This window comes from Protobothrops mucrosquamatus, unplaced genomic scaffold, assembly GCF_001527695.2.
Source record: "Protobothrops mucrosquamatus isolate PMUCROS unplaced genomic scaffold, P.Mucros_1.0 scaffold906, whole genome shotgun sequence".
NCBI lineage: Eukaryota > Metazoa > Chordata > Lepidosauria > Squamata > Viperidae > Protobothrops > Protobothrops mucrosquamatus.
The window spans coordinates 452,559-524,647 of NW_015387158.1; the positions used below are offsets into that span (position 1 = coordinate 452,559).

Genomic DNA, 72,089 nt, shown 5'->3' on the forward strand with positions numbered 1-72,089 from the left:
CTGTGATCTACAAACCATGATAGTCTAATAGGACATGCTATGCCAAAACCAAACTTATATAATACCTTTGAATCAAAAATTCATGAAATAGTTCAGACAGTAACAATAAATCATAGTAGCAAATCCAGAACAAAAGACAAAAGGCTCTACTGGAAAATCTCCAGAAAGGGAGATTTCACCATCCTTGGTCATTACCTCAATATTAAATTGTTCTTATTGTCAAGTGGTTCCCCTAAGATTCACCTGAAATATACGTTTCTGAAACTTAAATTCTTTCAATCTTTTCACATCAGCAGTTTTGGATATTGAAAACTCTAGCAAGGTTGAGTTGGAAGTTGAAGCTTCCGGTCTGTGCATGTTAAATGTTTCTGAGAAGGGGAATTGAATTTGAGCCAAGATTGTTCAAGTAGATTTTATAAGAGAAAGGAAATTTATGGACAAGAAATATATTATGGGGAAAGGCAAACCTGAAAACTTGCTAACTACATCCTACTAGAAGAGTCCAAGATAACATGTTCCGTATCTGTCTCTCGGATACACACAGGAAGAGGATGGGCAAAGAAGGGACCCAGAGAAAACCCTTGATTCTTCTCTCCTATCAGTCACCTGAACAAGTGAATGTGTACGTGTAGCCCAAAATGAGTGTTTAACTAGCCCAAAAGCTCCGATATAAACCCTTATGAAAGATCAAGAATACAATCTTTCCAAATTTGGTCAAATAGAGATTGCAAGTTGGGTCTTGACCCAAAGTTCAAGCCATCGCTGATGAGGTTGAAACTTCATTTACTTGCTCATTTCCTTGATATATATTATTTATAACAAGCAAGCCAAAGACAACAAGGACTACATTTTTCCAAGAGGTCTGCCTAAGGGCAGTATCTAAAAATCATGTGTAGAGGGCAGTCCTCTGAAAAAATAGCAAAAGGTTGAGGGAAATATCATGTTATAAAATAGCTGAGACAAACTCGCAAGCAGGACTTTCCAAGGCTCTTCTTACTAATGATAGAATAGAATAGAATAGAAATCTGAGTTGGAAGGCACCTTGGGGGTCTTCTAGTCCAATCCCCTGCTTAGGCAGGAAACCCTATACCATTTCAGACAAATGGCTGTCCAGTCTCTTCTTAAAAACTTCCAGTATTGGAGCATTCACAACTTCTGGAGGCAAGCTGTTCCACTGATTAATTGTTCTAACTATCAGGAAATTTCTCCTTAGTTCTAAGTTGCTTCTCTCCTTGATTAGTTTCCATCCATTGCTTCTTATCCTGCCCTCAGGTGCTTTGGAGAATAGCTTGACTCCCTCGTCTTTGTGGCAACCCTTGAGATATTGGAACACTGCTATCATGTCACCCCTCGTCCTTCTCTTCATTAAACTAGACATACCCAATTACAGATCTTTATAGGTTTTAGCCTCCAGTCCCCTGATCATCTTTGTTGCTTTTCTCTGCACTCTTTCTAGTCTCAATCTTTTTTACATTGTGGTGACCAAAACTGGATGCAGTATTCCAAGTGTAGCCTTACCAAGGCATTGTAAAGTGGTATTAACACTTCACGTGATCTTAATTCTATCCCGCTGTTAATGCAACCTAGAACTGTGTTGGCTTTTTTGGCAATTTAATTGGTAAATTGCCAATTAAACAAATAATGTTTAATTGCCCAGTTTCATCTCTTCTACGTAGCTGGTAACACCATACAAACAGATATTCCATTTCATGTGTTTTTTCACTGTATCCTTTTTCACTAAAGATTTGAGAGTCTGCACTTGATTCTTTGTCTTGAAGGTAAACAAGAGTTTTGAAGAATCTATTTTTACAAAGCCGATGCAATCCAGATAACAGTCAAGATTCTCCATTGCTGCTATTTACATTTTTAAAAGTCTTGTTAATAACATTTGCACATTTAACATTGTGTGTTGATGGCCCATTTCCTCTTAGAATTTACCCTACATTACAAGCTGCTTATGTTTTATTTTGAAAACTGAACACAAACTATTGAGCTGGCTTAGCCTAGTTTTGTGGACTGTAACCATTTCAGATCAGTCAATTGTAGAAGAGGTTAAATATGAATTAGTCATGTAAGTAGCCTTCTTGTTTTTGTTGCTGGCGGTAAGAATATCAGTATTTGTTTAAACTATTTGGAGAAGTAGGACGTGGTGGACTATTCTTGCTTAATTTTCATGTACATGTTTGAATTATCAATCTATCTCATTGCACAAAGCTACCTACTGTAAATCTTGATTTTAGCATATGTTTATTTTAGAATTTAGCATATTTAGCACACATGGCTTTGAGTTCTTGTAGTTTTCTTGGCAAGATTTCAGAAGTGGTTTGCCATTGCCTTCTTCCTAGGGCTGAGAGAGAGTGACTGGCCCAAGATTATCCAGAAAATTAGGAAGAATGGTTACAGGAATTGGGTCTGTGTAGTTTAATAAAAAGGTCATAGTAGCAGTGTTCTAATATCTAAGGGGCTGCCACAAAGAAGAGCAGGTCAACCTATCCTTAAAAGCACCTGAAGGCAGAACAATAAGCAATGGATGGAAATTAAACAAGGAGAGAACCAACCTAGAACTAAGGAGTGTGAGAACAATTAATCAGTGGAACAACTTGCCTCCAAAAGTTGTGATGCTCTATTACTACAGGTTTTTAAGAATAAATTGGACAACCATTTGTCTGAAATAGCAATATCACTTAGACCAGGGATCTTCAAACTTGGCCCTTTTATGGCTTGTGGACTCGAACTCCCAGAATTCCTCAGCCAGGCACGCTGGCTGAGGAATTCTGGGAGTTGAAGTCCACAAGTCATAAAAGGGCCAAGTTTGAAGACCCCTGCGCTATTGGATCCCAACAACAGTACAAAGAATAGCCATAGGATCAACTTGAATGCAGATGGTCAAGAGAAAGTAGCAACAGGCCTCTGTGCCTAAGGAATGTTAGGAGCTGGAGCTGAGCTGCAAAAATCCAGAAAACCAACTGTTGGATGGCAGCCACGTTTTATATTTCTCTTTACTACCATTTACTGATTTCCCAGATATTCCCTAAGAAAGTTAGAAGCTAAATTTTGTTGCAAATAGAAAAAGGAGCCGAACCTAACTGTAAGGATCATCTGCATTCTTAATAAATTAATAATTGTAATAGCAAATATTTGGCTTTGTTTTGAAAAGGAGTCTTTTTTAATTAAAAGCACAAGGGTTGAGGGCTGCCATACACATTTCTATTATTTGTTCACGGTGTTATTTAATCTTCTGGGCTGTGCGGGTTTGGTGCTGCCCGTTTGTGATTGTAGAGAACCAACCTAGAACTAAAGAGAAATTTCCTGACACTGAGAACAATTAATCAGTGGAACAAGTTGCTTCCAGAAGTTGTTCATCTCTGTAGGTTTTCAAGAAGAGATTGGACAGCCATTTGTCTGGAATGGCATAGAGTCTTCTGCCATGGGCAGCAATTGGACTAGAACAAGGTCCTTCTGACTCTATTATCCTATGTTCTAAGAGAAGGAGCAGAGCCAAAGACAGAAGGACAGTCCAGAGAATAATTGGGAACGTTAGCAAGAGTTAAGTACTTGTGCTTTCGTATTGAAGTGTACAGGCTTTTTAATTCAGTGATGACAGTCTGTTTCTTTTCATTCTCACTGGTCAGGGGTCATCAATCTGCCAAAGGAGAGAGCCTGCATCATAGACAAGCACAAATAATTTGTCACAGTGGAGGCAATTGTCAGATTAAATAGTATTAACCCAGTCAAGGTTCAGCATGCAATTGGAAGACGGTAGCAGAGTTAAGCTCAATTGTACGTCTATTTTTCCCCGAACAGAAGAACTATCCAGGATCATTGCCTAGATGGACGATTTTCTCTGAAAACAGACATTTGGGTTTTGAGGAGGAAAGTCCAGGTATAACTTGAGTTCAGAGACTCTGCTTATTTATTCAAGGCTTTTAACAGAGTGTAGCTGAATCAAGAAACTGCTCTACCTAGAGCGAAAACAGAGAAATTAAGAGATTTGGGGAAAATTTTAGCTGAAGGCACACTGTACATCAGATTAAATTAACAGGACACTTAAAATGCATTCCAATGTACAGGTTTTCCTACACCACTTCTCTGTTTTTGTTGAGTTGGCCTGAAAGTGTGATGACTAATAAAGGGTGAACCAAATTGTCTCTCATGATTTTCTGCTCTATGTATAATGTTGTAGAGGCATTTGTGGGGAAAAAAATGCTGTTGGTTACAGCCCAGTCAAACCTTGCCTAGGAAAAGAGTACCTGGAAAGCTATATAGGGTGATAGACAGCAATCTCATCAATTTGCCTTCTGATAACTGGGTGTTTTTGTCCCTCACAAACATCCATTCAAGGGCCAGATTAGTACACTTCAGAAGAAAATGGAAGCATTCAGATTTATAGCAGGTGGCAGAACTAAGTGACCTTGGCTGATGTTGAAAACCTAAGCAGGTGAAACCCAGGAAAGATGACTGGGTTATAGCGTAGATTGGAAAGTTGAAAAAAAGAATTCTTGAAAGGCCTAATTTTCAGATTATTTCTGTATTGTTAAACACAACTCTACACTAGGCTGTGTGAGGCTGACTTGAGACTTTATGATACCGGAGGGCATCACCCAGCCAGTTATAACTTATCTTAAAAAATTTTTTAAAAAAAAGAACATTGCAACTGTCATACATACATGCCAGTTGCCAAGCACCAGAATGTTGATCACGTGACCGTGGGGATGCTGCAATGGTACTGTGAAAACCGATCATGTCACTTTTTTCAGTGTCATTGTAACTTTGATCGGTCACTAAAGAAATGGTTGTTAAGTCGAGGAAGACCTATACAGGCAATCCCCAAGTTGCGAATGTTCCCTTAGTGAAAGTTCGAAGTTACACAATAAGTGCCCCCTAGTACTTACGAGCAAGTCCCGAAATTATGAATGTTGCCACACGGCAGTCGTTCACCCTTACGAATGACCGCAGTGGCACTGCAACATTCACCCTGGTTATTCCCTCCCTCCCCAGCCCCGCACCAGGCGTTCAATACTCACTCCGCGAAGATCGAGATCCTTTGCTTTCTTGGCTGCTCCAGGCCTTTGGTGCGTTCACAGAGAATGGAGGCCTAAAGTAACGCAAGATCATGTGAGATCAGTGGCGTGATCTCATGTGATCTCATGTTACTTTAGGCTTTTGTTCTCTGCAACAGAGAACGGAACCGAAGCCGGGGGACACTTCCACGTGCCTCCAGAGACTTGATCTGGGCGTCGGGAGGCTTTTCCCAAGCTGCTGCTGCTGCTGCTGCCTGGATCTGAGGCTGGGGGGATGCTTCCGCGTGCCTCCAGAGGCTGGATGCCGTCGGAGGCCTTTTCCAGGCCGCTGCTGCCCGGATCTGGGGCCGGGGGATGCTTCCGCATGCCTCCGGAGGCTGGATGCAGCTGTCGGAAGCCTTTTCTTCGGTCGAGGTATGAGATTCACTCCAAGTTTTCGAGTTATGAATGGAATGGGCAGGTTCCGTTCCATTTGTAACTCGAGGACTACCTGCATTTGTGTTTCAATGAAATATGTTAATCCTGGTCTTTATTCTGTTTTTTGTCTCATTTTTATTTTTAAATCTTGCTTTGTAATGAAAAGTGGTATTGAAATACTTTTAATAATGTATAAATTATATAAATAATATATAAATTCTACTTTTATTTGAACAGAAAAAAATAACAACATAATTTACATAGTGTGCTCCAATGTTTTCAATAGCCAATAAAGGACATTCGGAACCTTAAAACGTAGCTGCATTTGCTTTCTTTTATTAGAAAAAATACTCCAGCAAAGTCTACAATCATCTGTCAATTATGAATGGCATACAAGAGATTCATGAAACAATAAGAGTTTAAAAAAAAATACAAATACAAACTATATCTGAAAACACCTATTTGGCAATGTTATACTTCTTAAAGAAAGAGAACCCAAGCAGTTAAATGACCATTTAATGAAGATAAAGCAGTAACTGAAGTGCTTAAGCAAAATTAAAAACAAAAAGACGAAACAAATGGCATCTGTTTTAAATAGTTACATTGCCACAGATCTTTATGAAATACCATTGTCAAACAACTACAGTATTCCAGAACCGTTCCAGGTCAGCAGTGCTTCTAATCTGCACAATAATAAAATTTAAATGTTTGTGAAAACATTCTAAATCCACCAGGAACTAAACAAGGATTTTACCTTCATTAAGGCAGCTCTCCTTATACAATTTGGGGGGGGGGGGGGAAAACCACCCCAACTTCCATCTCCCAAAACTTTAGACTAATTAATTTATCTGCTGTTTAATTAAAAAAAATAGTGTAAAAATGTTGCTGTAGTAATGCAAAAAAAAAAAAAACACCAATAAAATAAAATAAAAATAAAATTAAAAAAAAATCCTCCTAAACAGGGAGGGTTAATCATGCAGTCTGACTGCATATAGCCACCTTATTAAGTCATTTATTTTACATTTGTTCCTTCCAACAAGCAAGGAAAAAGATTGATTCCATATCCATGTTCAGCAATGAGGTGCTGTAAATCTTCTATGGATATTCTGTATCCTTCAAAGATTTCTGAAAGGATATTTAACGTGTTTTGTTCTTATAACAGTAGTATAGAGTCTCTTAGAAATCCAAGAGACATATTATTGTTAAGAAAGGTGCTTGCTTTAAACAAATTCTGGCAGCGCTAATGACATAACAATATCCTTCAATATTATTTCTACCATAATATATACATTTTAACTTCCATGCCTCTAGGAAAAAACATCTACATTTTGTGATATAAAAATATATTACAAATCTGCAAAACTATTTACAAGCAACATCCCATTCTCTATATGCAACTTTTTTTTTTGTCTCAATACAAGACAAACAAGGTACACAAGTTTTCTATTCCTGTAGGGTTAAAAAAAATCCGTAATTCCTTGTTTAATAAAGTGAGGAAGCAATTTAATTCTTTTCATAGCCAACTTTGGTGCATAAACGATTGTATTTTTAAATGCTTCTTTTTAAAAAATACTTTCTTTTTTTTTTTTTTTTTTTGGACAAACAGAAACATTTAGGCCAAAAGAAGGGAAAGGGAGACAATATAATCTTTAAAAGCCAGCTGGAGTTTTAAAAGCCAAATAGAATATAAAACCAATGTTGTTTCTTTCTTTCTTTTTATAGATATTATTATAGTCTGATTAATATACAGTAATATCTTATGAAGAGGATTGGATATACAGCAACACGTAACACTGATCAACCTCCCCTGAATATATATATTTATATTCTGCTAAAAATCAAAAAATGCCACCACCATTTTGCTTAAACATGATACCACCACTTAAGGTTATGTGATTGGACACAAGTTCACTAAAGTGACAATGGAGACGCTTCGCCAAGAATTCTCTCTAGCTGTTGCTTATCAGTGATGAGATTTCAAGAGTTTGCTAACAAAACAAAACAAAACAAGTTAAAAACATGAGTAACAACGGCCAGGATGGTTTTCACCTGGGCAATTCAGCGATTGCCAGTTCATCCAATACAACTTTCAAAAAAGTCACTGAAAAGAAAAAAACATTGGTGACGCATGCTAGAGAAGCTTTTGCTTCACCTCTCACTGTACCATCCATTAAGGTATGTTAGACATTTATATATAATATATTCCCATAGATGCTTCAACTTCATTCACAGAATGGTTAGACCAATCATAGGCTGGCAGCAGTTGGGCACAGAGGGGATGGGTGTGCCTTGTCTGTGTGTGTTATGTGTGTCAGTGGATGAAGGTAAAGGACTCAAGGAATGTGCAATTCTAATTCCATGGTCAGTGCCCCCACCAAGTCGACTTTTACCTCTTCAATCTCTTCTGTGGCATTGTTCTAGAAGGAAAAGGAAACACAAGCGTTGGTGGGTTCTCAAGGAAGTTTAACTTGCCCTGGTTAACAGGTTCTCCCTGTTGGGAATTAAGACAGCATTACGGAAAAATAGTTCTACTGTCAGGAAAGAGGGTGGTGTGTTTTCTGAGGAGACGACCCGGTTGAAGTCAGTGGGAAAAAGTTAAGTATTCAAAACATCTGGAAGCAGAAGGAATGCCATGTTTCTGTTTATTCTTCAGATACTGATATGGATGGTAACTATGCGATAATATCTTTCAGAAAAGAGGGGAAAGGACCCAACAGAAAATATTCATAATAATCAAAAACAGACTCACATTGCTCACTTCACACACAAAAAAAAGATTAATTAAGCTTTTCATCTTTCTCACACTGAGGCCGAGGCCGGTATGAAGTTTCAAAGCTGTATTCATCGCAATATTTTCCATTATTTCTGATGGGAACATCTGCCTTGTTCCCACTTGTACCTCTGACCAAGACTGCAATTGCCAAAAAGTCTTTTGTGTATATCCTCAAAGCTTCATATATTTAATTTAAGAAACAGATTAAAAAGGAGAGGGTTTCAGAAAGTGGTGCCAGGTCTGAACTATGACTTTACATTATTGCAATTGTACATAATTGAAGGCCCAAGAAAATGTTAAGGGCCACATAGCTGTTTTATAATTAATATTGCAAATTTAGCCATTATGATTACATCCGTTAAATAATATCTTTTAACAGCATATATTTCCTCAAAATTTAAATGGATTAATCTCAAGTATGAGAAGTAAAAGGTAAGCTAAAAGGGACTCAGATGAGCCTATAGTATACATTTCTATAAACACACTGCTGTGTATATAGATGTCAGGATGAGGATGATTAGCCTCCATTCACTTAACAACAATTCCACAGTGTTATGGGCCCACATCTCTCCTATCTCTGCAACCTGAGATAGTCCTTGATTTACAACCAGAATTGGGACTAGAATTTTTGTGGCTAAGCAAGGTGGTTGCTAAGTGAATTGCAGCTGATTTTACAAGCTTTTTTTGCCGTGGTTGCTAAGCAAATCACTGCAGTTATTAAATGAATCACGTGGTTGTTAAGCGAATCTGGCTTCCCTGTTGACTTTGCTTGTTGGAAGCTGAACGGCAAGGTCACAAATGGTGTTTGTGTGACCCCAGGACCCTGCAACTGATATAAATACATGCCAGTTGCCAAGTGCCTGAATTTTGGTCAAGTGACCGTGGAGATCCTGCGATGGTTGTAAATGCAAGGACAGGTCCCTTTTTTTCAGTGCTATTCTACAGTCAAATGGTCGCTAAATGAATGACTGTTAAGTCAAGGACTACCGGTAACAGCACTTGTTAGGCACTAGAGCAGGGGTCTTCAAACTTGGCCCTTTTATGACTTGTGGACTTCAACTCCCAGCGTGCCTGGCTGAGGAATTCTGGGAGTTGAAGTCCACAAGTCATAAAAGTGCCAAGTTTGAAGACCCCTGCTCTAGAACCTGGAGCTTCTAACATTTAAAAGACCCAATGGCAGCAAAATATTAGTTAAAACTTTGACGATAAATCATAAATCAGTTCTTTTCAGATTACCTTTGGAGGAAAAAAGTACAGAAGATATAGTTATGGACACTTATAGAGTCTATGGAAAGTCTCAATCATCCAGGTCATGGTTGTCCCAAAGATGCTTTGCCAAAAAGCAACTGGACTTTCTTGGTTTTTTTCCTTGAAAACATTTCATTTCTCATCCAACATCTCTGAAGTTGAACTGAAGAAGCTTCTTGGATGAGAAGCGAAATGTTTTCAAGGAAAAAAAAACACCCCAAGAAAGTCCAGGTGCCTTTTGGAAATGCAACTTTGGAATGACATTTACAGTGTTTTCACAAAATCATACTTATGAAAAAAAAATATAGAATCTAACTGTATAGTAAAGTTCAAAAGTAAATTATGGTATGTCCCCATCCTAACCCCAAAATGAAAAGAAAAGAGGCATTTAATTTGTTTAAATGGCACGGAGCACTAAGATCTTAAAGTAATACTACATGTATTACAGGCTGAACAGAATGTGATTTTTTTTTTTTTAAAAAAAAAGATAAATTTGGACTTTAAAAAAAATTGGTATACAAACCAGCATGTGATCTTAAGAGAAGTGATCTTTCAGGATTCCACTGAATGTACCTCCTTTACTAGACTTTCTGTACACCAAGCACAAAAAAGTAAAATACACTTGGTAAATACACATATTTACCAGGCAGAGTTTTAAGTTCAAAAGCAGTCATGTGACCTCAGGCCTTGAAAATTAACTTCTGGATGCTGTCAAAATAATGAAATGTTTTTTCCCTCTAACATCTGCCAAAAATATTAGTTAAGGTGAATTATCAAGGAGGAATAAGTACTGACTATTTTGGCTACCTGAACTGATAGCAGCTCTGGTACAGCTTCAAAAAGTTACGCAAGGCATCAAGTCACATTGAGCAAAGAGAACATCCAGAAATGCGCAGATTTACCTGTATATGTTTGGGTCCAGAAGCAAAGCAGTATCTTTTGGTAGTTTTGATAAATGAACTACTTTAGTTTTTAATTGATGCCTTTCACTTTCATTTACCCACACATCAGGAAGACTATGAATAAAATAAAATATTCAAGAAAGGTCAGTGATTCGCTCTCCATCATCACTACTGGTAAAAGAGCTGCTGTCAATTCTTATGGGAAATAAAGTCCACATCAATGTTGCACTGCCAAAAAAAGATTTACCTGGAAATCTGCTTCTATGTGAACATCACAATCAGCTTAAATGTTATTGGAGTGTAATTCCAAAACTTTTGTTACAGGACGAGGCTCCCCCCCCAAATACAAAGGGCTCTACCTCTTTCAGAAAGCAACATTTTATTTCTACCACATTAGCTATGATAATTGGGATATGAGACTTGCCCAAATTAAACTAAACATCTGTAGGCACAAAATTATATGCCACCTTCTAGAAGCTCTACATCAGGGGTAGTCAACCTTGGCTCTTTTATGACTCGTGGACTTCAACTCCCAGAATTCCTGAGCCAGCTAAGCTGGCTCAGGAATTCTGGGAATTGAAGTCCACGAGTCATAAAAGAGCCAAGGTTGACTACCCCTGCTCTACATGATTTGTCAATAGCTCAAACTCTCTATGTGAAGTGATAACAAGGATTTTAGTTTGGCTCTGAGGATAGCACTCTCAACAAGGTAAAGGAGCCCCCGTGGATTTTACTCTGCTAGTTGTAACCGACTTTTTTTGGGGGGGGGGGGGTTGCTCATCTTTGTTTCAAGGCCATTGAGCCAGTGCTATCCGAAGTCATTTCCATGGTCATGTAGCTGGCATGACATCATGGAGTGCTGTTACCTTCCCATCAAAATGGTGTCTATGTATTTGCATTTACAACTGCTAGGTTGGCAGGGGCTGGAGCAAGGATGGGAACTCACTCCGTTGTGTGGTGCTCGGGTCTCAAACCTGGGCTATCAGCTTTCCAGCTGACAAGTTCAGGGCTCTTGACCGTTGAGCACAATGGGCTGCACCCTAAAAGAGGCCAAGATGCAAGAACTTGAATTCCTCAAACCTTCTTAGGGGGTGTAGGCTCCTACAGGTTCAGTGTTGCTACATCTGAACAGGAAAGAAGTCTATCTACTGGGAGCTTTTCAAAATCTCACGTAAGTAGCATTAATTACAATGATTAATATTATTATTCAAAACAATGGCGCCCCCAGGCAGTGACTTTATTTAAATCTCCATGCATCAGCTCTTCAAATCTAACTAAAAGGTAAATTTTAAATACACTCTGGTTAGTGGAAAACCTAGAACCTGTTTCAATTTGGAAACTGAACTACAATTGTCTACTTTTGAAAAGTTAATGGCAAATATTTGGAAGACATTTTCTACAGACTTATTTTGGCCAATTTTAAGGAGCTTTCCAGAATTTAATTGAGAGATGGACATTTCATCCTGTCCACTGAATTGAGTTAAATTGAATTAAAATTAAAACAGAATTATGCCTCTTGAAAATGATAGGAAAACGTGAGATACATGTTCTATATGTGAACATATGCTTAGAAATTGCTAATTTCTGATACCCTGTACTTTTTGTTTATTGAAAAAGCTAATTAAACTTCAAATAAGCTTTGCTGATTTTAATATTGGTAATGAACATATTTCCATAATGATTTCAAAACGCTTTTAGCAACTGCTTCCATGGTGTTAACAAAGTAACAAATGCTTGCAGTCTTTAGAAAAGTTGACACACCATATCCATCTTCAATGAAAAAACTAAAGAAAATCCAACAATATATACTGTATTTACTGATTATACAAATAAGGATATTTCTGCTATCGCCCGTCTTTTCTGTTTAGTTTTGGAAAAGTGCTAATTAACATAGGGCAAAAGCATATACCTTCTTTCCAATATGTTTAAACACCTCGAACAAAAATTAACTCAGGCTATGAATGTCTTCAGCATTGTAATAAGAGTCAAAGTCACTTTCCATTTTGTCTTCCTAATGAATATTACTTTTTCTTAATGTAGTCTCAAATGCATGAATTAACTTGGTAAATTTAATTTTCCATCACAGTTTTATAACAGTCCTGTAAGCCTGAGTCACACGAAACTCTTCTGTTCAGTATGTTGTAAATTCTGTGTATGCTGTGTGAAATATAGGAAATATCCTAATTTTTGCAGGTGCCCAAATTATGTACTACTGAGTATAAATACTTACATATCTTCTGGAGTCCAGTGAAGCAGCAACTTAACTTTTCCAGAGTCCTCTTTTCTTTTAGCTATTACCTAAAAGCAAACATGAGAAAAGTGACTTGAAATATTTATGTTCTTTCTTGAATTCCCTGTCCTTAAAAATATCTGGTCCAAATGTTTTATGCCAAAAAGTGTTTTAAGGGTTGCAGGTTTTTTTCATGGATTCTGATAGTCATTAAAGCAGCTTCCTTCTTCTTTAAAAGCAGTTTACTACTGAGATGATGTTCAAATTTATGTGAGATGATGCTAATACATGCATACGTTCCCTTTTTAATAACTGTTCTCATTTCCTGTAACAAATGTATCATGTTGACTAGGAATTTCTGGGAGTTGAAGTCCACTCATTTTTGAGTGGCCAAAGTTGAGAACATTGACATAAAGTAGCTGCCTTTCTCAAAGCTGCCATCCCATGTTGCCACCCCAAAACAGCTGGAGTGTATCCAGCTGGGGAAAGCTTTCGCACCTTATATATTTTGCATCCTGTGGAAGAAAACAGTTAAGTTTCTTAGCTTGACCCATGTAAAAGATACATGGCCTTCAACTTCATGAATGGACTGCATAAAGAAGTAGCTCAGGCCCAAAAGTGGAAACCTCTCGATGTTCTGCAGAAATATTAACCATAGGATAAAAGCAACACAGACAAATAAGCTTGTAATTGCAAGTTTCAGATATGTTTCTAGAATTCTGTATCTGGTGTACAGGAATTGGAGCTGTTTTCAAAGCTAATGGGTCACTGGGAAATTTAGAAGCACGAAAGATAAAGAGTTGTGGATAACGTTGCTTGAAGAAATGTAGAAACAGGACTTAAATGCCATGGCATAAGAGGGTATTGTTTAGGCCACTCAAAAAATTTTCAATTTGACTTTCTTCCCTCAAGTGTTAAGGCCACATTGTTAGCGCAGCCCGATATAGGCAAGTCTGGGGACTGAGAATGATATATGAGGTGCCTCCGTTTTTATTGTTTTCTATGTTTATTTTTAAATGTATTTTTGTGTTAATATTGTTAGCTGCCCAGAGTTGTTGGGTTAAGATGGGCAGCCATATGTATTTTCTAAATAAATAGAAAAAGTGAGCCTGCCTCAAGCATGGGAGTTGGTAAGACAATCAGAAAAGGAACTGATTAGAGAAAGAAACAAAACACTGTAAACCCTCCATTGTGTAAAACCAATGGAAATACTGCATATTTATTCTGGCTTTGGGGGGCTTTGGAAAGCTGCCTTATGCCTTGAGCTCAAAAGCTACACACAGAGGTTCTTACAGAGAATCAGAGATCATCCTAAGTGATTATGGCACAGGGTGTTTTCATAGGAGCTTCCCTCTTCTAAATTATGTTTGAACATTAGCCTCTAATATGAAAACTAAAATGATGGTGCACTACTATTTTCTAGTCCAACCCCCTGCTCCGGCAAGAAACCCTATACCATTTCAGAGAAATGGCTGTCCAGTCTCTTTAAAACTTCCAGTGTTGGAGCATTCACCGCTTCTGGAGGCAGGTAGTTCCACTGGTTAATTGTTCTAACTGTCAGGAAGTTTCTCCTAGTTCTAGGTTGCTTCTCTCCTTCATTAGTTTCCATCTGTTGCTTCTTGTCCTGCCTTCAGGTGCTTTGGAGAATAGCTTGACTCCCTCTTCTTTGGGGCAGCCCCTGAGATATTGGAAGTCTGCTCTCATGTCCCCCCTCATCCTTCTCTTCATTAGACTAGACATACCCAATTCCAGCAACCGTTCCTTATATGTTTTAGCCTCCAGTCACCTAATCATCTTTGTTGCTCTTCTCTATACTCTTTCTAGAGTCACAACATCTTTTTTACATCGTGGTGACCAAAAGTGGATGCAGTATTCCATTCTTATACTCAATTCTTATACTCATTCTAAAAACTTTAATGCAGCATTATTAGCAAAGGTTCAGATTTATAGAAGTGTATTTTTAAAGGCAATCTTTCAAAGAAAGTATAAACTATTGTCAAATGCTAGTCAGGTATTCTAGCAATCATTAGCAACAAACATATAAAACAGAAATAAAAGGCTGATTATAAAAAACATTTTCTAGAAACCTGTAAATTACAAGTGATGTAAAACATGCCTGAAATAGTTTACCTGTTTCCATGTTATTTTCTTAAAATTAAGATAGGTGCAAGATGGATTTGGAAGAAACCCCATGTCTGGATGTACCGTAACTCTATTTTCAGGCCTATGGAAAGCACTTCACAAATACAAAAGCCAAAAAAGAGGGGGGCCCAACTGGCCAGATTTTATATTTTATGTATCAATCAAGATATCAAAAGACAACGGTAGAAGAATTTAACTCATAGCTACATTGCAGGTGTCATTTAAACAGTCTAGACCAGGGGTGGGCAACCTCGGCTCTTTTATGACTCGTGGACTTCAATTCCCAGAATTCCTGAGCCAGCCATGTTGGCTCAGGAATTCTGGGAGTTGAAGTCCACGAATATGGTCAGTTGTGAGGTATTATGAAAGCTCTGGTTCAAAACATCTGGAGGGCACTAATTTCAATGCCCTTTTTTTTGTGGATTCAGAAGATCTCTCAGAAGCTATTTCACCAAGCAGCAACAATGAACCTTATCGAGGGCAATGGGGGAAAAGCAACAGCTGAAGTTCCTCATGAAGAGAAATTCCACGGAGGCTGTTTTCTAAGCTCCTGTTGTCATCTGGGTGTGAGGAAACTTGCATGGGAAGACTTTTGCTCAGACTTCCAAAGCAGAGGCAAACAGCCACAAATCAGCAATCTGCACTGCTTGATTTGTCTTCAAATGGTTGCAGGAGCATTTTCAGAGCAAAGATTCTGACATAGGAATGATACCTTCCGCACCAAACAAACTTTCCCATTTCTATTGCAGAACTTTTTGGGAAAAGTCGATCTTTACCAGGAATAAGGGTTACATATACGCAAATGGAGTTTTGCTGACCTCTCCTGGAGAACCACAGAAATAACTCAAAAGATGTTAGTTACTCTTCCATATTGCACTGTTTAGTTTCAGCCACTAAATATTTTGGAATGTGCAGCATGCTCATACAGCATCTGCCTGCCGCTGCTTAAAGCAGCTGGGCCTTCTCCCAGAATTTTATTGCGGAGAGTTGCCATAATTCTCATTCTCAAATCTGCAAAATCCTCACTTTTATATCCGTCATCGGATATTGCACTTAGATCTCCAGAACCACAGACTTAAGATTGGAATAATAAACCTCCAGGCTTTGATTTGGATCCATGTTCTGAAGTAGAGCAGCTAATTATAGCTAACTGTAATCAGTCCAATGTCAACATACTAAGCAGCAATACCCCTAAGCAGACATGGCTGCACTGGGGGCTTCTGTCCAAGTGTAGCCATTCGGATCTCGTCTCCTTCCCTATAATGCAGACCACCGATCCACAGTCATTCTTAAGTTTTGCAACAGTCATTCTTAAGTTTTACAATAGGAGACTGGAGTAGGGTTGTGAAGCACTTTGGAGCCAACTGAAAAAAAGGGTGTGTAATTAGGACACTCGTGGATGAAGAAAATTTACCTAAGTACTAACCCAAAAGAAGGTGGGACAATGGGCAGCCCAATAGTCAGAATCATCCTCTCTTTCTATGACAATCTTGCAAGTGGAAATAAGTGAAGGTGACTAAAATTAAAAGTAGGAGGAAGTCCTTCAGATATCCTGAATAATAATTTCCACGTCTCACCAATAGCCTAGCTCAGTGATGGCGAACCTTTTAGAGACCTAGTGCCCAAAAACTGGCCCTGCCCCGTTCCACCCCTGCCCCGCCCCCACTCTGCCTGCCTGCAGGCCACTCACCGCCTCCAGGGCCCGCTGCAGATCGCCCAGGCAGCCCAGCAGCACCATGATGGCCACGCCCTCTGCCCGCGCCCCGCAGCATCAACTGTGCGCATTGGGGCGTGAGGGCAGAGTCTTGTCTACGCTGCCTGGCTGCCATGTCCTTGGCTGCGCTGCTCCGCATGGGCCACGCTCGTGGGGTGACTCTCCTCCAGGGGGGCTGCTGGTGAGGAGGGGATCGCAGGGGGAGGCAAGGTTGGAGCAACGGTACGTGTGCCCACAGAGAGGGCTCCGAGTGCCGCCTCTGGCACCCGTGCCATAGGTTCGCCACCACTGGCCTAGCTATTGGTAATGAGGAATATCAATTAAAACATCAAAGGAAATTCTAGTAATGATGGAGACCATGCTCCAAAATACACTTGGAACTAAGTAGGAAAGAACAGTCAAATGACTGATAGAGTCATCGCACAATTTCTGTCACCTATTCAACACTTACAAAAATAAAACTATTTTCTCTCATTACTGCTTTCAAGCAAGGTTAGGGAATTCTTTCCAATCTCTTTATCAGCTCTGCCCATAGGAAATGTTCATATTTTATTCTCTGCAATTGCACCCTCTCATCCTGAAGTCCTGTTCTGCTATCTTCTTGTGGCGATGGAAGGGGATTCCCGAGAGAGATGGGTGAAGGGCACCAGGAATACACACCAAAACTATCTATGCCAAGCAGGGTCACCTAAACCAGGAAGGTCATGTACATTACCTACCTAAAGCAAACAGGCACTTACATCAGGCAGCAGAGATATAGGAAGACACTACAGAGGTAGATGGTCACTTTCAAGATGACAGCAAAGTTTCATACTACATGGTAAGTCATAAACTCCTGTGTTTTACCAAGTAACCACATAGATAGGTAAAGTGACCGACAATACACTGTCAGATAATGAATGCTTAAGCCAACATGCCATTAAGGAACATCTGAGGCTCTTTTGGAGCACTAATGATATTTATGACACTAAACCCTTCAGGGGGTTCAATACCTGAGGCTGCTGTAAGGAAAAAGAAAATCCAAAGCAGCAAAGATGGAATGATAGTGGGAACACAGAATGTAAAACCACAAATAGGGGATGCTCAATGCAGAAAAAGTAAGATGAGCTGATTATATATTGACATTTTAAGCATTAGAGCAGGGGTAGGCTACTTTGGCTCTTTTATGACTCGTGGACTTCAAATCCCTGAATTCCTGAGCCAGCATGGCTCAACATGGGAACTTCTCCCTTTCCCCTCAGTATGGCTGGCTCAGGAATTCTGGGAGTTGAAGTCCACGAGTCATAAAAAGAGCCAAGGTTGCCTACCCCTGCATTAGAGAATTGAAACTGATTGGAATTGGACACTTTTGAGTCAGAAAAATCATAGCGTTTGCTACCCAGGACACAAAAATGAAGAAGAAACAGCACCGCTTTCAGTGAGGAAGGATTCAGAAGGACAGGACATGTATACAATGCAATTGAGGGCCAAATATTATCTTTTAGAATTTGCAGACAACGTCCTTTAAAACGATGTTCATCTAACTTTCGGCTCCAACCACTGATGCAAGATGACATGTTGTATGGTCAAGGTCAATCTGAAAATGATAGAACATGCAAGCAAGAGTTGCTGCTGATGATTGGAGACTGGAATGTCAAAGTTAGAAATATAGGAGGAAAATGTAGCTATGTATGGGGCCAGGAAACAGGAACAACTTATCACCTTCTGGTTTCTTTAGCAACGGCTCATTCTTCAAGCAGAACAATTTCCGAATACATAGATATCATCAGGTGGAGAATACAGATCACACTGATTATATTATTGGTACAAAGAATTGTTAACAGATCAATTAACCAGCAAAGACGTGGTCAGGAACTGATTGTAGGAAAAAAATCACAAACTGATTATTTATGTGCAGGTTCCCTACCAAGTTAAAGAGGAAGATCAAAGCCAGAAGTTTCCACAACGTAATCTTGAATGTATATCTACCATTTTCAAGAAGAACATCAAAAATTCTCCGAAGTCCTGAACCTCACTGAGAGAAAAATCAGAGAAATTGTGGGATGAAACCAAAGAAGTTATAAAAGGTGAAAATGGAACTAGACTGCCACAGGTTAAGAAATAGAAGACACCAAATTGGAATTCAGTACAGATGATAGAAACTGCCGGGAAGAGGAAGAAACCAAGGCCGAAAGACAAAGATCTCAGGAAAAACTTAACCAAACAAAAAATATAGAGAGCTGTTAGATCAGTGGTTCTCAACCTTTTTAATGCCGCGACCCCCAACCGGTCGTAAGTTGAGGACTAAACCGATCGTAAGTCGAGGACTAAACCGGTTGTAAGTCGAGGACTTTCCCTGCCCGGGAGCGCCACGCAAGCGTGGTTCCGCCCCCTGCGCCGGCCGAGGCGTAGCTGGCAAGCGGCAGAGACGGATCAGGCCGACCACCAGCTGGCCCAGCTCAAGGGAGGTAAGGCACCCGCCGGAAAAGGGGGAAAAAATGGCGGACAGCCTTGCTTGGCGACCCCCGTGAAATGGTCGATCGACCCCAAATGGGGTCGCGACCCATAGATTGAGAACCGCTGTGTTAGATAAAACAAGGAACAGCATTACAGCAGCACCTATATCTAATTAAGAAATAGGAAATATAAACAAACAAACATACAAACAAACAAAATAGAAACAGAAGGGAAAATACAGATTAAATTTCCAAAAGATCACAAAACTTACGAGGAGATTCCAATCTCAAACCAATATGCTAAAAGACGAACAGAGAGTAATTCAGAAAAGATGAAATAGAGATGAGAAGAGTATATTGAAAGTACTGCACAATAGAAATTTCAACATCCAAGATACCTTTCAAGATATTCCCTACTTAGAAGTGGGTGAACAGCTCTACAAGCTGAAGTCAGATTAGCAGTTAGGTAGGATAGCTACAAGAATTGATGGATCATCTACAGAAATAGAAGAGAAAACAAAAGAATCTAACAACGGTTCCAATCACACGACAACAGCAAATCTAGAATGACCCAGTGACTAGCTGACAGATTGACAGAGGTCAATCTTCATACCCATATCAAGGAAAGGAGGCTTAACAGATAACAATATCCTTAATTTCACATGTTAGCAAAATGATGTTCAGTGTCATTGAATGCAGATTAGAGGCCTAAAATGGAAAAAGAGATGCCAGATGTTCAAGCTGGCTTTCGAAAAAGCTAAAGAACAAAAGACATTGCTGATACACACCAGTAACTGTCACAGAGCACTAAAAAGAAGTGGTTTTTATTGGCTACAGAAAGCCCTATGACCATGTTGTCCATATTAATCTGTGGAACGTCCTTAGGAATCCAGAACACCTCATTGTCCTCACTGAAAGCCATAGTCTGGATGGAACTTGGAAAAACAAAATTGTCTCCAGGTTGAAAAGGGAGTGAGACAAAGCTATATTGCCTTATTTATCCAAAGTAGATGCTGGATATATTTTGAGGGAAGATGGACTGGAAGATGATTATGATTTTAAAATTGGACAAAGGAACATCAATAACCTGCTCTCTGCTGATGACGCTTCTCCGACAGATGAAAATGAAAATGATCTGCAAATTCCAACAATAAATATCAAGGAACAGATGAAAAAAAATGAGACAACTCCATTAATTAAAATCAAGGACCATGTGAAAAAATGGAGATGATGGTTAAATAGAAAGAGATCCAAACTAATGACAACAAACACTGTCTTAGAATTGACAGTGAAGACATTCAAGTGGTATATAACTTATGTGCCACAAAGTAATATCTGACAGGATAGCAAGGAAGGTCTTAGAAAAACTATTCAGATGCCATCACTTGGCTCTATCTACAAAGAGTAGAACCACACTAACAATAGTTTTCCCTGTGACACTCCACGGGAGTAAAAGACTCTGGAGAAGGTAGAGTGAAAAGACATACTCTGGAGAAGGAGGTAGTCCTCAACGTACAATAGTTCATTTAGTGACTGTTTGAAGTTACAATGGCACTGAAAAAGTGACTTATGACCATTTTTCACACTTATGACCATTGCAGCATCCCCATGGTCATGTGATTTTCATTCAGATGCTTGAAAACTGCTTCATATTGATGACGGTTGCAGTGTCCCAGGGTCATGTGATCCCCTTTTGTGACCTTCTGACAAGCAAAGTCAATGGGGAAGCCAGATTCACTTAACAATCATGTTCCTAATTTAACAACCACAGTGATTCGCTTAACAAATGTGGCAAGAAAAGTCGTAAAATGAAGCAAAACTCACTTAACACATTTCCCACTTGGCAACATAAATTCTGGGCTCAATTATAGTCATAAGTTGAGGACTATCTGTATTCACACTTTTAAATGTTATATTGGAAAAGATTATTGAGAATATCATGGTTAGCTGTGAAACCAACAAATCAATTCAGAATTATCACTTGCCACACAAATGACCAGGCTCAAATTACCGTATTTTGCACACATTACACAAAGACCTCACTATTTTGAGAAGTTTATAACGCTAAGAAAAGTGGAAGGAAAGAGGGAAAAAATGAGCACCAACAAGGTGGATAGATTCAATTATAATTACTATGAATGCCACATTAAGAGACCTAAGAGGACGGATCACCTGAAGAACAGCTACACAGTCAATCAGAGTCAACGCTGATTTGATGGCGCTTAGACTGAGTATGAAGTAACAAGTGGTTCTGCATCCCTTTATGCTGTGAGTATGTGTGTGTCTGTATGAACAGGGAAACACGGGGGTGGGTTGCATTCTCTGATTCATGTGACAGAAACAAGGCAGGCCTAGAATGCAGGAGCTGGCAGCTTTCTGAGCTACTATTCTATTACCTACCTCTCTACAGGGGTCGGCAGCCCCTGGCCAGATCATGACATTTTTGAACCTCCATCTTTCTTTTGTCATTTTTTCTGCCACACCAGATTTGTCACCTTGTGTTCTATTGTGAAGAGTCATCATACTTATGGACAGAGTTCTGAGCCTCTTTACATACTTTCTTTCCAACTTTCCACAAAGTTGGAAAAAATAAAATATATTGAGCCCAGAGAACTATCTGAAGTGTTAGGATTCTATTTCTGAGAGCAGAATTCAAGTTGTCATCTATCCATGGCTGTGTCTAAGGTGCTGGATGAGCCTCTGGGAGACCAAGGTTCTCATTCTTTCACAGCCATGGATCACTCTCAGAACAGTCTGCCTCAAATTATAATGGAGAGAAAACTGAAGGCAGGGAGGCCATGTAGACCAGGAGGTCCTGGAGGAAGGATAGGAAATAAATTTAAGCAATTAAAATATGAAAATTGCTGGGTAAACTTGGAGAAATCACAGCAGCCTTTATGGGGCTGCTGCTGTTCTTCCATGTTCTACAGCAGGGGTGTCAAACTCAATTTCATTGAGGGCCACATCAGCATTGCGGTTGCCCTTGGGGGGCCGGGTGGGTGTGGCCAGGCTGGGTGCGGCCTACTGGGTGGGCATGGATGGAGTGGGTGTGGTCTACTGGGTGGGCATGGCCAGCTCTACATCGTTTGCGTCAAGGGTGCCTGTGGGGGCCTGGGCAGGAGTGGGACAGATCTGAGGGTCTCTGGCAGAAGGGGGTGGGACCAGGGCAAGCGCCAAGGCATGGTCCATTTCTTCATTCCTCACAAAGGGTGACACCTCCCCAGCATGCACCCAGGGGGCGGGGGCGACACAGGTGGTGCTGGTTCCTAGCTGTTTCCAGATGGCCTTGTGGAGCTAAGACTGAATGCATTTCAGCATAGATGGGCACCACAAAATTGTACATTGGCTCCCGGCTGGACTGGGCCAGGGCCAAGGCAGCGGGGGCCGTTCCCTCACTGTTTCCAGGATGGCTTCGCGGGCCACATGAAACCACTTCAAGGGCCGCATCCGGGCCCTGGGCCTTGTGTTTGACATGTCTGTTCTACAGGATAAAAAGAGAGGAACACAAACTGCATATATTTGTGGAAGAAGAGCGTAGAAGACTTTGTGGAGGATTTTTCCTACTACGGTCGAGCAACATTATCTAAATTAAATCTGTGGCAACAATGCCCAACCATGTAAATGTCAGTGTAGAAAGGCTGTTTGAAAATACTGAAGATATTGTAAACACACCAAGTATTACAAATGATAATACTTACAGTACTGTGAAATACAACGCTGTGGCCTTTTCCCAAACTTTCTATGTGAGCAGAAAGGTTAAAGCAAATAGCCCGATGCCGTATTGCATCCAAGGTCTGTGCATCAAAGAAGTCATGCGGTCTTGCTAAGGAAGGAAAAAAACAAAAACAAAGCAAGTCTTCAACTACAATGCAAGAGTATATGTAACATATTTAAACGTTCAGCTTTTCTGATGTTACTTAAGGAAGAAAGATTGCGCCTTCTGCTTTCATAGCACAGGCTGTAAAGCTCAATATACTTACAATGATCCTATTTTTAAACTTATCAAACTGTTCTTACTATGAGGAAGTCTTCTGCCAATGTTTCGCTGAAGTTTATCTTTTGTAATTTAAGTGCAGTATTCCAAAATATGCATTCAGGTGATAAAGGACGGGTTTAGGGGGGCTTTTTCCTCTGAAAAACCTTTTTAGGTATTTGAAAACTGGAATTACATTTTCCTCTTTTCAAATTAAGCTTTCCCAGTGCATTCAGTGTTAATTTTCCAGTCTCCAAATCAATGTCCTTGATCTTTTCTGGACCTATTCCAATTTTAGATTATTTTTTTTTTTCATTTTTAGAATTAGACATAACATTCAAGGAAGGATCTGATAAACGGAAGATAAAGTGAAACTATTACTTCCTGTGATTTGAAAAAAAATACACTTTGTAATAACATTAACAAAACTACATTTACTTTATTTCGCAACCACGTCACACTGCCATCTTACTTACATTTGCAAGCAACTAGTATTACAAGATCATTATTGCAAGAATAACCAAACTTCCATTTAGCAGGTCTTGTAAAGCAATAGGTTTTGGACTTAATAAACATCAGTGCCAAGCTCCCAGAAGACACAAATCCATAGGTTAGGAAATATGTTGCCTATGTGTGCATTAACATACTTTCTTGGGCAACTGTATCACTGTTATTTATTTTGTTCATGTATTTCTCTCAGAAACATATTAATTAGTGATTTCTGGCTTCTTAGCATTTAAGGCTTGACACTTATGATAAACTGGTTCAGCTTTTGGTACTGCTTTTTTTAATCTTTTTTTTTTGCTGCTCACTGATTCCTTGTTGTTGTTTTTTGACTTTCAGCTCCTTGATAAAGATAGATCAAAAAGCTGAATGATAGACATTCCCCGTTTCTAATGGTCCTTTGAATTGAGGCTTCACTGCACTGTTACTAAGCTAGATATCTCCAATGTTATACCTTTGTGCTTAATCTCAGTTAACTTGGCATTACCCTCTGTTATTCTCATTCAGTAAATATACATATATTTCTGTAGCTATGGAAGGTCATTTTCAGATACAACCAACAATTAGGTTAGTGGATGTTCATCCATAAGGTTCCAGAAACAATTCCTTCCTAAAATATTTGCATAACAGCTAATATTCTTTCTCTTTCCAGTTCTCTTCCATGGAAGATTCATCTTCATTCAACAGCTTCTCATGACTGAATAGTTTCATAATACTAACCAAGATACAATAAATGTAATTACTTACTGCTACATATCAAACAATACAACAAGTTTCTGGGTTACTGCTAGTGTGAACCACACAGGGCTGTAATTCTACCCCTTGGAGCCAAGACTTTTTTTTTTTTTTTAGTTCAGGTAGCCTGCATATCCTGCTTATTTGTAGAAAATACTTCAACACTAGCTGTAGTATAGTTGCAATTATTTGAATCCAATTCAAAGGTGATGAGATAAATGCAAAATATAAGAAAGTTAAATTTTCATTTATCACACTGAGCATATAAATGCTACTGATTTAAGCTCAACTGAACCACAATAATGTGAATAGAAAATCTGAATTATGCTTTGCTGCTTTAATAACATTATTATTTTTTATGTTCTTGAAGAAGTATTTGATCTAATATTGTTTTCATTGTGTGAACTGCAAATCAAGTGGAATGTCATGGGGAAAATGGGTGCTCACAGACACTTTCAAATTTGAGCTGGGATTTTTTTTTAAATATACTTTTTGTGCTAATATTTTTTTCCGGAAGGCATCCAAATCCATGTTGGTGAGCTGAACAAATTGCACAGGCTTATGGATCCTAGCTCTCTTCAGTTGTTCAACAAAGACACTACTTCAGTTGTTCAACAAAGACACTATTTTAACTACCAAAACAGCATATATTAAAATATATATTGAGGTAGATTTCTTTCCCTACTTGCCCACTATAGTTAGACCTATCTCATACAGAAAAACAACAACAGGACAAGGCTAACACTTCAGCCGATTATGCATCCAAATCATCTGGCATTAGTGAATTAAATCCAACAATGCTAAGCTTTGGCTTTTTGAAGAATACCTTCGTGCAGGATCAAATCACTGAAGATACGGATCACTTCATAATTCTCAACAAACAATATTATATTTAAACAGGTAGTGGGAATAAGAAAAACCCATTTGTGACATCATTCAGCGATATATATCGAAGTATTCATATACTACATCTGCCTCTAGCACTAAAAGATGAAGTTAGTCATTACCAAGTCAGAAGGCTGAAGGAAACTAGTAGAATACTCACTGAAATACAGCAAACAAAAGAAGTTTGCAAAGGTTTTAACTATGTTTATAGGAGGAAACCCGGAGAGTGGCACAGTGGCAACATACTGGAAGAGGTCAATCTACATATTAATACCAAAAAAAAGTTTCTTAACAGAATGAGCAAACTATCATGCAAATAACCTTGCTTTCATAAGCTAGTAAAATGATGCTTAGGCTCATCCAATGCAGATTAGACACCTACACAAAAAAACAAAATGCCAGATGTTCAAGCTAGCTTTAGAAAAGACCAAGGGACATGAGACCTAATTGCTGATGAATGCTAGATAATTGAGAAAAGAAAAAGAATATCAAAAATAAAGTCAATATGTGTTTCATTTATTGCAGAATGTCCTTTGATTGTGTCCATCACGAATGTGCTTACAAAAATGGGGATCCCAGAACATCTCATTCCCCTCATGAGAAACCTATATACAGGTGAGGAAACCACAATGTGAACAAAAGGTGAAACAGAGAGTTTCAGATTGACATACTGAACATATATTAAGGGAAGCCGAAATGGAAGAAAATCAATATAGTTTTAAAACTGGAGGAAGAAAAATCAATACCATGCGTTATTCTGATGAGACTACTCTGATAGCAAAAATACAAAGGATCTGCAAGTTCTAGTAATAAATGTTAAGGAGAAAAGTGAAAAAATGGGACTAAAATTATATACTGTATAAAGAAACTAGTGATACCATGAAGAACGACCACTTTTAGAAGTGACAATGGACAATTTCTGCCTTTTAGGATCAACCAACAATAGTAAAGGAACAGTCAAGAAACACAACACAGACTAGTACTTGGTAAAGCACCCACGAACGCCTTGGAAAATATATTCAAACGCTGTGATCTGTCCATTACCTACCAAGATCAGAATAATGCAAACTATGGTAATCCTAGTGAAAGTTGGAGTTTGAAGAAGCAGGAAGGAAGACGACTGACATTTTTGAACTTTGGGCTTGGAGAAAACACACGAGAATACTGTAGATAGCCAAGAAAACAATCAAACAGATCTCTAAACAAATGGCCAGGCTTAAATTATTCTAGGTTGGATACATTTTGGGAAGATTTGTCTCTCTGGAGAAGGCTCTTATGCTGGCAAAATTGGAAGAAAAGAAGACAATCTGCAGCAACATGAATGAATTCAGTTATGGCAATGGATGTGCCATTAGAAGACCTGAAAGACCAGGGTTTTTGGTCATGAGAAAAAAAAAATCTACGTAGGTGATAAGAATTGTCAGCAACTTGATGGCACATAATCAAACAACATATCCAATACTTAAAGCTATAGTCACAGAGTAATGAAAATGCGTTCATGAATTAGCACGCAACTTAACAATGACTTGGTTTATGTATCAATTCAGCTATAATGTTCTTGACTTTAGCTTAATGCGTTGTGTGAATATAGTCCCTGGCTATCAGAATATCACAGCTTGAATCAAGAGATGTAAGTAGAGAAACCAAGAAAATTCCTCATCCAAACATCCCGTAAAGTTCCAGAGGAGTCAATGACTTTCAGAATATTGTGGCCATATCAGAATCCTGTAACGGGAAGGATCTTTGATGCAGGAGCATAATTCAGCTCCACATTTTATTCCAAATCGTATTTATGCTTTTACTATTTTGATACAAAACCAGGCAAATATCTGCCAAGCATGGCAGTTTAGACAGATCCTGATATACAGAAACACATGAATCACTAATGTTCATAATTTCGGAAGGATTATAATTCAGGAAGGATTATGATTATTTTCAATGACACAACCGTTCCATGATCGAAACATGACATTTTTCATTACTGTCCTGGAGAATTTTCATATGTTGATTATGAAAGTTTTGATTAATTAACAGAAGTGCAGGCAGGATGAATACCACTGAGATACCAAGAACTGCAGATCCAATTCTATACTCAGGAATTAGGAATGTGCATTTGTATTCTATTATGTTCTTCTTTAATTCCATATGTTTGCTGTGTTTTTACTTCTTTTGTTTTCATACTTTTTTTTTTTTTTTACAATTTTAAACCACCCATAATCAGTTTACAAGTTGGGTGGTCATACCAAATAAAACTCTTAAAACTAAGCAGGATCCTTCTCCCATCCAAAAAATTCTAACTGAAACAAATGATCTGGATTCAGGCTTGGCCTGGGAAATGCCATTGGTTGCTGTGGTGGCTGACCTTTCTGGGACCTAAATGGGGGGGTTTGGTTCTCTAGTCACTTCCAGACTTTTCAGTGGCATTTGTTATCATTGAACCTATATCTTTCTGGCCCACCTGCAAGGATTAGGAATTGGACGTTAGAATGTATTTGATGGTGGTTCTATTCCTACATGAGTGGTGATACCAATCACAAATTCAGGAGAAGCATTCAAGCCCTTGGTTATTATAATGTGTGGTTCCTCAGGACTCTCCCTTATACTACTTAATATCTATGTAAAAATCACCGTGGGAGATTGCCCATCTCTCCATAGGGAGGTATTTCTGCTATGCACATAACACCCATTTGTATATTGCCACCCCAGGCCAAGTTGGAGATGTTGTGCTTACATCCTGAGAGGGTCTGAATGGGATAAAGTAAATACAGGTTGAGTCCCTCCAAGACAGAGCTGCCATTTTTTAATAGACCAAGGGGTATCCAAACAACATCAGTTCTCAGTGGTCATACTGAATGGAGTTTGCTGTCAGGAATGGGGGTGGGAGGTGGGGCACTGCCCAGCTTCAGCTGGTAAACCAGTTGTGGCCCTGCTTGGACCCAGATGCCCTAGCAAGTAATTTACATCTTTATAACCACTCAGCTGGACTACTGCAACATGCTATGTATAGGCTGTCATTGGAAACTACTTAGAAACTATAGATGGTACAAAACAGAGCAGCTAAAGTGCTAGCAATTTACTCCTAATAATACATATTTTAAGTCACTGTTTTGGTTAGGGTTCCACGTCTATTAAAAAAAAAGCAGAAAGTTACCTTTTAAAGCCCAACACAGCACAATATCCATTTACCTCAGGCAATTCCTTGCTAGGACAAAATCTGCTTACCTGGTTTGATCTTTACAAGAGGATTTCAGAGTTCCTCCACTTTTTGAGGTAGATGGGTGTGGACAAGGCAAGCACATCGCTTCAATGGTAGCCCCCATTTTATGGAATTCTCTCCCCAAGAGGAACACACACCTCTGAATCTCTTGGCTTTTCAAAACCAAATTATAACACTTTCATTTCACCAAATTGAATGGGAGCACTGTGACACTTCTGTTATTTACTAGAAATGTTATTGTTATTAGTTGTTTGGCCTGTTGTTGCTTTAATGCTTGCAACATTAGAAACGTTGTAAAATGACTACAGATATTTAAACTGAAGACTAAAAAAAATAATAACTGAAAGGGGAGCTATCTTGCTATTACCGGTAGACGAACTACCAGTGTTTGCCATCCTTTCTAAAAAGTATCTTTGAGCCCAACATAGGCTCCACAGGCAATTATTTAAAAATATAGTAAATGGGCAATTTAAACAGGACTTTGTTTTGAAGTCTGTATAAGAAAATAAAAACACAAAACAAACATAATCTGGAATGTTAAAAAACATCCTGGAGGCCGGAAAGAAATTGCCATAAAATCCTCCAATGTTTATATCCTTTCCTTTGTAATAAATAAATGCCCAAGAAAAAGCCATTTTTTGTTATCAACACCTGTGAATCATCAACAAGTGCCCATATGACCCTGTGGAAACTCCTATGATTATTTTATTTTGATGTGGGTAGTAGGAGGGTTGACTTTTTTCCCCCCTGTGAAACTGTTGGACTTATAAGCCATAGTTTGTTCTTGGCTTCTATAATCTTGGCTTGCCTGGGAAAGACAAGCTAGATAGTTTGCCAGTCACAATAAGCAAACCTCAGAAAGTGCATTCTTTTCTTTGTTTAGCTCAGGGGTAGGCAACTTTGGCTCTTTTATGACTCGTGGACGTCAACTCCCAGAATTCCTGAGCCAGCATGGCTAAGCATGGAAACCTCTCCCTTTTCCCTCAGCATGGCTGGCTCAGGAATTCTGGGAGTTGAAGTCCATGAATCATAAAAGAGCCAAGGTTGCCTACCCCTGGTTTAGCTAGTCCCACTAACAGAAGCTACGTGGGAGCTATTGAGCAGCATTCTTTAGCAAGCTTGCTCGTCCACAGCGAGTCAGAATTCTGGCTTACCATGACGTGTGACCACTCCTATTTTCTTGTCAGTGGTTAACAGTTCCCCAGCACAGTCTGGCATCAGCCCTATAGAGGACAGCAGAGTCAAGGCCTTTATATATCCAGTATCTTAAAACCTTAAATGTTTTGTGAAATGAGTGGCTGATTCAATACAGCTATCGCCAATGCAACTGCAGAACTCATTTTTGAACTCAAGACAATAGTATCATTATGAGCTAAACATCCACCTTGGAAAAACTGGATTATGCCAATATAGATCCCCCTCCATTTTTTCATGGGTCTTAAGGGAGCTTCTCTCTTTGAAACATCCCAGCTGGTCACAGTGGACGACTTGTCCAGTTGTCCAAAGAGAAAGCTGGAGCGCAGAATGTGCTCTGGGTTCAAAGGGGAAAAGATTCTTCAGAGTCTGAGCACAAGGAATCCGTTAGGAGGGCAGGTAGGTAGGTAATTCTAACAAAAAATGCTATTCAAATCTTTGTTAGCAGGGACAGTCTGATTTCCAAAGAGCCTCCAACTGTACATCCCTCGCTTCATCTTTACAACTACTTAGTAATGTAAGACTGAACTCAGAGATAGCAACCAGTTCAATCTTTTGTGAATGAGAACTGAAATAGGTTTTTCCAGCCCAGATCTATCATTATGGACTCTGTGCTAAGTAATCTGTTCAAGCAAGAATTTTTTCAACACAGATCCTTTGAGAGAAGGGCTTCCCAACCTTGGCAACTTGAAGATGTGTGGACATCAACTTCCAGAATTCCCCAGCCGGCATGCTCGGAGTTGAAGCACACACATCTTTAAGTTGCCATGCTTGGAAAATACTGTTTTAAACCTGTCTCCTTTCAACTAAACTGAAATATTAAAATCAGTTTGAATATGAAATTTCAGTTAAGATTATTGAGATTTTTTTAAAAAATTTTTGACGGGATTATATTAAGCTTGGTTGAAAGACTATTTTTCATTATTGTCTACAAAGTCTAACTGCAAAACCACAATCCCCCCCCCCCCAAAATGTGATTCCTGAGAAGTCAAGTACAACCCTTCAAAATATCACCCAAAATGATGCTGGGGGATGCAGAATTCCTTGCGGACCCCTTATACTACTCCTCAAGTAACCATTCAGATCTTTGGACTTCTTTGCCAGGTGCAAAATTAACAGCATCAGATTTTATTTTATTTTTTAAATGTTTACTTCTTAGCCCAATAAAGGATTCCATAGATGATGACAAAAATGACACTAATCATTATCCTCTGAATGCCAACGAACTATATATTCTGTCCAGTAAAGAAATCCTATTAGACATAGAAGTTCTGCCTGCTATAATTCTGAAAGCCTTTAGCTTCAGAGCTGAGGATAAGTTAAGAAGGTACATTCATACTAGGTACAATGATCTCTCTGACTTTCCCAAGGAGCAAGATCTTAAATTCAAGGCTATTAATGGGGGGATTTGCAAGAAGATGGTAAACAGGCCAAAAGCTATTGCGAGCAAGCCAAGCCATCAAAGGTCAGCTTCAGGTTTGTAAAGCTTTATCACAGAACTAAAATACACGCAGGCTTACGTAAAGAGCGCCTCCGTTTGTTCTTTAACTTCTTCCTTTTGTTCATTCCAGCTTTAGAAGGAGACTCTTCTTTTGCCTTTGGCTGGTTGGCAACTTTTGAAGAGTTCTGCTGACTGAAGTGTGTCGGCACATGCCGAGCCAGCCCACTCTGGGAAGCAAAACTCGCATTGCATCCTCCAACAACGCACTAAATAAAATAAAATAAAATAAAATAAAAGCAAAGTTAGAGGCACTCAGTGAGGCTATCGCTGAACCAAGAAAGGAACAGGCTGCTGTGGTCTTGCTTTGCTATCATCCTTTTATGAAAAGAACAACTGTGCAATCCCAGTCAACATACTGAGAAAGTGCTCACTTCAAACAGGATGTCAATTATTAAAGATTACCTTCCCTTCATTGTTCTTAATGTAACACAGCACGCAACCAAGAAAGGACAGTAGACAACGCTGGTTTCTGAACGCTAGAGCGATAGCTCAGTTCCAGTGATGTGAGAACATAGCCAACAATATGAAGTCAACAGCTTTTTTTGCCTAGTTAACAGCAGGTATTAATGGATTTTGTGTGAGTGAATACTTGTTCTTTTATAAAGAAACAAATCTAACCATAAGGTTAAGTCAATAAGATTAGCAAAAGTCAGTCGAAATGTTGTATTTCCTCAAATGCAGATATAATATTGTTGCCATTGTGGAAACTTGGTGGGATGAAACGCACAAATGGAATATACAGCTAGAGGGATTTAAATTATTTAAAGGAAACAGAATGTAAGAGGACCTGGAGTTGCACTATATATAACAAATAACTACATCTCTACAGAAATAGAGCTCAACAACGATGAAAACTGTCTTAAATGCATTTGGGTCAATTATAAAAGGAGGGGAAATGACATTGCCATAGGCCTATACTATAGATGAACTTTCTGCTAGTCAGTTAACTAAGGTATGTAGGAAGCACATCACAATACTGATGGGGGACTTTAATTACCCTGACATCAACTGGGAGACAAACTCTGCACCAAGTGGAAGATCAAACAGGTTCCTGACAAACCTAGCAGACAACTTTGTCTCCCAAAATGTAGAGAAAGGAACTAGCCATATTAATTCTCACTAACAGAGATGAAATGATAGAAGGTGTTGAAGCTACAGGAACCTTGGGGGGAGTGATCATGCAGTATTGGAATTCAACATTATGCAAGCATAAGCAATAGAATAAAGTCAAACTAGAGTCTTGGAGTTAATTTCAATAAACTTAGAGAGAGTTTGGGAAGGATTCCATGGATGAGAATCCTCAAGGGGAAAACAACCCAAGAAGCTTGGAAAACTTTGAAAAGTGAGATTATAAAAGTGCAGTCTAGTACAATACCAATGAAGAAAAATAACAGCTCTCAAAAGAAATCAGCATGGCTGCATAAAGAACACTCTGATAAATTGAAAGACAAAAAGGACAAGTATAAAAAGTGGAAAGAGGGGCACATAACTAAGGCAGAATATCAGCAAATAACCCGAGACTGCAAAGATGAAGAGAGGAAAACTAAGGCTTGCGACAAAAGTCAAAAATAACAAACAAACAAAAAAGCTTCTTTCAACATGTAAAAAACAAGAAAAAAGTCAAGGAAATGATTGGTCCACTAATGGGAGAAAGTGGCAAGAAGGTGAAAGCAGAACTGCTTGACTAGTTTTTTGCATATGTCTTTATATAAAAGGAAAAAACAGTCAAACCTATCAAAAATAGTACTGTAAAAAACAGATTAGGAATATAAGGCAAAATAGGCTAGAAAATGGTTAAGTGAGCACCTGTCCACCCTAGACAAGTTCAAATCACCAGGACCATATGGATTACACCCCAAGGTTCTGAAGGAGCTGGCAGACGTGATCTCAGAACCACTGAACTATATCTTTCAAAGATCTTGGAGCACCAGGGAACTATCAGAGGCCTGGAAAAGAGCTGATATAGTTCCCATCTTCAAAAAAGGGAAAAAAATAGATTTAGGAAGATAACCAAAAGTCAACATGGGTTTGTCAAAAACAGATCATGCCGGACAAATCTTATTGCATTCTTTTGCAAAGTGACAAAATTAGTGGACCAGAGGAATGCTATGGATATAATTTAGTTGGACTTCAGTAAGATACAGTATTTGATAAAGTAGACCACAACCTACTACTTGATAAGATAGAAACATGTGGGCTACACAGCATCACCACCAGATGGATTTGTAACTGGCTGACCAACTGCACTCAACATGTAGTCCTCAATGGAATTGCATCTACATGGAGGGAAATATGCAGTGGGATACCCCAAGGTTCCGTTTAGACCTAGTACTCAACATCTTCATCAACGATTTGGAGGAGGCGATAGATGGAGAACTCATCAAATTTGCAGACAACAGCAAGCTGGCAGGAACAGCCAACACTCCAAAAGATAGGCTTAAGATACAGAAGGATCTTGACAGACTTGAACATTGGGTGTTCAAAATGAAATTCAATAGTGAAAAAAGTAAGGTTCTACATTTAGGCAAGAAAAACCAAATGCACAGGTATAATATAGGTAGTACCTGGCTCAGTAGTAGTAATTGTGAGAGGGATCTCGGAGTCCTAGTGGACAATCACCTAAATCTGAGTCAGTAGTGTGCTGCAGCTGCCAAAAAAGCCAATAAAGTTCTAGGCTGCATTAACAGAGGGATAGAATCAAGATCACATGAAGTGTTAATACTACTTTATAACGCCTTGTAAGACCACACTTGGAATACTGCATCCAGTTTTGGTCATCACAATGTAAAAAAGATGTTGAAACTCTAGAAAGAGTACAGAGAAGAGCAACAAAGACTGGAGGCTAAAATATATAAAGAATGGTTGCTGGAATTGTGTATGTCTAGTTTAATGAAAAGAAGGACTAGGGGTGACGATAGCAGTGTTCCAATATCTCAGGGGTTGCCACAAAGAAGAGGGAGTCAAGCTATTCTCCAAAGCACCTGAAGGCAGAACAAGAAGCAATGGATGGAAACTAATCAAAGAGAGAAGCAACCTAGAACTAAGGAGAAATTTCCTGACAGTTAGAACAATTAATCAGTGGAATGCTCCAACATTGGAAGTTTTTAAAAAGACTTTGGACAGACATTTGACTGAAGTGGTATAGGGTTTCCTGCCTGAGCAGGGGATTGGACTTACTGTGGAATAGTTTTTCCAGAGTGATTTAAGCAGGTACCAATCTTAAAGTATTATTTGTTTACCATTTTTTTCAAGTTAGTCAGTTTGTCCTATTGTATTTTTATTCTCTTTTGAATCTGTTAATTTAGACAGACTACTGTCATATTTTAAAGGCAAGTTATTTCAGGGCAAAAGGACAATGCCTTCCTTTGAGATAGATGCATAAATATTTTAATAAATATTGAATGCAGAGATAAAAGAAAACCAGGTAGGCTAAAAAGCCTTAGAAAATAACCTACCTTAAAAGGTTTGTCCCCACTATGGGTCAACATATGCCGTTGTAACCAACTCTGACTCGTTGATGGTGTGTTATACACTTTGCAGCCTTTCCATAAGCAAACAAACACCTAGTAAGAGAAAACACAAGTTAGGTGGAAGCTTTGTTTACAAATATTTTTGACATTCACGATATTATTTTAATTCAATAAATTACCCGAAAACACATATTTCTGTAAAGAATGTTTGCTTTTAGTCAGGGTGGATTTGATTTAAATCAAGTCGATTTAAATCACCATTTAAATCATGATTTAAATCACTAGTAAAAAAAAGGCTTGATTTAAATCAACTTAATTTAAATCATAATTTTTAAAGAGCAGCTGTCATTTCTGTCTCGCAGCGGCTCCTCCTCTGACTCGCTGTTGACTCACCGACAATCCCATTCACTTTAATGGGACGGCTGGTGATGCGTCAGCGACACAACAAGGTGAGGGATGTAGCGGGCAGCAGGTGAGTGGATGCCCGCTAACAGGTGCTGCCATGATGGATCTGAAAAAGCAGGTGCTCTTTAAATGTAAGGACTCATTCTTGCTGGTAGTTAGAATCTTTAATATTATTATTTGCAAACAAAGTGAAAGTTTCCTATTTAGAATAATAAGCTGTCAGGTTAGTAAAACAGCAAAATCAGAAATAGTTTTTTTCTCTGTATCTTTTAACTGTTATTATTTTCAGTCTTACATTTATAGGAATCTTACTTATACACTGCAAGCCTCATTTAAATGACTGAAACCATTCATTTCAACTGGACAGCCATTTGTCCGAAATGGTATAGGGTTTCCTGCCTGAGCAGGGGGTTGGACTAGATGACCTCCAAGGTCCCTTCCAACTTTATCATTATTGTTATTATTATAAAGCATACAATCCCTCTCCACATGCTACATATATAATACATGAATTAACAATCACTAAAAGCTTTTTTGAAGTAGTTCAGCATGGGCAAAACATGTTTGCTTTGGTAAATCCAATGAATTCTGCATTTCAGTTCGACGTACATGTTAGAATCCAGTTTATGCCCATGTTGTAACTGTGTAAGAATGCAGTTACAGGTAATCCTTGATTTATGCCCTCAACTAAGCCCAAAATTCTTGTAGCTAAGCAAGACAGTTGTTGAGTTGCGCCCAATTTTATGACCTGTTTGCCACAGTTGTTAAGAGAATCACTGCAGTTGTTAAGTGAATCTGGCTTCCTCCACTGATTTTGCTTGTCGGAAGCTGGCTGAGAAGGTTCCAAAAGGCAGATCACATGACCCCAGGACACTACAATTGTCATAAATACATCCCAGTTGCCAAGCACCTGAACTTTGATCACATGACCACGGGGATCCTGCAATAGTGGGAAAAGTGGTCATAAGGCACTTTTTTCAGTGTCATTGGAACTTCAAACAGTCACTAAGTGAATGGTTGTAAGTCAAGGACTACCTCTACAGGCAGATAATGAAACTGTAATAGTTCTATTAATTAGGTGTACTTTATCATCCAGGTAGAACAGTGCCAAAGGGAATCATGCTATTATCCCTGCTTTTGGTCACTAAATGAATGATCATAAATGGAGGACTACCTGTATTTGCCTTGGAGAATATGTGCTCTCCCAATTTCTGACTCTTACATATACATGCAGACTTTAAAACCTCCACTATTTGCAAAAGAAAATCTCTCATCATCTTCAAAATCCCCCTTGGCCTTGCTTTCCCTTCTATCATCTTGGGACAGGCGAAGCATTCAAAGGAGGTCACAAAGTATGCTGGAACAAAGGACCTATCCTTAAAGTTAGAGGGACAGTGCTTTCCAGACGTCTTTCTCTATGTTTGAACGTGCAGAGCCACTTTACAGGTGCTTCTGAAATCCCAACACAGTGTTTCCTGTATACATACAGATGGAAAAAAATGGAGACTGGGATGCCATTGTATAGAGCAGGGGTCCCCAACCCCCAGTCCGTGGACCGGCACCAGGCCGCGGCATGCCAGAAACCAGGCCGCATAAACAACCAAAGCCCCATCCGCGGGATGCAGGTAGCACACAAAACCACGCCCCCTCCGATCCACGGAAAAACCTTTCTCCATAGAACCGGTCCCTGGTGCCCAAAAGGTTGGGGGCCTCTGGTATAGAGCAGTGGTGGCGAACCTATGGCACAGGTGCCAGAGGCGGCACTCGGAGCCCTCTCTGTGGGCACACGTACCGTTGCCCCAGCCTCGCCTCCCCCCGTGACCCCCTCCTCTCCAGCAGCCCCCCTGAAGGAGAATCGCCCGAGCGTGGCCTACGCGGAGCAGCACAGCCAAGGAAATGGCAGCCAGGCAGTGTAGACAAGACACTGCCCTCACACCCCATTGTGCACAGTTGATGCTGCAGGGCGCAGGCAGAGGGCGTGACCGCCATAGCGCTGGGCTGCCTGGGCGATCTGCGGCGGGCCCTGGAGGCGGTGACTGGCCCTGCGGGTAGGCGGGGCGGGGGATGGGGTGGAGCTGGGGCAGGGCAGGGAGTGGAGCGGGGGCGGGACCAGTTTTGGGGCACTCAATCTCTAAAAGGTTCGCCATCACTGGTATAGAGTCTTCCAACAAAGATGCTTTAGACCTTCAAGGAATGATTCTTTCTGATGCTGATGTGTTTTGTGCATCACACCTCCTGAATGCATTGCAAAGCCCTAAAATCCACTTTCACAGGCAAATGAATTTGTATCTCTAATTGTTACTCATCCTATTTTACCACTAAATCTATCTATCTATCTTGCTCCTCTATTTGGAAACATGCATTAAACGTTTGTTTTGCCTTTGCTTTTATTTGGCATTATCTCAAAGCCTATTTTTTCTATCAAGTCTTTAGGACCACCATGTATTTCCCAATATTCTACTAAATTAAGAACTATATCTGTCTCTCTATTTTCACCTGTTCCACCTGTTAGTCACCTCTTCTTCCTCTTCAGCTCACTTTTGCCTATGATAGTAAACATCTAGAGTACAAGGCATTCTTTCATACACGGGGTATCATCGTCCTATCATTCAGCATTCCTTATAATTCGTATTTCAAGTCTATTTTAGTTCCCATTCTTGAAATACCTTGGTTTTAACAGGTTTAAATTGGTTTTAAAAATACACATTATAACAGCATATCTTTTCCCCATAAAACATGTTTAATCTTTGGTTCAACTCATAGATATTATTGAAAGGACAATTTAAAAAAAACACCAACCCCTCCTCGCTGACCATCTACGTGTATAGCCCGAATGTGATCTGCCAGATCTGGACTGGAGTTGAAGCAAGAATGGCACTGGTCCCAGCAGCAGTTATAAGCAATACTTTTTGCAGATGAAGTAGTCACTCCCTGTCCATTCATCATGACTGGAGTTGAACGTCCACTGGAAATTGTGCTGTCTACATCCATTATGGTACTGCTTATGCTGCAAGAAGAGGGGAAAATAATATATTTTTTTCAATAGAGGGACAATTTTGCCAAACGCATGGTTAAATACATTTATATTTTGTCCTGCCAGTTTGTTAAAGCGTTCAAAGCCACCAGACTAAAAACCAGGAGAACATAAATTCTAGTCCTGCTTTAGGCATGACTTGAGCCAGTTGCTCCCTCTGAGCCCTAGGAAGAAGGAAGTGGCAAATCACTTCCCAAAAAAAGTTGCCAAGAAAATTACATGGATTTCCAATGCACCCCTCCCAAAAGAGGCACAGAACGTTAATATTGCTGATACACTGTACAAAGTAAATATTTATGAATCAATTATACTGATGTTATGTTTAAATGAAGCAGCAATTTTCTCCTGAGGCCTTTAACTGGTCTGGAAGATATTATTTAAAATCTTAGGTGCCAATGAAACTGAACAATTCCTAAAGTAAGTAGAAAAGATACTATTACGGTATTATGCTTCATTCATTCCTAATTCAATGTACTCTATAAAAGCAGTGTTTAATTTACCTTTAAAAATTTACACTTTTATCAATTCACCAAAAACAACCAATTTTTCTCAGTAGCCTTTTACAATCCATCAAAAGATTGCAGAAGTGCATGTAGGAAAACCTTACCAAGCTTCTAACACAAGCATTTTATAGCTGGCCTGGTCTAGCATCTTAATCAGTCTCACTCAGGTATTAAATGATATACATACCGCTTTGAAGACCTAAAGGCAGAATAAAAGTAACAAATAAAACAGAGGACCTTACAACTCAGTGTAGAAAAAAAAAGCCAATGAAGCTACACAACACTCTCCAGGCACATGTAAAGTTGAGATAGCAATACAGGTGCTTCTGAATTAAAATGCTTCCAGCATTAGGCACACATAGGGGAGCGACAAGACACTCAGCAATGTTGGGAGAGTGAGGTTTTCTCTATCTTGATTTTATATTATTAAAAGATATGCCAAGGATCAAGGTTGGAGCCTCATTCAAGCAAAACAAGGATCCCAAAATAAGAAACCCCAATGGACTTTCATTCTTTGATGGAATACATTGCCTTCGTCAACAGAAGTGTAGATATATACTGGTAGTCTTTGCTTACTGACAGTAATTGGGCCTGAGAAATCCACTGCTAAGCAACAGGGTTGTAAAGTGCAATGTCACATGACTGTGCCAAGTTATGGAGGCAGGCAGTCCCAGTTGCCATCATTAGCCAAGCCGAATCACACATGGTTAGTGTCCACACTCACACAGTCACCTTTCATGACTTCCTGCTGGCTTCCCCACTGATTTTGCTTGTTAGAAGCTGACAGTGAAGGTTGCAAATAGCAACCATGTAATGGTGCAATGATGTAATTGTGAGGTGGTTATCAAGCACATGAATCATTATCATGTATCCAGGAACAGGGACACTGATGGCCACTGCTTTATGGACCGGTTATAAGTCTCTCTCGTTGAGCTTGAATGTAGCTTTGAATGGTTGCTAAATGAGGACTACTTTTAGCGCAGAGGAAAATCAACCGACTGGGTAAATATGTTGTGCCCAATTCCCCTGTACTTGCTATCCAGAGCTGGTTATTTATTTATGAAGCCCCTATAATGGAATGTCTAGAGACTAGTTACTCAAACTTTGTGTAGACTTGTCACGGAGAGTGGAAGATACTACCAGTATTTCCCATCTAAGCTGCTTCAACTTCCATTGATGGTGATTTCTCTTATTGTCCAGCTCACCCATGTAAAGCAGAATTTGGAACCTTGTCAGTAGGTCCAAAAGTTGTGGTACTCAAACCGTGCCCCTGAAACCATGAGAATTCCATGGAAATCTCCCTGTGTTTAACATGAGAGGTTCTATTCATATAGCATGTTATGTAGTTTTGCAATATTAACTGTAACATTTTGTTCAAATAACATGCATTACACAAAACATTTTCATTAATGGATTCTACACTGATTTTTCATACAGAAAGGGATTTCTCAAGTATCTCAAATTTGAAGACTACTGGCCTAAAGCAACATATTCTACATCATCTTTTTCTGACCAATCCTTTCATCTATCACAGTTACTGTTGATTTTAAATTGGAGAACAATGGCTCTTACATACCGCTTCTCAGTGCTTTACAGCCCTCTCTAAGTGGTTTACAGAGTCAGCATATTGCCTCCAACAATCTGGTCTTTATTTTACCGACCTCAGAAGGATGGAAGGTTGAGTCAACCTTGAGCAGTGAGAATTGAACTGCTAGTAGTCGGCAGAATTAGCCTGCAATACTGCATTCTAACCACTGTGCCACCACCGCTTTAGATTGCACTCTTTGTCTTCTACTGCATTTAATGATGTTAAAGACAGTATTGTCTATTTAATATGCAATGCCCAATTTTAAATGCCTATATATATATATAGCAAGTTTATACATATATAAACTTGCTATTCTAATTCTGGGGGAAAATATCATGAATTCTTGAAATATGTACACCACCTTTTTAGTAAAACTAAGTGAAATACAAAGTTGCTGTATTAATAATAATTTTTAGGTGTCTCAGTTTTATGAGATTTACTGTCTTTTGTAAAAATCAATTTTCCTTTAACATCACTTAAGCCCTTCTTTTAGCTCAGGGGTGTCAAACTGCCGGCCCACCCCAGCTCCGTCAATGCAAAAAAAGTCACGATATGGCGCAACACGTCACATGACGAGTTTGACACCCGTGTTTTAGCTGAACCTTTATGATGTTCCAATGTTTCTTTCTGAAACTTCAAAGAACACTACAGAAATCACAATCAAGTTTAACCATGTCAAGGTTTGAGTTGCACTTGATTTCTTACGGCTTCATGGAAATATCTGTGTGGTGTTCTTGCAACTATTTAGAATATTTTGCCACTGCCTCCTTCTCACACACATATGAGTATGTGGGGTGGGGAGTTCCAGTCTAGGCTATGGCCCTGGTATATTTCCTGGAGTTCTCACATCAAAGTACTAACCAGGGCCCAATGCTGGTATTACTTGATGGGGCTTTCCAATTTACAATCTTACAAATTATTCTTGGAATTTGTGCAGCACTTCTGAAGAACATTAGCCTCAGCCAAAATTTAGGCAATCACTTAAAGCAGTAAGCAGAAGCTAGATTCTCATCACTCTGGCAAAAAGTCCTGGGAGACCTTGGTGTGACTGTCAAGGTTTTCTAATTCTTAGCAATGAGAAGATCGTACACACAATGATATGATGCTACTGAAAGGAAGGACTAACGAGGAGAAAAGCTACTGCAACGTCCTTTCATTTCTGGTGTTCTGAAAGAACTGCCAGTCTGCAAATTCTCAAAGGCATTTAATTTTCCTTTACACCAAGCTCTGAATTCTATACTCTAGAAGCTTTATTTTTTTCTGTATAGAAGTTTACACTCTCTATTAACAGCTGCAGTGAGAAACATTCAGCCATAAAATATTTTACTATAACTTAAGCTGATGTGGAAGCAATAATGAAGTAAATAGCATTTGTCAGATCAGAGGCTCAGAACGTAGACAGATTTAACAGATTTCCAAACACACTTTTCTTTGATTAGGACATCAGTTCTAAATACCATACTGAACACATCTGAGACACATGTGTTCAGTGCAGTAATAAATCAGTTGCAAAGAAAAACATCGATGTCTTTTCAGAAAAAAATACAGTAGTTTTGAGCTAAAATTGCCACTTCACTTCTAGTCCCAAAAAAGATCCTTAGATTTATGTCAAGTTAGCCTTCCTGTTATATATTTCCTATTATATTCCATGCCAATGCAAAATTTCCCACCATTTCAGAAGCAAGCTGTAGCAGAGGCAAAATGCAAATAGAGCTCACCATTAGGAAGGTTGGGTTACCTATTATTCTCCAATTTTAGTGTTTCTCAAAATAAACTCAGACTAAATTGTTTTCATCATTAAGAAAAGCATCTGAATGTGGTCACTCAGTTAACAATTATAAGCCACAATGCCATCCGTAGTTAATCTGGATACCTGTTATTTATTAGATTTCTAGACTGTTTATGTTTATTTTAATTTTTGTCTACTGCTGAGAGCATGTAACTCTCAGCAGTAAGCAAAAATTAAAATAAACATAAAATGGCCCCACAACACAACACAAAAATTAAAATCAGCAACCTAATCAAGGCAATATAACATTCCTATGTTCTCTCAAACTAGTTGGGAAGAACGAGTTTGGAGGAACTTGGCCAGGATTGTATGCCTATCAACTAATCCATCTGCTAATGAACATTCTTGCTTACCAGATTAATCTTTGTGAATGCACCTCCCTCCCCCAAAAGCTCTGGTAAGGGCTGAGATGTACAATTATGTCAAGCTCAGAGCAAATTTCTGCATTCCAACTTCAGAACAAAAGTTGACTGTCTGAGTGGCAGCGTTTCAAGTTTTCCAGTCAAAAAAAGCAAACCCGAAATGTGCCATTTTGCTCGTGGAACTGGTCTTTTCAAGTGTTCTCAACTTGAAAAAAAATGTGTATGTTTTCCAAGAGATTTGTGTTGAAGCTGGAAACCCTCCGAGCTACTTCATGCTTTGTTCCAACAGAAGGTAGCTATCTTTATTATCACACGTGTTGTTGTGAATTCAGAATGTATTCACCTACTTCTTTTTTAGCAAAGGATAAATCTTTATGTAAAAATACATTTAATCGATTCATATCAAGAAAGCTATGTTCGAACTTCATCCACTATTCAGTTTACAACAAATGGCTAAAAAGATGAAAAATTCTATAAGCACTACATAATTATTAATTGTATCTTCTCACCTTATAAAGTATCTTATAAGCTAGCATGAGTCTATTTCCATTTAAACATGCAAGTGCTGGTGTCCCCATGTCCACTGTCTTTCTTGATCCCCGTTTTCCTTTTTCTTAATACGTCTTTATCTAAAATTGGAAACTTCCAGGTAGAGTTTCCAACAGTTTTAGGTTTGTGTTTTTGTATTGTGCAGTGTTTGCTTTAGAAATAAGACTATTGCAACTATTTTATATTAAAAGATAACACAATAAATACACTCTGCTCCAGATGTTTTACTATTCTCCTAGGGAGTCACTTTCATCATTACTGCTCAAAGTCTCTTTTAGCAAATTTAATGACTAGTCCAAAAATCCACTTCAGTAAAAACTTCACATCAAGTTAAGCAGAATATACAGAAAATATTTTTGGCAGCTTTTATCATGCAATGGCTAAGACTGGTTAGACAACATAAAGAAGATTTAAACAATTTATAAATATGCCCTAAAGGGTTAGATCAGTGTTTCTCAACCTTGACAATTTTAAGGCATGTGGACTTCAACTCCCAGAATTCCTCAGCAATAAGTCTTAAAGTTGCCAGATTTGGAGACCCCCTGTTCTAAGGCAACCAACATTAGGAATCATAAAATAAGCTTGTCTTTTGGCAATGTAACTGGGTTTTCGTTGCTGCATGATAAACAGGTTTTTGATTTTGAAAAGTAAACATGAAATTATAAAAGATTTTTAGAGATCCCCCTCTTAACTCTTGCTCCGTTAATTCTAACATGGAAGCTAAAAAAATGATTTGTAAGCCACTAGGAAGCAATAAATCCGAGGTCTTTATTGGTATACATAATTCACCGTGCTGGGAGTTTCTCATAAGCTGTCAAAAAAGGAGCATGTCTGTTAACTTGTAAAAAAAAATCTTATAGAAAATCTATTTTCCAGAAATCTAGGACAAATGAAAAAGTTTCTTGGAATAATTTATATCCTGCCTTTAGTAATCAAGACTGCTAACATTTTTTTTTAAAAACCCCAAAATAATCAAATGCCACCCTGAAGAGGAAAAAAAATCGTATATCCCAGGTAATAAATGATCTTTGCATTTAAAAATGCAAAGGGCCTCTCTATCAAATCTCAGAATATAAATGGTAGACCTTAAGACACAAGCCATTTAGCTAATGCTAAATGACATTTTTAACTATAATGAGAAATATGCAAATATTTTGAAATGAGCGTTATGTTACTATAAGACAGATGCCCAAGAAAACTTTAGCTGCTGTAATTTATTAGATTTTTTAACCTGTAAAACCCATTAAACTCTTCAGTAATACACAAAAAGCATAAAATATCCATGGTCAAGTAAGAAAGATCTACAGTATGAACAATTTGAATAAAAAAGAATTAGTGTTCTGTAGTAATTTTTTTAAAAAATCACTATTGTTTCTTGTTTCTACAAGGCCAGGAATGTCAACGCAAGCCCAATTTGCAAGAGAAGGATGCTCCATGGGAGCTATGATAAGACACATCTCCTTCTGGCCCTAGTCTTCTTGACTTTACGAAAATGCTGTATCGCAAGTGATTATTTTTTTCTGGGATATTCATGTTGGATGATTAGTTCTAGATTAAAGAGGAAGTCTTGAAAGTACCTGGACACCAAGACATACAGTCATTTATAGCAGAGGTCCCCAAACCTTTGGGCAACAGGGACCGGTTCCATGGAGAGAGGTTTTTCCACAGACCGGAGGGTGCGTGGCTACATCCCGCGGATGGGGCTTTGCTTGTTTGTGTGGACCGGTTGCTGGCATGCTGCGGCCCGGTACTGGTCCGCGGACTGGGGGTTGGGGACCACTGCTTTATAGATCAAAAACAGGACTTTAACTATAACCAGAATTGTACCCAGCCGGCAACAAATGCAAGATCATGCCACATTTTGCCAGTTAACAATTGAGCCACTGTCTTTTGTACCAACTGAAGTTTCCAAGGGGTCCTTAGGGCAGCTTCATGTGGAATAGGCTGCAGTACAGGCAGTCCTCGACTTCCAAGCATTCATTTAGTGACCAGCTGAAGTTACTACTACAATACTGAAAAAAGTGACTTATGATGGTTTTTTCACATTTCCGGCCACTGCAGCACCCCCCAATTTGGGCATTTGGCAACAAGCGTGTATTTATGAAGATGCATTGTCCCAGGGCCGCACGATCACCATTTATACTTTCCTAGCTGGCTTCCAACAAGCCAAGTCAATGGGGAAAGCCGGATTTGTTTAATGATCACACGACTAACTTAGCAACTGCAACGATCCACTTGACATCTGTGACAAAAGAGGTTGAAAAATGGGGCAAAACTCATTGAACAACTGCCTTGGAATGGAATGCGGTCGTAAGTCAAGGACTGCCTGAAATCCAACAGGTGGTCATGAGAAAACCAATTTTCATTGTGAGATCCAAGAACATCTGAAGTTTCTGAAATTGTTTTAAATGCAGCCTTCTGTGGAATCTACTAAATAATTTTATTTTCAGCCTAGCAGTTGGAAGTAATACCAGAGTTGCAATTATACAATGTAATTGGAATTAGAACTCAGAAGTCATAAACGCTTTTTGTTGGGGGTGCTAACCCTTTCCCTCTAAAAGCAGCTAAAATCTGTATTAAAAGAGGCAAACTTCACCCAACCAAATGCAACTGCACCCTGACTGCAGCAAACTTCAATTTATTACTCTCTTGCCCTTAAACCAGGGGTAGGCAACCTTGGTTCTTTTATGACTCATGGACTTCAGGCTCAGGAATTCTGGGAGTTGAAGTCCACGAGTCATAAAAGAGCCAAAGTTGCCTACCCCTGCCTTAAACCAAGAATGCAGCATCTTCCCACAGAAACAAATATGTTATTTATGCATTTTTTTCACTAAGTTCCCAAAGCTTTAGAAAACTTCCCACTAGTTTACATACAAGGCAATAACTTGCCAAATAGAGCAGGCTACGAGCCAAGACATCAAACAGAAGCCTCTTGATGTCACTGCCTTAAGAAGCATCTCTTCAAAGGCTGATTTCCAAGGCACTTGAAATGACATTCAGAGCACACTACTGCAAACTCTTGAAACTTGCATGGTTCTCCAGGTTATAATCATGTGACTCCAGAATTTTTTTTTAAAACAAAATTAGGCACAGGTAGAATTTTATACTATTTTCTTCAGCCCAACAGACCAGGCAGAGCAATAGGAAATCTGTTATTTGTTTCATAGCTGGGGAGTAGGGTGTTTATAAAGAACATATGGAAAATGCTACTTGAAAATCCAGGCCTTGAATGAAAAACAGATGATGTTTCAAGGAGGCAATAAAGTGCCCAGTGAAGTACACATTTTCACAAAGAGCAAAAGAAATGGAGGAGGACTTTTTCTAGCTGAGCCCTGGAGCCCCATAAAAACTACAGTACTACTCAGCTGCATTAGGTCTACTCTTCAATGATTCTGCCAAGAGCTCACTGAATTCTCAATCATGCGCTTTAAACAACAATTACGCAATTTAGTTATCTGCAACACTGCAGACAAAACAACTTTCAGGAAAGCTAACACAATCCTTAACCACAACTATCCGGGCACATGCAGTTAAGCTCAATAAAATTGTAGGAATCTATCAAGCGGGTTTCAAGCTAGCTGAAATGAAATGTCAGAATTGATGTCATATGATTAACATAGTCTGGTATTGGGGACAGGGGGAAAATATTGGTTGCATTTGCCCAAAAACACTAAGTTACAACTAGCTAACTGAAATTTAGGTAGCTTACTGTGTGAATCTCACCAATGGGTTTTTATTAATTAGGCAGTTACCATAGACTGGCCTAGGGGTATTTTAAAGGGGTTTTAAATTAAATTTTTAGTAGAAGCGGCCAAATTTAAATAGTTATTTTTAATCTTTTTAAATTTTGTATTGTATCACTGTTTTAAACTGGCTGTAAGCCGCCCTGAGTCCTCCGGGAGAAGGGCGGGGTATAAATTTAATAAAATCTAAATAAAATCTAAAAATCTAAAACTGAATGAATCTCATATAAATGAAGTGTGAACCTAACAATCAATCACAGTATTAGTATTGTTGTTGTTGTTGTTGTTAATTGTGAAGTCGTATCCGATGCACCGCAACCCCATGGACAACGTTCCTCCAGGCCTTCCTGTCTTCTACCATCTTCTGGAGTCCATTTAAGCTCACGCCTACTGCTTCAGTGACTCCATCCATCTCTGTCGTCCCCTTCTTCTATTGCCCTCAATCTTTCCCAGCATTTGGCTCTTCTCCAGTGAGTCCTTCCTTCTCATTAGGTGGCCAAAGTACTTAAGTTTCAACTTCAGGATCTGGCCTTCTAAAGAGCAGTCAGAGTTGATCTCCTCTAGGACTGACCGGTTTGATCACCTTGCAGTCCAGGGGACTTGCAGGAGTCTTCTCCAGCACCATCGTTCAAAGGCCTCAATTCTTTGGCGCTCGGCCTTTCTTATGGTCCAGCTTTCACAGCCATACATTGCAACTGGGAAAACCATGGCCTTCACTATAATTATTAGTATAGGCTACCCCAAAATGCAACACTACCATAGATGAAAAAGTATAATTTATCATTACCTAAATAAATATTGGAAGGAGATCTTACTGCCTTCAATATTCTACTGTTAACCAAAAAGCTGCAATTCAATTAAAACTGCGTGAAGAAACCTTCAAAGCCAGCTCACAACTAAAGCATCATGTTGTATCCAACATGGGACTAATTTGTATGTGAAGCACTATTGCCTACAGTAGAACAATAAGAAATAAGTAGTAAGTTTATCAAGATGCAGAGTTGCTGCAATGGAATAAGGTCACTCTAAAGAGCCCTTGCATGTGCTGCCTGTTTGAGAACTTCCAGTAATTCAATTTAAAACTAAAGACTGCAAGCAAAAGTGAGGAAATATTCCAAAACCAGCATTAGGAATCTCATAGGTAGCTATAGAAAATGCTGCTGTTATTTTTGCCAAAAGAGTATATACACAGAAAAGAGAGTATTCCTGATTTTCTTATCTTGAATCTGTGTATAAATATTAAATATACATTCAATTTTGAATATGTTATGCTTAACTTTGCATTATGTAGATTATGTCAAGTCTCAGATAGGAACATGACCAAGGATGCCTAAATATTTTCTGTCTATCTGTATATCTTTTTTACTTAAGAATGAAACGTTAGGCAATAGGTTTGAAGGAATGAAGCTCTAATGTTTTAGAGAAGGCAAAACATTGGAATTCTTTTTACATTTTTAAAAAATATGTAAGTAATCAGACTACTGAAGTACACAGTATTTAGAGGCACAGAGCTTCCGACAGTTAGCACATCAAGGACCTTAGTGATACAACAGGTGTCCTCCACCTGATCCTGGATAATTTATAAGACTTCCAAGACAACATGGCTAATGGTAGTTTCTAGTCCAAATCTGGAAAACTCCAGTGGGGAAAGCTCCACAATCCTTCCCATACAATTTCCTTGTATGTTTTTGTTGAGTATGATACATAACTAAACTATTTAAATCTTCAGCAATGATTTTGGTAGAACATTCAATGTTTCAGAACAGAAGCATCACCCTATGTAATTCTTACAACTCAAAAGCTCAAAGCAATCATTCTATTCTTCCCCTATTCAGGAATTGTAAACCAATGCAACGACAACAGCCGTCTACATATTAAAGTAGCTGTGTGTTTGTTTTTTAAAAATACAACTAGGGCAGGGGTGTCAAACTGCCGGCCCGTGGGCCAGACACGTCACACAGAAGCTGCCCCCACCCCATTGCCAGCAATGGCAAAACTGTCACATGACGTCGCGAGTTTGACATGTCTGAACTAGGGGAATTGATTTTATCCTATATATATTTTGTTTTAATTTTTATTGTTGTGTAGGCATACTTCCTGAAGGTAACATCAAAAGAGCTTTTTTCCCATCTGTTCCTATGCATAAGCCTATATATCATAAAAGCATATGGCAAATATTTGTCACTCTTAACTTTTCTCTTACTGAAGATCGATGATTCATTAACATTTAAAAAGAAGCCATATAATGCTATCATTATCGCTAGTTTGCAAACAAGAATAGTCCAACGCTCCGTTCCAAATAGGAAATTCTACCCACAATCTTCTTCCACGCTCATTCTCTGGCACCTGGTATTTGGAAGCATGCTGGCTGACCCTGGAGATAATCACAATTGACAGCTATTATAACCAATGGCGTCCATCTGCCAACTTCTCCAAAATCTCTGCTGGTAGCCTGGAGAATTCTCTTGAGCAGTTTTTTGTTTTTTTTTAAGGGGGGAAGGGAGAGATTCTCTTGCATGATCAGAAATCCTTTTGTAGAAAACTGATTCCAGCCCTCTAAATCCTTCATGAATTGATTTAGTCCTTTACTAAAGTCATTATACCTCAAGGAAGTAAATTCTATATGTTCACCATAAGCAGAGAAAAGACATGTCTGATCCATCAAATTCAAGTGCTCATGTGTGATTAAACTGATCTAAACTCTGTGAAACGCTGTAAGTGTATAATAACGTTCAATCTTTTAACTTGACTTGTTTATAAAGATCGGATTAGCACAGACACTGGAATACATTTGCTTCACGTAAATAATCACGACCTTACAAGGCATTAAGATATATTTAAGACGTGTGTGATTTTTCTTGCTAAAACAACCTTGATCAAGTTTAAAAAAAAACTCTGAACAAACCATGCATCCGTGTCCATTATTGCAGAAAGCTGTGGCACTAATGCTCAACAGAGGCTCTAGTATCTCAGACATTACTTTAAGTGAATTGTATTGGCATATTTGAAATAATTCTGTTCACAATCTCAACTCCTGACCTTTTAAATTTTATTTTCCTTTACTTGAAAAAGTGCTGAAATTTCACTGAAAGGATCTACTCAGGTCAGTAAACACAGAAGATAATAGGATCAGGAGAATGACACTCCTGTTTACATGTAGCTAATGCCTTTTATAACTACCTAGTAGTTGGTGTGGGCAAAAAAAGCTGTCTCCTATTCTGGCTGCATCTTGTGAAAACTGAACTTGGGGTTCAAAAGTTAAACTGAAGCTAAATTTTGCGTGAAGAAAATTAAGACAAAAGCTCCTCAGTTCTGCCATTCTGATTTCCAAGTATTAATGAACAGATTAAAGTTTCTGCCCCATCTTGGTCACAAATCTAGGAAATGGGTTTTTTTTAAAAAGTAAATGACATTGGCAAGTCATAGTAGTCATTTCAGACTCAGTTCTGCATTTTTTTTTATCTGTTTGTATCTTATAAGAAAAATATGTAAGTCAAACCAAAAGTTCAAGGTGGTTCCTGAGACAAAGGGACATGGTAAGAACAATCATTTCAGAGAAAATGTCCTATTCAAAAGGCCCAAACTATTGTGGTAACTCTTTTACTATATTGCCATGTTGCTTTCTCCAACATTAATTCAAAGGCCATGTAAGATATAGAGAAATCATGAAAATTACTTTGGTATGAAATACCCCAGAGCTCTAGAGCAGGGGTCCTCAACCTTGGCAAATTTTAAGACTTGTGGACTTCAATTCCCAGAATTCCTCAGCCAGCCAGGGCTGGCTGAGGAATTCTGGGAGTTGAAGTCCACAAGTCTTAAAGTTGCTACGGTTGAGGACCCCTGCTCTAGACCCTAACTTAGTTATGCAATCAGATCAAATCCTGGAAGGAAACATCAGACCAAACAGCAACAAGAGCCATTCAGATCAAACTGCATCTTTTAAGTTTATACAACAAAAGCTTCATTTCCACTACAATTTTCTTCTATCCTGCCTAAAAGAATTAATGTTAAGGATTACAAATGAAGCTTTAGTTCTTAGCTTGTCATTAGTATCAAAACAAAAGAATGCCCATGATGCTCTGTCTAAATGCAATATGAAAATAAAAATTGTTAGATAAAAGCAAAGCAAAGAATAGGTCATAATCGTGTTTCCTTTAGTTATAAATGTTAAGCTTTATCTGTCTGTTGTGTCTAAAACACCTTTTAAGTAGGACATTACATGGACAGAAGCAGGTCAAGTTATCTTGGGACAATTTCCAAACATTATATAATTTAAACATTTACCCTGTGACTTTTTATCCAGGCTTCCCTACACTGGCATGACCAGATGCAGCGATCCTATAATTTTCAGAATTCATAGGAAAGTCTAGGAGATACAACTGATAAATGCAACATTGTAAAGGTTAGTTTGCTTTCTCTAGCACTTATAAAAGCACATTTAATCAAAAGCACATGAACTAAACCATTTTTCTCAGATCCATTGCCCATTCGGTACCTGCTTTGGATTAACGTTTACCTTAATTTTAATAGGTGAATCTATATAAATCCAGCATAACTGACTATCTTCCAAGAATGTAACATTATCATATTGGCAAACTGCTTTCAATATTAATGTAAACTGAAATGTAAAAGTAATAAAGACATTTAACTTGGCTGTTTTTTCTCATATAAAAGCAATTATTAAAATGATGGCAACAGAATGTAACAGACCTTCAAATCACTAGTTGCATCACTCATAGAATGTAATAATAGTGTCACTGACACCTGGTGCTTTAATTATCCTCTACAGAAAAGTTTTATTATGCCAGAATGAACATGTTCAAAACTAATCAGGAAGATTATTAATCAAAATCACTTGTTGAGATGGGCGCTATAGAAATCAAATACACAACCCTTTATTTCAAAATAAAATACAGTTCTATTATTAAGTCCATATCATATATATCACGAAAAATTCACAACACGGTTCCTTTAATCAAACTACCCTCTGATATGGAAAGTGAAAGCTTTCCGGTTTTCCAGGGGCTTTTATCTGGTCCACTAATAAACATAGACAGAAAAGTAGTCTCTGAAGTTGAAACCCTGCAGGAAGAGGTAGGAAGAGGCTGTCAATTTACAGTCCTTTTTCCAAACAATTTGAAGTTGCAAAAAAAATTAGAGCAAGGTTTTATACTGCCCACCATATATTTATACACTGCAGAAAAAATGCATTCCTGTATTAATTTATATGGGAAAGCAATTTATATGGGAAAGCATCTTTTAGGGAAAAATCTACCCTAAATAAATTTAAATATTAAGACATATGGCTTACTACTTTCTCAAAACTAAAGACAATTTAGGTACACTGTCCCTGAACTTTCCCAGAAACTACACATTCACCATGATTTTCTATGAGTTTACATGGCAAGACACAAAACCAGAAATAGCTCAGCAATTTTTAGGATGAATTACATCTACCTTTAAGCTGTATGTTTGATTGTAACCTGCATGTAATAATATGCAGCAGGACAATTTAAGTCGTAATTTTATATTTTGCATTGGTGTATTTCATGTTTCCCTTCTACTTTTTAGAAACCATAGCAGCAGCATCAAAACTTCAGTACTGGCTCACTTTTGCAATGTCTGTTGAAATCTAATTCCCACTGGATAATGTGCTATTGTTTTAGTGACTAAACAGAGAACAGGTTTAAGTTAAAATACCGTAGTAGTAGTAGTAGTATGAATCACCCAGATGACTTTTTTTTTCCATCTAATATTTACAGCAGTTCTACTTGGATACAAATACCATCAAAAACGAAGAACATATGTACTAAAAAGACTCCGAGGTTTTGTTTAAAAGGGGCTACTCCTGGGTAAAGCCCGCAAAACTAAAAGGCTCAACATAAAAACACAACCCCACAGCCTACCCTTTTGTTCAGAAACAAAACTGATTTTCATACATCGCACAGATGCACTTCTATTAGTGTACATCCAGCACTGACGAACACACACTTATGTTTAATGGGGATCTCGCAGGGAAAGGAGGGCAGCGTATGAATTACCTCATTCAACCATGATTGGGGGGGGGGGGAAGAGAGAGAAAGATTGTGACTTTAATCAAACTCCTTCAACTTGGATGGGTATATCCGAGTGTGAAGCGGAGGGCTGCGAAAAAGCAAAATGGGGGCGCGTGTTTATAAAGAGGGGGGGGTAATTTTTAGGGTTGCCAGGTGTCCACTATTGGAGTGGACAGTCCGCTTTTTTCACATGATGTTCACTATTTTTTTTTCACAAAATAGGGGACATTTTTTTTTTATTCAAAAGCTTTACGATGAAATGGTACGTAATCTAAAGCTGTACAGTCTACTTTTTTTTACTACTTAAACCCACCCACCCCGGCTTGTCCGCTATTTTTTGGAAGCAGACCTGGCAACCTTAGTGATTTTAAAAAGGGGGCTGCCTCTTGAGGGACGCCCGATGCCCCACATGGGGATTGTATACAGGTCCCCAAAAGCGGGGGAAAGGGGGGAACCCCCCAACCCCGCAGGGAGCCGGGGGGGCCGTGGCTGGCAGGCTACCGACCTGTCCTCGGAGTCCATGCGGCTCAGCGGCTCCCCGTCCGAGGAGATTTCCAGGCTGCCCCTGCGGCCGCCCGACGTGGCACTGCAGGAGCTGCTGCCGCCCCCGCCGCCGCTCCCCGTGCCGTAGCCCTCGTCGGCCCCCGCCGACACCACGACGCCGCCGCCGCCCGCGTCCCCCTCGGACGCCGCCGCCGCCGCCAACGCCGCTTGTGGTGCTGCTGCCGCTGCCGCCGCTTCACTGGAGTCCCCCCCGCCGCCGCCGCCGCCGGAGCCGTCAGGCCCTCCGCCCGCGCCCACGTCGGCCCCGCCCGAGCCGCCCTTGACGTCGGCCTCGCTGCCGCCGGGGCTGAGCGAGCGGGCGTCGTCGGTGCAGCAGCCGCTGGAGGAGCCGGAGCTGCTGCCGGCCTCGGCCTCTTCTTCCTCCTCGTCGTCGTCCTCCTCCTCCTCGTCCTCCTCGGCGTCTTCGTCCTCCTCGTCCTCGTCGTCTTCCTCCTCGTCGTCGCCGTCCTCCTCCTCTTCGTCGTCGCCGTCTCCGGCCTGGCTGGCGCTCTCCGGGCTGGGCTCCGACATGCTTTCCGCCCCTTCGCCGTTCAGCGCCGGTGGGGGCGGCTCGGCCTCAACTCCCGCCGCAGAGGTGGAGGAGGAAGAGGAGGAGGGGGAGGAGGAGGAGGAGGCGGCTTCGCTCTCGGCCGCCTCTTCGGTAGCGCCTCCGCCTGAGGGCGAGGAGGAGGAGGAGGAAGAGGAGGAGGAAGGCGGAAGCGGCGGCGGCGGCGCGACCGCGGGCGGCTCCGCCATGTCGCTCAGCTCGGCCGCCATGACGTCTGGGAGTCGCCGCGCCGCTCCTGCCCTGGGAGACTCAGTCCAGTGCGCGCACGTGTACGTGCGGGCGGGGAGGAGGAGCCTGGGCCGACGAGGGGGCGTGGCTTTCTCTGCGGTTGCGGTTGCAGCTGTGTGTGTGGTATGGCGTCCGCCTGCAGACAAAAGGGTTAGATTTAGAAGGACTCGCGGATCAAAGGAAGGGAGCGCATGCGTGCATGTATGCTGCCGGCCTGGCCGCCCTAAAACCGGTGCTTCTCAGTCTCGGAAACTCAACCGATATGGACTTCAATTCCCAGAATCCCTTAGCCAGACATTGGGAGTTGAGGTCCACGCCTTTTAAAGTGGACCCGATTGATTAAACACAACCAATCAGTCTTCAAATAAGGAAAAAATGATTGCTCTCTTCAAGTGATTATTACAAAGCAGAAACTCTCATGGTTTGGATATGTGATACAAGGAGTTGATAGACTAGACCAGGGGTAGGCAACCTTGGCTCTTTTATGACTCGTGGACTACAACTCCCAGAATTCCTGAGCCAGCTTGGCTGGCTCAGGAATTCTGGGAGTTGAAGTCCACGAGTCATAAAAGAGCCAAGGTTGCCTACCCCTGGACTAGACCAAATGACTATGTTTGAAGGAGCAGAAGATGATGGATAATTTGATGGATGAGATCAGGGTAGTTATAGGAGGTAAGTAGAGTAACTATAGGAGTAAATTATGGAAGGGAAGACCTGCAATTTATTATTATAATAGAGCAAGATGAGAAATATTTGACAGTGAAATCTAGCTTCCAAAAACATATTTGGGTATCCCAGAAGTTCAAATTAGTATGAAGCATATGAGGAGATGTGAAGAAGCAAGGCCAAAGGGGGAGAAAAAAATCGAACACAGGGTTGTACATTTGTTGGTTTATAATTTAGTTTTCTAAAGCTTCCCAACTCAACAAAGTCTAGGCAACTTACAAATTGCCTAGTACAATCTTCTGAACATGGGTAGCCCCATCTTTCTCAAATAATATTTATAGCCCTATATAGGTAGTCCTCAACTTACAGCCATTCATTTAGTGACCCTTGGAAATTACAGAGGCACTGAAAAAAGGGACTTATGGCTGGCTTTCACACCTACAACCATTGTAGTGTTAGAGTATGCTGCAACACCTAGGACAGGGGTAGGCAACCTTGGTTCTTTTATGACTTGTGGACTTCAACTCCCAGAATTCCTGAGCCAGCCATGCTGAGGGGAAAGGGAGAGGTTTCCATGCTTAGCCATGCTGGCTCAGGAATTCTGGGAGCTGAAGTCCACGAGCCATAAAAGAGCCAAGGTTGCCTACCCCTGGTCTAGTGGTTAAGGCACCATGCTAGAAAGCAGGAGAGCTTGACCATGAAAGCCTTAACCATGAAAGCCAGCTAGGTGACTGGGCCAATCCCTCTCTTTCTCAGCCAAACCCACCTCACAGGATTGTTGTTGTGAGGAAAATAGGAGGAAAAAGGTGTGTTGGATACTGTATGTTTGCCACCTTGAGTTATTTGTAAAAATAATAAAGATAAGATACGAAAGAAAGAAAAGGAAAGAAAGAGAAAGAAAGAAGAAGAAAGAAAGAAGAAAGGAAGAAAGAAAGAAAGAAAAAGAAAGAAAGAAAGAAAAAGAAAAAGAAAGAAAGAAAGAAAGAGAAAGAAAGAAAGAAAGAAAAAGAAAAAGAAAGAAAGAAAGAAAGAAAGAAAGAAAGAAAGAAAGAAAGAGAAAGAAAGAAAATTGGGCCTGCATTTCTTCCTGGGTCAACAGTGCTCTGCAGTTCCCAGACATGGTCAGCAAGTACCCCAAGTCCTCTGTGTTGGAGTTAATGTGGGATCTGTGACAGAACTCTTTCGTCAGCTCCTGAAGCCCCTGGCTGAAGTTAGCGTCCCACCACACACACACACAAACACACAAACACACACACACACACACACACACACACACTCCTTTCTATTGTGCCTTTTCCCAAAGCTTTTGCAAAGTGCCCCTTCTAGGACCCCATCTGCATTCCTATGGCATCAAGGCATGCCAGCTTTCATTTCTCAAACTCTGGGGGACAATCGTAAACCGCAGGAGAACAAAAGCTGGAGGGGGAGGGGGCAAACTGCTGGAAAGCAGCAGCTGCCTAGCTTTAAAAAAAAACAAAACTCAAAGCTTAGGGCCCCTTCGCGTTCTCTGCTCTCCCCCCCCCCCCAACCTCCAGAGTTTTTCCAGCCTTTGCTTCAAACTCTCTAATCCACTTGGTGCACAAACTGGAAATGAGCTGAGGTTGAATTACTTTTGGGTGAGAGCAACCAGCACTAATTTAAACAAGTCTCTCTCTCCCCAAACACACACACACACACACACACACACACACATTCTCTCCCCCCCCTCCGGTTTTCCAGAGCCAAATCTAGAACTTTCTGGAGAGATGATTTAGAAAACCAAATTTTTTCAGCCTGGAATGTTCTTTCCCTCCCAATATGTCTACACGGAGCAAATTCATTTAGTTTGGTGAGAAAGGGTTAGGGTTTGGAGGTTAGGGTCTTGGTAAGAACAAAGCTGGCAAATAAAACAGTCTGGGGGTATCATCTCTGTTTCTCATCTGCCAGAAGGAACAAATGTTCCTTTTGCCATGGGGCTCTGTTTTGAACTAAGGATTTGTCCCCAACAGACAAAAATGAAATCTTATTCCGGTTCATAGCCCAGTCCTGTACAAAATTCTGACCTATGTTTTTGTGTGTGTCTCTCTCAATATTTTTGTCAGAGTCTTCTAAACTTTGTGGGGAACAAGGTCTCCAGGTGAATTAAGTGAAGCCCCACATATATTAAATGTCCTTTCCGTTCTATAAATCTTTCCCAGGTGAGTCAGGAAATGAACTAGTTTGCACAATTACCCCACAACTGTAGTCTTTAGTGTTCTCTTAGTGCACTGATGTTACTAATAAGGTGATCAATCGTCCTCCTTTAGGGAGGACAGTCCTTCTTTTGTAAGTTCTGTCCTCTCTCAAAAAGTGTCCTCCTACGTGTCCTCCTTTTCGATATTTGAAGACTAATCTGTAAATCTCCGTATTCGATCGATGCCGATCTGATCTGTTGCGTGTGATGTGACGTATTTGTGTTTGACAAGACGATTCGTCAAGGCTCGGTACAATGTGGCGAGACGCGATTATGAGACGCATAATTGTTTTGAGTGCGCCAGGCACAAGAGTGTGCCGCACACAAGTGGCTTTGTTTACTTCTTACCGAAACACAACACGGCACACACACAGGCATTAGACTCACTTTTTTTCTTCAATTTATTTGTGTCCTCCTCCTCATTGTAAAAAAGTTGGTCAACTTATTACTAATGAAACATTAGTTATGTCATGAAACATCTGCCACCAAACAACTAAGCTCAGAGAGCACCAAGGACCTTACAGTTCAACCCTGAGTTACATATATTCTCTTCTATCGTAAGCCACAAGTTTTTAAATCTTGGTTTGTTAACCAAGTCAATGTACCCTTGACTGTATTGCATCAAGTCAAAAAACATTTCAATGAGTGACATAGCAGCATGCTGAACTGATATTGATTTCAGAATCAATCTAAATCTAGGTTCCAATCAAAATCTTAAGTTTGGAGAAGGAATATTAGTGCAAAACAACTATTTTACTCCTGTTTTACTTCTTTGGAATTGCTTATTTATTGGCTTCTCTTTTTTCACATAGTACTATCTGCCTTGTTAAGGTTCCTTATATGGTTCCTATTCTCTTATAAAGTTCCTTATGAATTCAGGTGTTTGCAGAGCAGGTGTAAATGTAACTGTTAGTGTCACAGGGCTACATGGAGTAAATTTATTTTCCAGAGAATTTTTGTTTTCTCCTTTTTCTTATCCAACACTCAGTCATTAATTGAGTGTTACCAAATTCTATGCAACATCAGGTCAGACATGATATCACATGCCCTTACAAAAGTATTGGAAGTTTTTAGATGTCTTTCTGTGATAGTATGCTATGTTTTCTCTAGTTTTTGTTTGCCCCATGTTAGAGGTTGCTGGCATTAAAGAGCAACTACAGACAAGTAATGAGAAGGAAGGACTCACTGGAGAAGGGCCTGATGCTGGGAAAGATTGAAGGCAATAGAAGAAGGGGACGACAGAGAATGAGGTGGCTGGATGGAGTCACTGAAGCAATAGGCGTGAACTTCAATGGACTCCAGAAGATGGTAGAGGACAGGAAGGCCTGGAGGAACGTTGTCCATGAGGTCACGATGGGCCAGACACGACTTCGCAACTAACAACAACAACAGACAAGTAAATAAAATGCTACTTTACTTTAACTTCTGGACTTGGAAAAAGTGTGGTGCAGGCATCTCATGATCGAAACAAGGGAAATGAAGCTTTTTTAAAAAACTAAAAATGTTACAATCGAACAGGACAAAGACATAGGAAAATCAAATCATTATCCCACTGGATTCATTCAGCAAGTGCATCTCTTTGGCTGAGTTACTCAATATCCTAGTCTAGAGTAAAGTGGACTTTATTACTTGGTGTGAATTCAGCCATAGGGGAGTACAGGGGAAATCCTTGCACTGTCCTGGACTTCAAATTTTGATGTCAAGCTCTTGGCAAACAATTTTAATATAAACCAAGATTTTTTCAGAGTTTTCTTTTGACAAGATTTATTGAAAGGGAGAGGTTACAGAAATCCCAGTAGTTTGACCTTGGTGACTGAGGAAGGATTCAAGCCACAGATGTTGGAAGAGAAGACAGCATCCATAATGATAACTCCAACCCTTTTTATGTGTCCCCCTTGTAGATGACCTCATTTAAATCACTCTCCCCAATCTTAGGTAAACTAAATATAATCCTGTTCTCGTAGCTAAACCTTTAAATTAAAGAAAAAAATGCTTGGCGTCAGGCTGACAGAACTAAATATTTGAGAAACCTTTGTTATCACTTGACAAGCACCTTGCTTAGCAACAGAAATTCTGGTCCCGATTGTGATCATAAGTTGAGGACTACTTGCACAGCCAATATACTCTACAGCTGCATTATCCAGATCAGTTTTGGGATTCAAATATGTGAACAACCGGTTCTCTGTGTGGATGCCGCTTCTGGAAATCCATTCTGGGCCTGGGCAACAAAAAATTAGCTACCATTTTTGCCGAAGTGGTGCGAACCGGCTGAATCCCACCGCTGCTCCAGATGCTTTTGGATTATTAAAACAATAAAACCCCCAGCTACTACTAGTAAGCAGCTGAATGGGATAAATCAAAGGAGCTGAAAAGTTAAACAAGTGAGCTCTTTTATGTCATACTGCAGATGTTAATAATCTAATACTGATACGCTGATCTGTCAAAACTTTCAAATGAAAAAGGTAAATTTCTTATAATTTTATCCTGGGTAGATAACTGTTCCAACTTTCTCGCTAAGGAATTGAAGCTACAGAAAGCAGGGAGAGAGATAATCAACAGGTTACATTTTTTTGAGCAGCTGTCATAATGGCCGGGACTTTAGCTATCGTGATGCCAAGTTGACCTGGATATAAGATGGATTGATGAAGTCCAACTTCATGCCAAAAAGACTTCGAGCTAATTTCTACTTTGCAATGCTGGTTTGGGGGAAAAAAAACCCATGGAGAATGCTTGCTATGAATGCACTACCTTGAGTTCCTGAAGGAAAGGCCAGATATAAATACATCCAATAAATAACTAACTAATGGATTCCTCCTCCCCCTTTTAAGAACTATTGAACTAAACTCATACTGGTCATCAAAATTTGGTGGCAAACACGAAGTTGAGTCTGCGTTATCAGATGGCCAAATGATGATTAAATCCGAGAATGATTTTCCGCTTATTAATCAGAACATACAATGCAGCCTTGTGTGTCCTGTAAATGAAGCGGCACCATTGTGAACCTGAATAATCCCTGGGTGCATAATGAGTGAAAGTAATTTTTTTCCCCATCTCTAAATGGGGCTGGCTTGCGTGAGGGATATGAAAGGAAGGCGCTTGGCAACCCTTTCAGAACAATGGCCCCAGATGGAAGGAGATGTAATTGGTTTTGAACAGCATGAACATCTGTACAGTGTGTGTCCTATCCCAATGGGCCCCTCTTGGCAGGGGGTGATCCCTTTCTCCTTGTGTGTACAGCAATCAGCCACGTCATGTAAGAACAGCCAGACACTTTGGTTTCATCAGTCATCTAGTTTTAAGCACTTGCTTTCCAAAGTCTGAGTTCAACCATCATAAATGCATTCAGGAAAGACACTGGTTTTGACAAGGCAAAAGGCCCAGTGAATAAAGCCCACTCTGGAGTGAATTAGCTGGATTTCAAGAGGCACCAAAAGCTTTGTCAAAACTGTGTCTTGCTTTACGAACCTAGCCAAGTTTCTGGTTCAGTATTCCATTCTTTTTTTCAACGTAGGTTTCCTTCACACATTCAGAGGCATCATATTTTCATAGCCTCTCTCATATTGGATCCTCATACCCTGAACTCGTGTCCCCTGATCTTGCTGAGCCTATAATTTTTAATTTGGATATTAAAATGGTTTTCCTATTTGGTAATGAATTGTGTATGTGTGTGTGTGTGTGTGTGTGTGTGTGGTGGCCTAGGAGTTAAGAAGCTGGGAATGTGGACAGGAAGGTTGGCAGTTTGAGACCCAAGCACCGCGTGATGGGGTGAGCTCCCTCCAACCTAGCAGATCGAAAGCATGCAAATGCAAGTAGATAAATAGGTACCACTTTGGTGGGAAGGTTGCAGCTCGATGTAGTCATGCCAGCCACATGACCATGGAAGCATCTTTGGACAGCACTGGCTCCCTTGTCTAGGAAACAGATGAACACCACCCTCTAGAGCTGGGCATGACTTTACCTTTAAGGAATTATAACCTGTTTTCTATTTGGAGAAGATAGAAGAGTAAAGAGGCTAATGGTGAAAATGGAAAATCTTCAAGACTTTCCTTTTGTTTTTTCAACTACAATTTTATTCCATGACCTTGAACAAGTCATGACTTTTAGAGTCACCCAGCCTTGCTGTAATGCAGGGGTCTTCAAACTTGACCCTTTTATGGCTTGTGGACTTCAGCTCCCAGAATTCCTCAGCCAGCAATGCTGGCTGAGGAATTCTGGGAGTTGAAGTCCATAAGTCATTAAAGGGCAAAGTTTGAAGACCCTTGAGCTAGATAGAACCAGCCTCTTTTGACCATCACTCAGATTCCTAGAGACCATCACTCAGATTCCTTTCAGCTCTGAAAGCAACATGGGTAAGGGAGGGGAGGAAAATGGGGAGTAGTAGTACAAGTTAACTCCCAGCGAGAAGCAAAGGGTGTGGCATTTTCATCTTCCTCATTGGTTTTCCAAAAGCCTTGCTGTAATGCAGGGGTCTTCAAACTTGGCTCTTTTATGACTTGTGGACTTCAACTCCCAGAATTCCTCAGCCAGCCTCCATTTGGCTTGTTAGATTTAAGACAGGGGTCTTCAAACTTGGCCCTTTTATGGCTTGTGGACTTCAACTCCCAGAATTCCTCAGCCAGCCTCCATTTTGTTTGTTAGATTTAAGACAGGGGTCTTCAAACTTGGCCCTTTTATGACTTGTGGACTTCAACTCCCAGAACTCCTCAGCCAGCGTGCCTAATAATGGAACAGTATTGTTCTACCTTTTAAAAAATAAAAATAAAAATATCCCAACTTTTTCCATATAGAACTCAAGGCAGCATACTTAACACTCCTTTCTTCTCCTATTTTCCCCACAACAATAATCCTGGGAGATCAGCTGAGCTGAGAGTGACTGGCTCAAAGTCACCCAGCCATTTTTTCAAGGCAGCACTAGAATTCAGTCTCCTGGCTTCTAGGTCAGCATCTTACTCATTACACCAAAAGTTGATTGGCAGGATTGCTTGAAGGCACGTAGGTGAAGCTTACATAATAAGCAGCTAAGCATCTTCCAGTTGTAGAACAATCTTACGAAGTTGTTTACTGTTCCATATTTCATTAAACAGCATACCAGTTTGATTATGTAGGCCTTGCAACATTTTTGCTTACATGGAGGACAGGGCAATTGTGGTGGCTAATTGCAATTTATTTGTTAAGATTTATAACCCAAACCTAGGACCTTTTCATTTAACCCCCACAAAAGCAGTCCAAAAGAGCGACTTCTTTATCAGTCCCCCCCCCCCGATGTTTTCAAATGAAATTCTCAACAATCCTCACCGGTAGAACCAGTGGTTGGAATTAAGAGCTGATTCCAACTCTGGATAGGATCTCTGTTGCTCTAAATGTTAGCCCAGCGGTCTTCAAACTTGGCAATTTTTAAGACTTGTGGACTTCAACTCCCAGAATTCCTAAGCTAGCCCTGGCTAGCTGAGGAATTCTGGGAGTTGAAGTCCACAAGTCTTAAAGTTGCCAAGTTTGAAGAGCCCTGTGTTAGCCACATGCATTTGCTCCTCCTTCTGAATTCCTCAGAGAATCTTTCTTCGCTTGCAAAGGCCCATTTTTACAATGCTTTATGAACTGCTTCTTATCCTTATGTAGTTCCTTTGTCAACCAGAACCTTATTATCCATATCATATGCAAATGCTGTAAACACAGGGAGTGACTGACCTAAAATCACATTACAGATTTTATAGTTGAGGGGTGGATTAAACCAAGATGTCCCTGATCCTGTTTGCCGTCTTAACTCTCATACTATGCTCTCTCCTCTAAGGTGGGATTAAATGAAATTATACTTGACTTTGGCCTCGTCCATCAGGACTCTTATTTTCTTAATTAATTGCACAATACACAAGATATTGAGATCAAGAAAAGAAGCAGGGATTCCTACCTAAAGTGAATCAGGTGAATGACACAATGGAAAACAATTTCTGAACCCAGCTAGGAATTTCTTAATTTGAATATCATAGATGGTCAGCTGTTCAGATCATACAAATGCTTGAAAAGCCTCACAGTTTTCTTACCCACGTATGAATAGTAAGGGATGAATGGCTGCTCCTTTAAAAACAGTTTGAAATTTAATATTTATGACTCTTTTATAGTTTCCTTATTTTTCCTTGGGATTAATTATTCTTTTGCCTTGAAATCCTTCAATCATATTCAATTGCTTAATTTAAATATTTCTGTTTCAGAAATATTTATCTCTCAAGAAATGAGAGGAACCAAGCACTACATCTCTGTCCTCATTAAAGAGATAATTTAACAGATTAACGAATAAAAGTTCTAATAAAAATGAAATAAAATAACACAACCATGTGATCAGAATTTGGAGGGGGGGGGTCTTTAGGATTTCATCCTGCTTGTGGATATTGGAATAGACCCTTTCAGGAACATCCTTTGCACCCCTTCTTGTTCTTATATTTTTATCCTATTTTGATTTTAATTTTGCTACTCGGATTGTGTATTTTTTAATTCTGTAGTTGTTGTTTTTTTGTTGTTGTTTTTTTTGTAAACTGGCCAGGAATAATGAGATTATGGCCGGATTAAAACAAAAGGAGTCAACCAATAATTCCGATTAAGATTCTCACTGCTAGATGCATAACATCCACACCACAGTTTAAGAACATCAACATTTATTTATAACATGATATAAAAGAAATGAAATATGAACATTTGCCTTTGAACAATAATAAGGGGTTTCTTATACTTACATTAGTTGTGCTCATTGTATAATATATACACAATGAACATAATTACATTTGTACACAGACTTAACTGGAAATTGAATATACCTGCTTCTTGATATATATACACCCTATTTCAACAGAGGAAGAAGAGCCCAGTCCATCCAGTTCCATTTCTTTTTGTAAAAAAAGGCAAAAAAAAAAAAGGAGTAAATACTAGCGTTCGTGAGAGTATGCGGATAGCAGAATGGCAGTAACTGACTTTGCAATCTGACTGGGATGTACTTACAGAACAACAACAACAAAAAAAGGACACATCTTAACTATGCAATGATTTTTTTTCCAAAAAAAATGGCACATTTTAAATAGAGGGTGGTGGCATTGATTAATCAAAAAGTGAAAATGAGACATGATCAGCTTTGGGAAGAAACCATGTTTCAGGTTTGACAGCAAAAGAAACCAGTAAGGGGAGGCCCCAAAGGAAGCCAATGTAACCGAATCCTTCCAAATTCAAACCCTTTCAGGAGGGGACAGTTCTGATTGTAGGCCACACAGAGGAGGAAGAGGAAGAGGAAAACTCTCGGTTGTGTGGATGGAATGAATACAGAGCAGCGATAGCAGGAAGCTGGTGACGGCAGGAAGAACTCTTGAGTTGGTTGACGGGGTACGGTGGGGATATTTAAAGCTCTCTTGGAATAAATGTTTTCCACAATGTGATAAAATGATGCTCTATGGACAAAAGCATCGGAACTATGAATTTCATAGATTTCATAAAAGTGACTGTACAGCATCCTTGTCTTTCCACGGGCGTGTTTGGGAAGTCAGCCGTGGATGGTCTCAGCAGAAGCCAACAGGGCTGAAAAAGAAAGAAGTTTCTGTTGACAACTAAGAATCAAGGGGAAGAGGAACAGCAATTTTATTTTTTGGAAATAGGGCAGGTCAGAATGAAACATCTTTAAAATCTCTGATTACCCAGACAGATCAGGGAAAGGAGAGGGGTTTTTCCATACTTAGTCAAGGCAAAAACAGGCTGAGGGAAGAAGCATCTCCTTTGACAAATACTGTTATAATCAAATGTTGACAAACAGTCCTGAATATTACCAAATTATGAGGGCAAATTAGGTGTCACTTAAAGAGAACTGAACTCACTTGGAAGAAAACTATTTCCAGAAAGCCTAGGCCAGGGGTAGGCAACCTTGGCTCTTTTATGACTCGTGGACTTCAACTCCCAGAATTCCTGAGCCAGCCATGCTGAGGGGAAAGGGAGAGGTTTCTAAGCTGAGCCATGCTGGCTCAGGAATTCTGGGAGTTGAAGTCCATGAGTCATAAAAGAGCCAAGGTTGCCTACCCCTGGCCTAGATGGAAGAAACCCCTATAGGTGATCCTCAACTTATAACCATTTGTAGCGCAACTGTACATAATGGCACTGAAAAAAAGTGTCTTACGACCAGTCCTCGCACTTATGACCTCGCAACCATTGGAGCATCCCTGCAGTCACGTGATCAAAATTCAGGTGCTTGGCAACTGGCATGTGCTTTAAGACTGTTGCACTATCCTGGGGTCACGTGATCACCATCTGCAACCTTCCCAGCCAGCTTCCAATAAGCAAAGTCAATGGGCGGAAGTTGGATTCACTTAACCACCACTCAAGATTCACTTAACAATTGTGATAAAAAAGGTTATAAAGTTGGGTACGATTCACTTAACAATCTGCCTTGCTTAGGAAGAAAAATTCTGCTTCCAATTATGGTCATAAGTTGAGAACTACCTGTTTGGCAGCCTTTCTGGGCACGAGCAGATATGGGGACCAGTTCCCAGAATTTTCAACCCTGAAGTTCACCGGCCCAGAAGCTGCCCAGGTTGGCTATGACTTAATTGTCCTTTTCCACTGAAGTGGGGTTGTTTCAGGAATGCAATAGTGAATCTGGTAATGCAGAACAGGTTTTCCACGGCTTTGTGTCAGACAGTTCAGAAGTGCTTCTCACTGAGCTACTAAACTTTGGCTTACTGTTACCGACTGGAGCTTAGGGCTTTCCTTGGTTGTTCTTTAATCTATGATCCTTTACCTCAAGACGACAAAATTAAAAACAACACCAACAACGCAAAACTGTGCCGAAAATATGAGGTAAGTGGTAGAGTCCTCTCACTGTAGTCAATTGGATAAGTCTGTGGCATCTCCAATTAAAGCAGGGTTCTTCAAACTTGGCCCTTTTATGACTTGTGGACTTCAACTCCCAGAATTCCTCAGCCAGGCAGTGAAGAACCCTGAATTAAAGGAACCAATAGCAGACAACGACAAAGAACCCTGGGGAGACTTCTTGTAGTATATGAATCTGGGAAACGATTTAACGGAACCATTTTAGATTTCTTTGCCATGCCGACAAAATGCCCTGCGCCCATCTGACCTCCTTAGGTGGGACTAAGGGCAACTGGAGTACACGCAGTCCCCTGGATATGTTTTTGACAAGTCTATGGATAGGAAACCCAACCTGCTGCTGCGGAGTTTCCCTTTGAAGTCTGTGCCGGCATCTCGAACGAAGGAGAAGAAACTGTATCCTCCTGTTGCTCTTGAATTCCACTTTTTTCACTCTCTTCTGAGCTGCTTTCAAGCTTGTGGTTGATGACGGGGGCCTCCTTGTTGGGGCTGCTGGAGCGGGGCGGGGGGGGGGAAGAACTAAAGGTTTAGAATTTCCTCTAACCTTTAATTAGGTTAACCGATACTATATACCATTTCAATAAAGTCTGCAACACAAAATGGGGACTGTGAAGTGCACCGGCTTATGCTTTACAGGACTGAGGGGCGGGGAGGGACCCAAACGAAGAACTCCGCCTTGGCTTTGAACTCTGCCTTTTTACAGGAGAAAGGTTTCAGGGGTTCAAAGAAATTGGCGCGGCTCGTCTCCCACTCCTGTCTCCTGAGTATAATCCAAACAGAAGGAAAGGGGAAATAATTTATGTTGAGGAAACACTAGATCCTGGTTGCTGGTTGGATGGGATCCCATGAGGAAATACCTCCTCTATAGGCCAGACTGAGAAGTTCAAAAATGTCCCTGAAAAAGGCAGTTCCTAAACCAGGCCATCCTGATGTCAAGAAAGCCATGAACTTGGTCAAGATGCTCCACCCCTCCAAGCCGCCAAATAGGCCAGGGGTGGGGAACCTTGGCTCTTTTATGACTTGTGGACTTCAACTCCCAGAATTCCTGAGCCAGCCATGTTGAGGGGAAAAGGGAGAGATTTCCAAGCTGAGTCATGCTGGTTCAGGAATTCTGGGAGTTGAAGTCCACAAGTCATAAAAGAGCCAAGGTTCCTCACCCCTGAAATAGGCTAAAGACCCCAACAGAGCAACAATCAAAACAAACAAACAAACAAAACACAAGCAGGACATCATCCAAATCATGACATCGATCACAAGTGTCCCTCTGCAAAAGAGTAAGCAGCCACCAAGAAAAAGGAACTAAAGTTGCCAAAATGGTAAGAAACTTCGTGGACTTTTTTTTTTTTTTAAAGATGTTCTGCAACTTTAATATGACCAATGAGGGAGGATTTGTGGACAGATTAACCTGATTTTTACAGGAGGGAATTTTAACGCAGGGCAGATGGTGAGGGGGCACGTTCATATGGGAGAGCAAATCCTCTCCAAGATTTTCTTATCTGGTCAGCTTCTCTCTTCCATTCAGCACTACATAGCACAAAAACCATTTCGAAACATTTTCGGATTAGAAAATCTACATTTCCCCCTCTCCTCCCTTGGCATGTGGTCCAGAATGGAATCAACAGGTTCCCAATTTAGATGAAGCCTTTCTATTTCTTGTGTTAAGTGTAAAAAAAAAAAGGGGGAGGGAAACAAAATGGAAAATACTAAAATGAGAGAAAGGTACGTATGTATGTATGTATAGGAAATCCTGGCTTAATAACCTGTCGCTTAACAGCTGTTCTAAGCTACAAAGGACTCCCCTCCAGATGGTTCCAACAGCCACCTGCTACCCCCATGGGATTGCATTTTGGGTGCTTGGCCACCAACTTGCATTTATTGCCATATGCAACATCTTGCGGTCACATGACAATTTTTGGTGTTTGCCCATTTCTGGAGTTTGCTTCCAGTTTCTGGCAAAAAAATGGCCACTGGATAAAATGGATTTGTTTAATGATCACTGTGTTTGCTTAACAACTGCGTTGCTCATTTAACAACTGCCAAACAAAAGATCATAAAATCAGGCATGGTCATGTGGTAACCCGCTCAAAAAACAACCACCACAACTTACAACCATAAATTTTGGGCTCAGTTATGGTCATAAGTTGAGGACTACCCGCATGTTTTTATGATTATGTATGTAATTAATTTATATAGCCGCCCATCTCATCAATGCGACTCTGGGCAGTACCAACATAAACAGCATAAAGAGCATGGAAAAGTACAATGGTCACTGAGAATAAACTAAAAAAAAATCCATCTCGACATCTCAAGGGCCTTCTGATCTTTTGAAAACGAATCTCCCATGCAATGCATTTTCGGTCTGCTTGGGATCTGTTTTTGGCCATGATCTAATTTTTGGCCATGATTCCAAATAGACCAAACCTAACCCTAACCCTATATTCATTTTAATTGGCAATCGAATTTTCCCATTTAATTTACTGTACTCCTTTCCTTAGAAAACCACTAAAAATCTATCCCTACCATTAGTTTTTGGCCAATATTTCAAACAGATCTAACCCTAGCCCTAACCCTAACCTAAGCGAAACCCTAGATCAGACATGTCAAACTTGCGACGTCACATGACGTCGCACAATATATCGGGATGGTTTTGCCATTGCCGGTAATGGGGTGGGCGTGGCTTCCGGATGACGCATCCGGCCCGCGGGCCGGCAGTTCGACACACCTGCCATAGATTCATTTTAACCGTCAATGTTTTTTTCCCCCAGATAATTTACTGTGCGTCAGAATTTAGTCTGAATGAAAAGCTGTAACTGCTCCTTTCCTGAGAAAAACAAGAATCTATCTCTACCATTAGTTTTTGGCCATGATTCCGAATAGACCTAACCCAATATTCATTTTAATTGGCAATGGAATTTTCCCATTTAATTTAATGTGCTCCTTTTCTTAGAAAACGACTAAGAATCTATCCCTACCCCTATCCAGATTTCCCATAAGCAACTACTCAACATAGCAAAGCAGAAGACCCATTCTGTTCTGACATCTGAGGGTAGATGCTACTGAGGTTTTCAGAGATGGCTGCCAAGTCAGAATGAGTAGTTTTTCAGAGGCAGTATATACAGGAAATGCACCGTCATTTCTGCATATGCAAAGACTGCAGCCATGTTAAGATTATTTGCAGGATTGGCTACAACTACCTAGTATCCACTTTGCTTTACCTGGCATTACTGTCTCCTGTCTGTTCTTCTGGCTTCTCAGGTGCTTGTTCAGGATTTCTCTCCTCTGGCTCAGAAACATCTGGGAACAGCTGATCTTCATTTTTTGGTAACTGGAACAGTGAAATAAACATGAAAGGGCAAGTGTTAATGGTCCTAAATGGGATGGCTAGAAAAGCGTTGTGTTTCAAAACCATAATGAGGTTACTATAACCATCTGGCAAAAAGTGAATTTGCTAACTCGTAGATTAATGCAATTTTTATGAGAATTATAATTATTTAATCTAGCGAATGCTGGAGAATTCAGAGTAAGAAAAGGAAAAATGATATGAAGGGTATTTAAAAATAGCATCATTCTTGTATTTCAGTGCATCCTTGTTAATTAATTTGTATCCGGTCTTTATTATTTCTATAAATAACTCAAGGTAGTGAACATATCCAGCACACTTGCCCACAGCAACAAGCCTGGGGGATGTCTTGGGCTGAGAGGGAGAAACTGGCCCAAAGTTACCTTGCTGGCTTTCTTGCCTAAAGTGGGACTAATAATAATAATAATAATAATAATAATAATAATAATAATAACAACAACAACAACAACAACAACAACAACAACAACAATAATATAATAAAGTTGGAAGGTACTTTGGAGGTCATCTAGTCCAACCCCCTGCTCAGGCAGGAAACCCTATACCATTTCAGACAAATGGCTGTCCAGTCTCTTCTTAAAAACTTCCAGTGTTGGTGCGTTCACCGCTTCTGGAGGCAGATTGTTCCACTGGTTAATTGTTCTAACTGTCAGGAAGTTTCTCCTTAGTTCTAGGTTGCTTCTCTCCTTGATGAGTTTCCATCCGTTGCTTCTTGTCCTGCCTTCAGGCGCTTTGGAAAATAGCTTGACTCCCTCTTCTTTGTGGCAGCCCCTGAGATACTGGAACTCTGCACTTGAACTCACGGTCTGCTGCTTTCTAGCTTGATGCCTTAACCATTAGACCAAACTGGCTCTTACTGTTACTATATGATTTGTTTTCCTAACAGCCCTCTAATAATTTTGAACAGACAAAAATGCGCAGAGTATTTCTAAAACCACTAAAATTAAAAAAACCACACTAATAATAGAAATGTATTAAAAAGTACCGAAATTATAACCAAGAGTCTTAACAAGTTACACCTTTATTCATGTCTAAGCATCATGTGGAAGGAAACAGTACCTGTGTAATAAAAGTAGGATTATGTTCACTGGCACAATCATTTTCTTTCAACCAAGGTGTGTCTTCTACATCATTCGGATGGCTTTGGCTCACGTCGCTCATTTTAACGCCATATTCTACTTCCTTGGGATTGCATACAAAGTTTTCTTTCCTTGGGCTCTGCAGAAATAAATTCGGGATTTGTTTTTTTTTTAATTAATGAGACAAATGACACCACCGTTAAAATAGAAATGGTAGTTACTGAATAAACAACCAAGGGAAACATGGATGCTATGTGACATTCCTTCAGTTCATGTCGATTAAAAATATAAAACCACAACGTGGGAGAGTTCAACACTATCTCTGCCTGTGCATGAAACAAATACAACCTTTCTCAATACCTGGTTTAAAGAGTATTTAGATGCCCCTTAATTTTCATTCTGACAACTTGCATTATAAAATATTCTCCTGGCCTTTCAGAAATCAAAGAAGTAGAAAGCTGTAAATCAGGAGGAGGAAGATTGCTCCAAATTAACCTTCTCTAAAACGATAGCTTGCAGATGTTTTGAACTTTCAAGACTCATAAACCTCCCTGGCTGGGAGTTTCTGATTGGAAAGTTGAAATGTCATGCATGTTACACTTTCTGCTTCTTCTCAACACTAGAGTTTTCCTTGTCATTAATTGGAAGTAAAACTCCACTAACTTTATTTAACACTGTCAGATAAACATTTTCAGGGTCGAACTATGGCAGTGATGGAGAACCTTTTAGAGACCGAGTGCCCAAAAACCACCTTGCCCCTGCCCTGCCCCCACCTCTCCTGCCCGCAGGGCCACCCACTGCCTCCACGGCCGACCACAGCAGATTGCCCAGGCGGCCCAGCAGTGTCATGGCGGCCACGCCCTCTGTCCGCGCCCTGCAGCATCATCTGCACGCAATGGGGCGCGAGAGTGGAGTCTTGTCCTCGCTGCCTGGCTGCCATGTCCTTGGCTGCACTGCTCCGCACAGGCTGCGCCCTGGGTGACTCTCCTCTGGGGGACTGCTAGTGAGGAGGGGGCCACGGGGGGTGGTGGGGCTAGGGCAACAGCATGCGTGCCCACAGAGAGAGCTCTGAATTCAGAGGTTCGCCACCACTGAACTATGGGATTCTTGATACTTTCTAAATTGGATTGTTTGCTTGCAGATGTTTCATTACCCAGCTGGGAAACTTCATCAATGCTCTGATGATATTACCTAGTTAGATATGTCTACAAGCAAATAACCAGACTCAGAAAGCACCAAGAATTCCACAAACAACACTTCCTCTTACTGTAAGAAAATAAAGGTTAAAAACTCCTCGAGGCTAGAATGTCTTGGTGGCTTCATGGACATGTCCACGTTGTCTTCCCAACCGTGACACAGAATTGGATTGTTGCTGCTCTTTTTCATTTTAGCTGAGATTGGCTGGGGGCCCTACCCAAGCACAAACAAGGCCTCCAACTGCTCAGCTGCTTGAAATCCACCAAGATCAGATCAAATTCTATCTCCATGGTAGCACTTGGAAAGAACCTAAGTCCTTGAGATTATAATACCCACAGAACCCTGTTTTTGTCTGTGTTCCACTGAAAGACTCTGAATATATTACCTGCAATAATTTAAAAGGGTTTTCTCTGACGAGGGCCGGACTTTGTGAAGGGGACAGATCTGAAATGCCAATAATATTCAGTCCTCTCTTTTTCTCACGCAAACAGGCCTGTTGATGCCTTTTTATTCTTTCCATCTGTTCCTCCAATGTCATTCGTGGGCGAGTAGTTTCTGCCAAGCATAATTGCTCCACTGCGCTTCTCGGCCTTTCCTTGAAAGAAAAAAAAAAGGGGTGATAATAAAAGTATTTCCTCAAAGGATACCGTTTTGCCACCGATGCCGCACCCTTCTGCAGCAAGGCTGTTTAAAATCCTACATAAACAATCATCAAGAAACTCTATGCGTGCGCATCATCTAGAATAACAGTGGGTGAATTTTCAGCCCTGTAATAATGCCCAAATGAGCCGGCCACCAACTGTTAGTTAGCCACAGAATGGGCTGCTCTGATAAAAAGGCATAGCCCTGTAATTTTTCTCTGCCCATTTGAATTTTCTCAACAGTTTTATCAGTGGAGATTCTAATCCAGATGTCAAACTCAAGGCCCGCAGGCCAGCTTCAGCCCCTGATGTGTTTAAATCTGGCCCCGCAAGCAGACTAATAGGAGGAAGTGA

The 72,089-nt window shown here is 40.0% G+C and overlaps 2 protein-coding genes across 2 annotated transcripts in view; both read right to left on the minus strand.

Annotated features, from left to right (window-relative positions):
- Window positions 1-5,693: 5,693 nt before the first annotated feature.
- AEBP2 (AE binding protein 2) lies at window positions 5,694-53,710 on the minus strand. The gene is made up of 11 exons (XM_015819360.1): window positions 53,672-53,710; window positions 53,127-53,509; window positions 52,896-53,048; window positions 37,566-37,773; window positions 34,347-34,454; window positions 30,911-31,097; window positions 29,351-29,419; window positions 22,581-22,705; window positions 12,592-12,659; window positions 10,362-10,475; window positions 5,694-7,855 (listed from the first exon to the last, which is right to left on the minus strand). The coding sequence occupies exons 1-11, from the start codon at window positions 53,708-53,710 to the stop codon at window positions 7,825-7,827; spliced, it is 1,485 nt and encodes a 494-aa protein (XP_015674846.1). The 3' UTR covers window positions 5,694-7,824.
- A 9,553-nt stretch (window positions 53,711-63,263) lies between these two features.
- PLEKHA5 (pleckstrin homology domain containing A5) overlaps window positions 63,264-72,089 on the minus strand; it is a 103,171-nt gene continuing 94,345 nt past the window's right edge. The window contains exons 22-26 of the mRNA XM_029284757.1: window positions 71,480-71,689; window positions 69,878-70,036; window positions 68,676-68,785; window positions 65,795-65,952; window positions 63,264-64,161 (exon numbers count right to left, since the gene is read on the minus strand). Of these exons, the coding sequence (XP_029140590.1) occupies window positions 64,127-64,161; window positions 65,795-65,952; window positions 68,676-68,785; window positions 69,878-70,036; window positions 71,480-71,689 (672 nt within the window). The 3' untranslated portion in view covers window positions 63,264-64,126. The remainder of the gene's footprint in view (window positions 64,162-65,794; window positions 65,953-68,675; window positions 68,786-69,877; window positions 70,037-71,479; window positions 71,690-72,089) is intronic.

Coding starts and splice junctions, on each gene's coding strand:
- AEBP2 (XM_015819360.1), bottom strand. CDS start 53,710: ATGGCGGCCGAGCTGAGCGACATGGCGGAGCCGCCCGCG. Junction 53,510..53,671: donor ACATGGCGGAGCCGCCCGCG/GTCGCGCCGCCG, acceptor GCGGGAGTTGAG/GCCGAGCCGCCCCCACCGGC. Junction 12,660..22,580: donor GCGTTGTATTTCACAGTACT/GTAAGTATTATC, acceptor GTTTGCTTTTAG/GTAATAGCTAAAAGAAAAGA.